Genomic DNA, 72,089 nt, shown 5'->3' with positions numbered 1-72,089 from the left:
CATTATAATTGAATTTCTTCTTCTTAATTTGAACACTTTAAACTAACTCCAAAATCTGATTCTCAACTTGAACCCATTGAGCTACCAAGGAGACCTTATGGATCTGTAGCTTGAAGCTCCAACGATACGTGAATAACTAACTAAACTCTTTAGTCACAAGATCCACCATCCGTGAACTGTCAGACACTCTACTAAAGACCGAGAGTTGCACTCTTCTCACTACAGATATATTTCTGTGTCCATATTAACCAATCAATAGTACGATAACCCTTCACAAATCGCTCGTAAATACAGCTGGGCCAATTTACCATTTTGCCCCTGTAGTTACATCTAACTCTTTAAGTACAACTGATTCTTCTAATGAACAAAAAGTCATAATCCTACTATGTTTGAGTCCTCTCTTTCAAAGAGAGGGTGTGGCCACTATGTTCAAGACCCAGAATCTTGCATTAGGGAATGAGTGAATTTCATCTTGCATAACTGAGTTCCCAGCTCCCCAATCAAACAAATCCCCAAAAAGGTAGGCTTGTTGAGTTGGCAATTTGGCCGTTCTCACCCATACTAATCAAAGGACCGCCCTCAAGGCAAGAGTTCCCAAAACACTTAGAATTATAGTCATGTCACCTATGGTCGTTTTAGTAAAATGTAAGTCTCAATTATCAACGGCATTATATAAAGAGACTAACTATCTCGTAGTTTGGTCTTATATAAACTCTTTTTATAGGACACCTTTGCTCGCATGTCTTCTAATGAATGGTCAAGATCATACCATCTATAGCAGTTTACAACACTTGTAAACATCTACAAAGTGGGTCGTATTCGTAGTATCACTAGGATAAGGTATCCCTCTTTTATCCTTATACTACAGACCATTTAGGTTATTACTTAAGGCGTGATCCACTTGTATGTTTCACATACATGCTTAAGTTTACGTAAAATAACTACGGATCTTACTTTATTAGATATAAGTAAATGCAAATAAAATAACTCTTATTTCATTAATAACAATGTGTACAAACTGTTTACAAACTACGAGATTCCGGGAGAATTACGACATCAATCCCAACAAGAAAATTTTGAATGAGATTCAAATATTAATTCATGTGAATTTGATTCATGAAGAATTAATTAATTAATTATAATGTTAGAAAGCTACAGACACATAAATATGTGATCTTTATATGTTAATTAATTAACTATATATTAAATAGGATTTATATAGTTATTTAATTAGTATATCAATTAATTAAATAAGAGTTATTTAATTAGTATTAAGGGTGGAAAAGAAAATACTTGGAGAAAGCGTTAACCATTCTCCATATAAATATATCTTTATAGCCCATTTAGAGCAAGGAATTTCATTGTGCAAAAAAAATAATAATAATAAATAACATCCCTAGCCTCCACCAAATTTCTCTCTACTCTCTCAACAAATTCTCTCTACCTTTTCCTCTTCCAAAGTGTTAAAGACCCCACATCTAATCCTTTGAGTCCTAGAAAATAACAAGACTATTCTTGCGATGGTGTCCTTGATCATCTAAGAGGTGTTCGTGAGACAAGCAAGAAGAATTTACGAGAAGATCGAAATTCAGCAAAGGTGAGGTCCTTCTATCCCATTTCTTCTTCTTCTATAGCATGCTAATTTTGATGATTATCCTTTGTTCTTCTTGTGTAGACTGTGGCATTTTATTTCCATAAGATCGAAAAAAAACTAAATGCAAGGTGATCTCACACTGCTGCAGGAACTTGATTCCTTTCATAACCTCTTGGTGAAATCCCCAAGGAGATCACTAACCTCTAGTGAATCCAGAAGGAAACATAACCTCTGATGAGTCCGAAAGAAAACACAACCTATGATGAAATCCCGAAGGAGATCACTAATCTCTAGTGGGTACATAACTATGGATAGGGGGCAATTAACACTATCATAAATAACATGCATCATAAAATAAAGTCCCACAATCATGCAATATAACATCATGCTCATACAACCTCTTATCAAATAATATACAAATTTAATTCAGGCCCGTACTTACAATATACTGCAAACATATTAAAGATAAGCCCATATATCTTCAGACATCTCGATGCATGTATTCTTAAAATCATCAAAATTATCCTTAAATTTTATCGTCTGATACAAAGATGGTTCCAGTAGTAAGATTATTTATCTCAAATTACAAGCTTGTTTATCATTATACACGCAAGTCAATTTCTCACCAAATCTTAAATTAGAACCCAAAGCGTGGTCTGCTTTAAAAAAGAACGCTTTCAAGGTCCCAAGCAAACCTCCCAATCTAAACAGATTCAAAGATAATGGTTAGAACCTCAAATAATAACATACCATATTTAAATCAAGGGTCCCAAGGCTTAATATACTTACCAAAACATGTCAAAATGCTTTTGACAATGTTTAGATGGCGGATCCAAACATCTTGAAAACCCAAATTAATCCTCCACAATCAAGATTTAACCGAAAATTAGGCCAACTATCCATTGATAGACCAAAATCCTTCAAGAATAAGAACCAAAACTCACCAAAACTCGTCAATGGGGTCCTTGTGCTACTGAATAGTAACTCTTGATTCTTCAACCAATTAGAGCCAAAATTGAATCGACATTCAAGATACTTAAGAAATCTAAAGTATCTTGAATGCCCCTCGTGCTGCTGGATAGTAGAAATCTCCAGTGTGTGTGTGACACGCACACACGTGCATGCGTGTGTGTGCGCGTGTGTGCATGTGTGTATGTGTGTGTGCATATGTGTGTACGTGTGCACATGTGTGTGTGCGTGTGTGCGCATGTACGTGTGCGTGTATGTGTGCGCGTGTGCGTGTGCGTGTGCATGTGTGTGTGCACATGTGTGTGTGTGCGCGCGCGCGCGTGTGGGCGCGCATGTGCACGTGTGTGTGTGCGTGTTTGCGTGTGTGTGTGTGTGTGTGTGTGTGTGCGTACGTGCGTGCGTGTGTGTGTGTGTGTGCGCGCACGTATGTGAATGTAAGCGCGTGTGTGCGAGTGTGCGTGTGTGTGTGCGTGCGTGCGTATGTGTGCACGTGTGTGTGCGCGTGTATGTGTGCGTACACGTGTGCGCGCGCATGTGTGTGCACGCGTGTGTGTGTGTGTGCATGTGTATGTGTGTGTGCGCGCACATGCGTGTGCATGCGTATGTGCGTGTACACATGTGCATGTACGCGTGTGCGCGTGTACGTCTGCGTGTGTGCATGTGTATGTGCATAAGTATTTGTGTGTGCACTTGTGTGCGCATGTGCCTGTGTGTATGTGAGTGCGCGTGTGTGCATGTGTGTACGTGTGTGTGTATGTGCATGTGTGTGTGCGTGTGTGTGTATGTGCATGTGTGTGCGAGTGTGTGTGCGTGTGTGTGTGTGTGCGTGTGCGCACATGTGTGTGCGTGCGTGTGCGCGCGTTTGTATGCACGTCTGCGCATGTGTGTGTGTGTGTGTGTGTGTGTGCGCATATGTGTGCGTGTGTGCACGCACGTGTGTGTGTGTATGTACGCGTGTGCACGCGTGCGTGTGTATACACGTGTGCGCGCGTTTGTGTGCACGTGTGCGTGTGTGTGTATGTGTGCACGTGTGTACGAGTGTGTGTGCGTGTGTGCATGCGCGCGCGCGTGCACGTATCAATGTGTTGTATGTGTGTGTGTGTGTGTGCGTGCGCATGTGTGTTTGTGCGCGTTTGCATGTGTGTGTGTGCATGCGTGCGTGCGTGCGTGTGTGTGCATGTGTGTGGGTGTGTGTATGTGTATGTGCGCATGTGCGCGCGTGTGTGTGTGTGTGCGGCATGCGTCTATGCGTGCATTCATGCATCTGTGTGTCCATTTGTGTGTGTGTGTGCATGTGTGCATGCGTGCATGCTCGTGCGTATGTGTGTGCGTGCGTGTGTGTATGTGTGTGCGCGTGTGTGCCCGTGTGCACGCGTTTGTGTGCACGTATGCGCGTGTGTATGTGCCTATGTGTGCGCGTGTGTGCATGCGTACGTGCGTATGTGTGTGTGTGTTCACGTGTATGTGCGTGTGTGCGTATGTGCGTGCACACGTGTGTATATGCGCGTGCGCGTGCGCATGTCAATGTGTTGTGTGCATGTGTGTGTGCGCGCATGCGTGCGTGCATGTGTATGTGTGTGCACGTGTGTGTATGTGTGTGTACGCATGTGCGCGCATGTGTGTGTGTGCGGTGTCACAATCGCTCTTTCGGAAGCTTCTCTTAGCGATTGTGCGACACTTGTTCCCGCTCACGAACAAGTCAGCCAACTCGAATACGGACTGCCGATGGCACACCGAGTGCCTCTCGCAACCTCCACCCCCATTTTAGGGAAAACGGTTTTAGAAAACGGGTTTGGAGAAAAGGTTTTCGTAAGAAGTTTTTGTAAGTGTGAATAAAGAAAGAAAGATTGTAGTAGACTAGAAAGCAATAAGCAACAACAACAGCTTTATAGAGTACTACTCCGGGTATGAGGAAGTGATGGTTAGTCTTATCCCCATATAGTGCATTCTGAACAAAAAGCCAACTGGCGCCCTTGCATATGCAAAAGGGCGAGTGGTCACTTACAATGAAAATGTAAAGAAATCAAGCTAACTAAGCTAATACAATACAAGACATGAAAGTATGCTAGAAGGGGGTTGGATCGGGCATGCGGCCATGGGCAACAGGCCCTGGACAAGCATGACCGTGACATTCTCCCCCACTTAATTGGTTGACGTCCTCGTCAACTGACCTTGTTCAAAATCTGCGATGGTTGGAGCTGCATTCTTCAAATCTTCGACCCGCTCTCAACTGATCTCTTCGTCGGGGAGATCCTTCCATTTCACTAAGAACTCTATCAGTTCTCGTCTAGGTCTTCCAATACGGCGCATACGTTTATCCAGGATTTGTGTAACTTCTTTCTCAGCAGAACTCTTCATCGTGACCGGTGGGCGCCTTAGCATGTTTCGTTGTTCATCCTCGGGATCGGGATGATAGGGCTTCAGGATACTCACATGGATGACAGGATGAATCTTCATCCATGAGGGTAACTGAACCTTATATGAGGTTCTCCCGACCTTCTCAATTACCTCCACTGGACCTTCATATTTCCTTACTAGCCATTGATCTCTCTGGCCTCGGAAACGAAACTGTTCCGGTCGTACCTTGATTAGGACCTTGTCCCCGACTTGAAACTCGAGGGCCCTCCACTTCTTATCAACCCACTTCTTCATCCTTCTTGATTCTCTTTCTAGGTAGGCGCGAGCTATCTCAGAGGTTTTGCTCCACTCTTTAGTGAAGTTATGTGCCTGATGATTTTTGCCTGCATAAGAATGGTCCACCAAGTGTGGCATGAGTGGCTGTCTGCTGCACACCACTTCGAAGGGCATTTTTCCGGTCGCAGAACTCTGCTGGCTATTGAAGCTTAACTGAGCCACATCTAACAACTGGACCCAGTTCTTCTGCCTAGCGTCGATAAAGTGATGCAGATATTCCTCGAGCATACTGTTGAAGCATTCCATCTGGCCGTCAGTTTGGGGATGATAGCTAGAGGAGATATTCAGTGTTGACCCCAATATTTTGAACAATTCTGTCCAGAATGTCCCAGTTAATCTTCCATCCCGATCGCTAACAATGCTCGCGGGGATGCCCCATAATTACACGATGTGTTTGAAGAACAGCTGAGCAGTCATCACGGCTGTGCACATTTTCGGCGTTGGGACGAAAGTGGCATATTTTTAGAACCGGTCGATGATAACAAGGATCGATTCGAACTCTCCCACCTTGGGCAAATGGGTGATGAAGTCGAAACATGCTCTCCCATGGTCTAGAAGGCACAGGTAGGGGTTCCAGCAGACCCGCTAATTTCGCCCTTTCGACCTTATCTTGTTGGCAGACAAGGAAAGTCTTGGTAAATTGCATGACATCGTCTCGAAGGCTTGGCCAATAGTAGCCTTGTTTCATAATGGCATAAGTCCTCTGCCAACCATTATGTCCTGCCCACGGTGTGTCGTGACACTCCTTCATCAGCGACCTTCGTAACTCCCCGGATCTAAGGATGTAGAGGCGATTGCCCTTGGTGTATAGTAGATCGTCTTCCACCCAGAACTGGCGTGTCTTCCCCTCTTTGGCCAACTGTAGGATGGCCTGCACCGTTGTGTCGTTTGTCAAGTGAGTTTTGACAGTTTCTCGTACTGTTGCACTCAACGTACTTGCTTGTAGGCGCGCGAACATGCATAGGGCCGCATGTTCGCTCTTTCGGCTAAGAGCATCGGTCGCTTGGTTAATTTTCCCCGGTCTATGTTCGAATTGGAAGTCGAACTCTGCTAGACACTCTTGGCACCATGCCTGTTTCGACGACAACTTCGGTTGGTTGAAGAAGTGACAAATGGAGTTGTTGTCGGTCTTGACCACGAACTTGGCCCCCAAAAGATACTGTCTCCAGGCCCTCAAGCAGTGAACTACTGCTAACATCTCTTTCTCGGAGGCAGCATACCTCCGTTCGGCATCATTTAGTTTCCTACTCTCATACGCGATGGGGTGTCCGTCTTGGAGGAGGACACCGCCCAACGTGAAGTCAGAAGCATCAGTCTCTACTTCAAATGGCTTGGTCACGTTAGCAATTCCGAGGACCGGCCCCTCAATCATCACTTTCTTCAAGCCCTCAAAGGCGGCTTGACATTCAGGAGTCCAGCTCCATTGGCTATCTTTCTTCAACAGTTCGATTAATGGCCCTGTTCTTCTCAAGAATCCTTCTACGAACCGCCTATAGTAGTTGGCTAGTCCGAGGAAGGATCGTAGTTCAGTCACGGATGATGGTACCCTTCAGTCTCTAATCGCGGCCACCTTGCCCTCTTCCATACCAATCCGACCACACTCAATCACGTGGCCGAGGAAATTTATGTGCTCTTGGGCAAATGAGCATTTCTCTCTCTTTACATACAACTGATTTTTCCTCAGCTTTTCGAAGACTAGTTGGAGGTGATGTCGATGGTCCTCCAGCGAGGCACTATAGACCACAATGTCATCAAGATACACTACGACGAATTTGTCGAGGTATTCGTGAAACACTTGGTTCATTAAGGTACAGAAAGTTGATGGAGCATTGGTGAGGCCAAAGGGCATCACGAGGAATTCGAAGGCTCCATATCTCGTGACACAGGTCGTCTTAGGTTCATCTCCTTCAGCAATTCGGACCTGATAATATCCAGACCGTAGGTCCAGCTTCGAGAAATACTTAGCATCGTGAAGCTGATCAAATAAGTCAGTAATGATAGGAAGGGGATATTTGTTACGAACTGTGAGCTTATTTAAGGCCCGATAATCGATGCACAACCGGAGGCTTCTATCCTTCTTCTTCTGGAACAGTACTAGGGCTCCGTAAGGGGCCTTCACCGGTCTAATAAATCCTGTATCTAACAACTCGTCTAATTGTTTCCGGAGTTCGGCCAATTCTGGCGGGGCCATTCGATATGCATTCTTGGCAGGCGGCTTTGCCCCTGGTAACAACTCAATCTCATGGTTAATCCCCCTTCGTGGGGGTAAGGACTTGGGCAAGCTTTTCGGCATGACATCCCGATACTCTTCCAAGACAAATAGAACGTCTTGGGGGATCTCCTCTTCAGTGGACTCAACTGATTCTATTGGGATGGCCATGAACGTGGGTTCGTCGTGGCTTTGAAGAGCTGAGATCATTCTCACCCCATTTGGCTGCTTGATACTGGCTTGGACTATGGTAGATGTAGATCCGATAATGACAGACATTTGGCGAGGGGCATTGGTATGACTTTATGTTCAAGTAGGAATTCCATCCCCAATACCACGTCGAAATCATCCATCTTGACAATCACGAAGTCAATGAAGCCCTTCCAGTCTCCTAACTTCACTAGAGTTCTCTTCGCTATCCCCGTAATCGATAGGGCTGCGGAATTCACAGCTTTCATCTTCCATGCATCTCTTTCCCAAGTCAAGTTCAGGCGGCGAGCTTCTGTTTTAGCCATGAAGTTATGGGTGGCCCCAGAGTCAACCATAGTGTTCTTGGCCGGTCTTTGGTTGACCTAAGCGTCCACATACATGAGTCCTTTCTCTAGTGGCTCCGTCGCCTTTCCCATTTTCTTCTGAAGCACAAATAAGAATTTTAATGCCCCCATCCTGGGATTCTCAATTTCTGCAGCTGGCTCGATTACCGTCTCCTCCAGTTCAGCCTTGTCTTTGGAGGTAAAGGCTAACGTGGCTTGAAAAGCATTGAACGTGGTTCGATTTGGACATTCACCCGCCCTTTGTGGCCCTCTACATATGAAACAAGACAGGGGGCGATTGTAATTGTTATGCTGTTGCGGCGGCCCCCGCCAGTTGTTTCCTGATCTCGGTTGGGATAATTTACGGTCCCCCCCTGTGTTCTTGTCTCCTCCCCCAGGTCTAGGAGGACTGGAACGGCTGTTTCTGTTTCCCCTATTTGAGGAAGTTGACTGCTTCCTCACCTCTTGTGAGTTAGTGCTAAGGTCGTATAGCCGTTCAACTGCCGCATAGGCAAAGGGGAGATCCTGTACTCTCTGTTCATATAGTCTTGATTTCGCCCACGGTTTCAGCCCTTCAATAAAGTAAAAGACCTTGTCTTTTTCAGACATATCTCGTATGTTCAACATGAGTCCTGCAAACTGTTTTACGTAGTCCCTGATATTACCTGTTTGCTTCAGCTCTCGGAGTTTTCGTCAAGCCAAGATCTCGACATTTTCAGGGAAGAATTGCGAGCGAAGTTCTTGTTTCAATCTATCCCAAGTATCAATAGTGCATCATCCTTCCTGTATGTCTGTAAATTGTGATCTCCACCACAGTTTTGCATCTTCAGCTAGATGCATCGTTGCTAGTGTGACTTTCGACTCTTCAGTCACTGTGTTCGTCGCCTTGAAGTATTGCTCAAGGTTGAAGATAAAATTTTCCAAGGCTTTCGCTTCTCGCACCCAACAGAAAGGTTTCGGTTCTAGGATTTTTATTCTGCTTACTGCCATTGCTTCCCCAGATGGGGCTTGGTTCCCTACCGCTCGGATGGTGAGATTCACCCTAGCACTCACATCCGCTATCTCGGCTCTGACGACGTCAAGGGCTGACTGAAAGTCTTCAGACAAATCGGTTACCATCTGAAGTATTGCTTTTTGGGAGCCTTCCAGCTCTTCAACATGCTCCTCTATGTGGGCAACAGAGCCCGATGAGCTATCGCCTCGTTCAAAGCTGCCGGACCATGCTATTTTCGTCTCGAGGGTCTCTACCCTCATCATCAATTCTCAGACGGGTAATCTGTCGAGGTGGCCTACTACCGCATCAATTCCATCAGCTTTCTCAATAACTTCTTGTACCCGAGTCTCTAGGAAACGGACATTATCTGGGACCTCTCTCAGGTAGAGCATTTGCTCTTCCATCTCTACCAACCTGTCCACATGGGACTTGTTCAGGTTCTTCGTCGCCGACATGATCACTGATCTTCCCTCTGTGAGCCGACTTGGCTCTGATACCAACTGTCACAATCGCTCTTTCGGAAGCTTCTCTTAGCGATTGTGCGGCACTTGTTCCCGCTCACGAACAAATCAGCCAACTCGAATACGGACTGCCGATGGCACATCGAGTGCCTCTCGCAACCTCCACCCCCGTTTTAGGGAAAATGGGTTTGGAGAAAAGGTTTTCGTAAGAAGTTTTTGTGAGTGTGAATAAAGAAAGAAAGATTGTAGTAGACTAGAAAGCAATAAGCAACAACAACAGCTTTATAGAGTACTACTCCGGGTATGAGGAAGTGATGGTTAGTCTTATCCCCATATAGTGCATTCTAAACAAAAAGCCAACTGGCGCCCTTGCATATGCAAAAGGGCGAGTGGTCACTTACAATGAAAATGTAAAGAAATCAAGCTAACTAAGCTAATACAATACAAGATATGAAAGTATGCTAAAAGGGGGTTGGATCGGGCATGCGGCCATGGGCAACAGGCCCTGGACAAGCATGACCGTGACATGCGGCATGCGTCCGTGCGTCTGTGCGTATGTGTGTGTGCGTGTGTGTGTGCGCGTGTGCATGTGTGTGCGTGTGTGTGCATGTGTGTGTGCACGTGTGCGCGCGTGTGTGTTTGTATGCACGCACGCGCGTCAGTGTGCATGTGTGTGTGCGTGCGTGCGTGTGTGTGCACACGTGTAAGTGTGTGTGTATGTGCGCGTGCTCTCGTGTTTATGCGTGTGTGTATGCACGTGTGCCTCTGTGTGCGCGCGTGCACATGTGCACGTGTGTGCGCATGTGCGTGTACGTGTGTGTGCACGCGTATGTGTGCACGTGTACATGTGTGTGCGTGTGTGCTTGCGCGCGCGCATGTGCGTGTGTGTGTGCGCGTGTGTGTGCATGTGCATGTGTGTGTGCTTCTTGTGTATGTGTGCATTTCTTCTTCATCATCTTCATGCACCTCTATGTGGGAACATAAAATGAAATTAATCTATATTCATCTTCATGATACTTTTGATTGAGTTATCAATGATTTGGAAACTTAAGTTTCGGATCAACTTTGAATTATGGAAATTAGATTTGAAACACAATTTTGTTTCTTATTTAACTACAATTTCAAAAAGAAATGTTTTGTGTTTAAATTAGCTCCTGACACCAATATTTTCGAAATTTTGTTGAAGGTTAAAAAATTGAAATTCAAAAAGTTGAAAAAATCGTGTAATATAATGCAATTAAAACATGAAAAACAACTTTTAGATTAAAAAAAATCTATTACAAGTGAATATAAGTGATATATAAAAAATCAATAATCTAATCGTTATCTTATGATTAAAATTCGTGAACTGAAGCTAATATATAAGATAATTTTTAAATTTAAAAATGACTGATGGTATATACAAGTAAATCTAAGTGACATTTCCAAAAGAAAAAACAATAATAATCGTTATGATTATGAATGAAAATTGTTAAATCCATCTAAAATTTAAAAAAAAAACGACGAGAGGTGAAAAACTATAAAACTATAATATACATACATATATATATATATACATTTTCAAAAAAAAAAAAAAAAAGGAGTGAAAAAAATTAATGATCTTATGATTATCTTATGAATGAAAATTGTTAAATCCATCTAAAATATATATATATAAAAAAACGACGAGAGGTGAAAAAATGTAAAACTATAATATACATACATATACATATATACATATATACACATATATATAATTTCCAATTTGGCTGTTTGGTTATAAATATATAGATACATTAAGGGTATGATATTGTGTCCATCCCACGTTTAAGTTCGGATAGGGCACATAAACATCATTATATCATTTCAAAATTTTATATGATTTGGGTCAAAAGTTTATGTATCGGTATCGTTATCAACCAAATGGACTGATAAGATTGATAACCATGTTACCTAAAATGATAAAATGACTATTATTTAAGGTTCATTACCGATCAATCAAATTAATTTGAATGATAATTGATGACTTGTGAGAGCAAAAACAAGATAATCCTTCAAAAGTATTTAAAAAACACCAAAAAATTCCTCGTTATTTTCAAATGCAAATGGATTAATCACTCTCACCTCTACAATTGGATTACAGGTGGGGATTATGAATTTCGTAGTGAAACTCACATTTTATTACGATTATAGAACACTAGTAAACAATAAACATATAATTAAATGCAGTCCACTTTCATTTGAAATTACTGGATTACGATGGTAGGAAAGCAAAGGAGAGCTAGATTCATTAGAAGAAAAAAAAATACTTTTAGATTGAATTTTAAGTTTTTAAAAACATTTTTGTACTTTAAAATATTTTTTAACCACTTACACTTTCAGTCCAAATTTACTGTTAATTACTTTTGACAACATTAGAGAGTTGACTTAAACCTTTTTTGTCTTATATATTATCAAGTCTTAAAAAAAAAATTGAAACATATAAAAAATTTATACTCCCAAATTTTAGAAATTATATCAATTTAATCCATGAACTTTTGTAAATATATAAATTTACACCCTTCATTACATCTTGCATGTTTAAAGAAAACCTTGTGTAAAACTTATAATTGAATCAATTAAACTCCTAAACTTTCATAAATTAATCAATTTAGACTTTTATTCATAATTTCCTTTTAGAATCATTCAGGCATTTATTCAAATCGTATATTTTGCAAAATTGACATTTGAAGAGGAAGTCCACACATGTTTGAGAATTTATGTGTTAATGATTTTCAAAGATAATTATAATGAATGGTCTAAATTGATTAGCTTATAAAAATTTAAAATTTTAATTTACTCAAATTAATTATAAGTTGAACATAATCTAGAAAGAAAGAGAATCTAAATAGATAGACTCATACGAATTCAAAATTTAAATTCATACAATATTAATTCAAAATTTTTATTAATATGACCCGTTGTTTCAATAATACACTTAAACATTAAAACAAGATAGAAATTCGAAAATTCTCCCCCGTCAATTTTGGTAAAAAAAAATATTAATAAAACTTTTCCAAATTACGAAGTTTAGGGTATTTTTCATAATTTATCAATATGCACAACGCCTCCATATGTCTCATTTCAATGATCACTCATCACTCTAACGGGCGATAACCATTAAATAAATATGATTATATTAAATGTTTAGAATATAGGAGGAGCTGAATCCTTCTTTTTTTTATTATTATTTTATAAGGACAGAACTTTTGTGTTATTAGCTTTTAAGCCCTCGAAGTTAGAGTGATAATGTACCGTTAAAGTGTTGTCCGTCATTGTTTCACCATTCGTGTTAGTTCTGTTTTAGCTGACAATTTAGGTGGCAAAAGGAAACACACAACGGCCATTTTGCCAGCGGAGGAGCGTCAGATTTAAAGGGCCTAAAACTCACGCCCACGGGGATTTTTTGGGTTCATTTTGTCTCGTTTTTGGTTATGCAAAAAGCTGGTCTTTTTTTTTTTTCTCTCTTATTTAAGAAAGATGAACTGGAAAGTGAAAATAAAATTAAAAAAAAAAAAGACAAAGAAACAGAACATGCATGTACATGTAACGGAAGAAAAACAGACATTATTTGAGATTAATTATGTTAGGATACATTACTTGAGAAGCTTCCCAAGTGGTAGTGCTTCTAATTATTGGCTTTTCTGTAACTGCATATGTCTTTTGCTAGCTTTTGCAGGCCAGGCCTTGATGAACCTGGAGTTCCAGCTAAGATTATTTTATATGAAACTTGATCAAGAATTCTAGTTTATTAGGGATATCCATTTGTCGACCTCGTGGATATCTTTTTTTTTTAAAAAAATAATTTGTATTTCATTGTCTTGTCGAGTTCGTGGTGAAAGGGGCACAATACAAATTACATGCATATTTGCATTCTGTTATTATTATTATTATTATTATTTGAAATAATTATACGTTAGTATTATAAATATCATAAAAATAGATGTCCAATGTTTAATACTCTAATGTTATTTTTCATATTGTCCATATGTCTAATAATTCATGTTTGGAGACTATGTAAGTCCACATCTTACTTGTCACTTTGTCTATAAATAGTAGCATTTTGTGGATCTAAAGAGAATGCACATGGGGGAGAAATCCACTTCAAATTTTCATTAATTTTCATATTATCCAATTTTATAATTTAGTTATTTTATTTTATATTTTATTTATTTATTTATTATTATTATATTATATTTTCTCCATATTCGTGTTCTCGTCGTGCTCCTCATTTTCACAACATATTATCAGCATGAGCTCCTAACGTTTTCTCGCTAAAGGTTGGTTCTAAAAATATGTCGGTTTTTCCCTCTTCGTCATAATTAATAAGTTTGATGTTATTTTGCATATTCAATAACTATTAAATTTCTAACATAAGTACAATATTTTATGATAGTGTTGTCATAACAAATCTCACAAAATTAGAATTTATCACCCTTGATATTAATAGCAATAATTATTTGTCACCTGGATGCTATGAATCTTGGGGAGATTATTAAAGAAAGAAATACAACATCCAGTCAGGACAAAGTAAAAGCTATGATTTTCCTTTATCATCATCTCCACGAGAGATTAAAAATGGAGTATCTTACAATAAAGATCCTCGTATCTTGTGAAAAAATTTGAAAGAGATGTATGATCATCAAAAAAATAGTTATTCTTCCTAAAGCTTGGTATGAGTGGATGCACTTGAGGCTACAAGATTTCAAATCAGTAAGTGATTACAACTCCACATTATTTAAAATCAGTTCGAAATTGTTGTTATGTAGAGAGAAAATTATTGATGCTGATATGTTAGAGAAGACATTTTCTACATTTCATGTCTCGAATATGCTCTTGCAGCAGCAATATCGAGAGAAATATTTTAAACAATATTCTGAACTAATTGCATGTCTTCTCGTGGCCGGACAAAATAACGAGTTATTGATGAAGAACCACAAATCTCAACGAATTGGAACACCACCATTCTCTGAAGTGAATGTTGTGAATGTTAATAATCGTGTTCGAGGTCGTGGTCGTGGTCGTGGTCAAGGTCATTACCGTGGTAGAGGAATAAATAATTATTATTTTCGTGGTGGTCGTTCTAATCATTTAAATTTCAAAAGAACCACACAAAATGATGATCACAAAGGAAAAACTCCACAAGATAAAAATTCAAAGAATGTTGAAAATAAAAACTTTCGATACGGAATGACTGGGCATTGGTCACATGCCTGTCATACGTCAAAATACTTAGTTAACCTCTAACAAGCCTCCCTGAAGGAAAAAGACAAAAATATGGAAGCAAATTTTGTATACTAGGATAATGACATATTTGACCCATCCCACATGACAAATTTGGATATGGCAGACTTCTTTGAATCTCCTAAAGAGAAGATTGACACAGTTGGTGGAACATCCAGTGTTGTTTCTAAACAACACTTAAAATATACAAAAGTTTACTAAAAAAAACAAGAAGATAGATAAAAGAAAACAACAACATTAAGTCTAGATACTTACAAAGAAAAAATACTTTTCCAAATTGACAATACTGAAAGAAAAGTAAATACAATTGACAATACTGAAAGCAAAAGTAAATACAATAGCAGGTTCTGTAAACTTGAACGAAGGTTTTGGAAAAACAGATATTATTTTGCTTAGAGGAACAAAATTTACAATTGACAATGCATTGTTCTCTAGTCAATTATCAAAGAGAAATTTTCTAAGTTTTAAAGATATACGTTACAATAGTTATCATATTGAGACTGATAGTAAGAATAATGTGAAATATCTATATATCATATCCGCTGTCTCAAATGAAACGTATATTGGAATAATTGTCTACTTTATCTTCTGGATTATATTATTCTCATATACGAGTAATTGAAACATATGCAATAATGAACCTGAAGTTCATGAATCCAGATATATTTACAATTTGGCATGACCGATTGGGTTATCCCACCAAGTGAACTATTTAGATATTTTATGGTATTAATAGATACATCCAATAGATGGTCACGCGTGTGCTTATTATCAAATCGAAATATTGTATTTGCAAGATTACTTGTTCAAATAATTAAGTTAAGAGAACAATTTCCTGATTATACAACTAAGACCATTCGTCTTGATAATGTTGGTGAATTTACATCTCAAGCTTTTGATAATTATTATATATCAATTGGGATAAGTGTTGAATATCTTGTAGCTCATGTTCATATACAAAATGGTTTAGCAGAATCATTGATAAAACGTTTGCAATTAATTGCAATACTATTACTTATGAGAGCTAAAGCTTTCTTCATCTGTATGGGGGCATGCCATTTTGCATGCAGCATCACTTGTACGCATTAGGCCAATAGTTTATCATAAGTATTCACCATTACAATTAGCTTATGATCATGAGCAAAATATTTTCCATCTGAGAATTTTTTGGTGTGCAGTATATGTTCTAATTGCTCCACCACAACGCACTAAGATGGGTCCTCAAAGGAGGTTAGGAATATATGTTGGATATAATTCCCCATCAATTATAAAATATCTTAAACCCCTGACAGGTGATGTATTTACTATACGATTTGCTTATTGTCATTTTAATGAGAAAATTTTCCAATACTAGGGGGGATTTAAGAAACTGGAAAAAGAAATTACATGGAATGAATCGTTATAGTTTCATTTAGATCCCCGTATAGATCAATGTGAACTTGAAGTTCAAAAAATAATTCATTTGCAAAATATAGCAAATCAATTACGAGATGCATTTATAGATGCAAAGAAAGTAACTAAGTCACATATAATAGCTGCAAATGTTCCATAAACAATTGATATCCCAACACAACAAGTTGTCGCTAATGAGTCTGGAACACGCCAAAAGCGTGGTAGACCAGTGGGTTCCAAAGATAAAAATTCTCAAAAATGAAAAAAAAAATTAATAGTAAAAAAAGACTTGGTTGATGATGTAAATATCCATAAAGAAATCCTTGACATGACTAGTGAGAAAGGTGAAATACCTAAAGATAGTAATGACATTTCAATAAACTATATCATGACAGGAAAAAGATGGAATCGAACAAATGTAGTTATTAACAACATTTTTGCATAAATATTGCTCTTGATATTATATCTAAAAATGAGGATCCTGAACCAAAATCTATTGAAGAATGTTGATATAGAAAAGATTGGTTCCACTGGAAAGAAGCAATTGAGCCAAAATTAAATTCACTTTCAAAACGGCAGGTTTTTGGATCAGTAGTCCGAACACCAGAAGGTGTCAAACCTGTGGGATAAAAATGGGTATTTGTGAGAAAAAGAAACAAAAATAATGAGGTCACAAGATACAAAGCAAGACTAGTTGCACAAGGTTGTTCACAAAGACCTGGTATTGATTATAAGGAGACATATTCTCTAGTGGTGGATGCAATTACGCTAAGATATTTAATTGGCTTGACTGTTTATAAAAGTTTGGATATGCATCTTATGGATGTAGCCACAACATATTTATATGGATCTCTTGATAATGATATTATATAAGAATCACATGAGAATTTAAAGTACCTGAAATATATACATAAAATTCCCGGGAAAAGTATTTAATAAAATTACAGAGATCACTATATGGATTGAAACAATCAAAACAGATGTGGTACAATCGCCTGAGTGGATATTTATTGAAAGAATGATATCAAAATAATCTAATATGTCCGTGTGTTTTTATAAAGAAATCACAATCCAGATTTACTATTATAACTGTATATGTTGATGACGTGAATATAATTGGAACTCCTAAAAAGTTTTCAAAGGCAATAGAATATCTTAAAGAATTTGATATGAAAGATCTTGGAAAAACAAAATTTTGCCTTGGTTTGTAAATTGAGCATTTAGCCAATGGAATATTTATTCATGAGTCAACTTATACAGAAAAAATTTTGAAAAGATTTTATATGGACAAAGTACATCCATTAAATATTACAATAGAAGTCCGTTCATTGGATATAAAGAAAGATATATTTTGACCTCGAGAAGATAATGAAGAACTTCTTGGTTCTGAAGTACTATATCTTAATGCAATTGGTACATTCATATATCTTGCTAATAATACAAGACCAGATATTGCATTTTCAGTAAATTTATTAGCAAGATATAGTTCTTTTCCAACAAAAAGATATTGGAACGAAATTAAGCATATACTCTGTTATCTCTGAGGAACAATCGATATAAGTTTGTTTTATTCAAATAAATCAAATTTTGATCTAGTTGGTTATGCAAATTCTGGATATTTATCTTATCCACACAAAGCTAGATCTCAAACAGGTTATCTGTTCACATGTGGAGAAACTGCTATATCATGGCGATTGGTGAAACAGGCCATAACAGCCACTTCCTTAAATCATGCTGAAATTCATGCAATTCACGAGGCTAGTCGAGAATGTGTATGGCTAAGTTCAATGACTCAGCACATCCATGAAACGTGCAGCTTGTCTTCTAATAAAAATCTTCCAACAATATTATACGAAAACAACACAGCTTGCATAGCCCAAATCAAAGGAGGATATATTAAAGAAGATAGAACAAATCATATTTCACCGAAACTTTTCTACACTCATGATCTTGAAGAAAATGGCGACATCACTTTACAACAAATTTGTTCGAAGGATAACCTAATAAACTTATCTATAAAGGTATTACCAACTGCAACTTTTGCAAAATTGGTGCACAACATTGGAATGCAGCAATTCAGAGATCTTAAGTGATGTTTTCATGAGGCGGAGTAAATATATTGTATTCTTTTAGGAATATGTATAATATGAAATATGTACTCTTTTTCCTTCACTAAGGTTTTTTCCATTGGATTTTCCTAGTAATGTTTTAACGAGGCATATTTCATATATATATGGGCATCTAAGGGGAAGTATTATAAATATCATAAAAATAAATGTCCAATACTTAGTATCCTAAAAGTCATGTGTCATTCTTCATATTGTCCACGTGCCTTATAATAATTCATGTTTGGTATCCATGTAAGTCCACATCTTACTTGCCACTTTGCCTATAAATAGTGTCATTTGGTGGATCTAAAGAAAATGCACATTGGTGAGAAATCCACTTCAAAATTCCACTAATTTTCATATTATCAAATTTTATAATTTTAGTTATTTTATTTTATCTTATATTTATTTATTTATTATTACTATATAAATATATTATTATATTATATTTTCTCCATATTCGTATTCTGTCGTACTCCTCATTTTCGCAACATATTACAAATTATGGGACACATTTTTATGGGGGTGAAAGTCGGTGAAAATAAGGGTGATAAAGTTCAACCCTTAGATAAGTGGATTCTTTAGATGCCTGAAAAGTATACATATCCAAAATTATAGATGTCTGACATCTTTTGATAACTATATTTGTTTAATATAATCTTTCTTTAAGATATCTAGAATATTTGGACAACTATGGTTGTTTCGTAGGATTTCTATTTGAGAATGTCTTAAATTTATATAATGTTTCACGAATGCCCTTACAACTATTCATTATTTTATAACTAATTTAATACAATTTGAACTTATATAACATATTTGTTTTTATTAATTTAAATTTCTTTTTAAATTAATATAGTTTTATAATTTTATTTGTTACTTTTCTCAACAAAATAATATATATTAATATAAGATTTTTTATAAATATTAATTTGAAGTTGAATATCTTTCTTTAAAAAAAAAAAAAAACTGCAATATAACCAAAGAGAGTAAAATACATAGTTCACAATATTCATTTTAATTATAAAATAAAAATAAAAAAGAATGATATTTATACATATATTAAAATAAGAAGGGTTAAAGAAATAAAAAGAGGATACTCTTAACACGAGAATCCAAGAAATGCATGTTTCAGGAGGGCATCCAAAGTTCTCAAGATGTCCTCTGTAAAGGCATCTTAAAATGTCCGATGATCTTCGGATGTTCGGACATTTTACATTACTATAAAATAAACATAATCCAAATGTATACTATGGGAATTTGTAATTCTCATGAAGCAAATGACCCTGTAATAATAACCATAAAAATCGAGGAGTAATAGAAAATTTAATTTTTTTCTGCCAAAAAAAAAGGACAAAATGGTCGACTATTGAAATAAATCTTGCAACTAGGGAGCTAAAGACTTTTAGGATAACAACAGGGATGGATCACAAATGATGTATTTTATTATTAATAAAGAGTGATTAACATACCGACCTTTATATAAAAAGATACAATGTGTAAAAAGAAATAAACAAAATGTACAATTGAATAATAGAATAGTAAAACTAATTATTCGATTGTAACATTACAAATTTATATAAAATTCCAGCCTACTAAAACTGAGTTAATGAGCTTTCTTAATACCCCTCTCAAGCCTATATTGTGAGATGAACAGATATTGAGATTGTCTTCCAAATGAAGAAACTTTGTAGTTGAAAAGGGCTTTGTAATTAAACACATTGGCAATTTTAGCATCAGTTGGAAGATGTATTCAAACTTCTTTTGTTGCACCATATCTCTACAAAGTAAATGTCAATTTCAACATGTTTGGTGAGAAAATGAAGAATTAGATTTGCATTCAAATGCACAACGCTGAGATTATCACACCAAAGAGTTGGAGATTGTCATAACCTAACATGTAAGTCAGTAAAGAGATAGTGTAACCAAATTAGTTCTAATGAAGCAAGAACTAAACCAAATCAGTTATGATGTAGTAAGAACTAAACCAAATCAGTTATGATGAAGTAAGAACTAAACTTCTATATTATGCTTTTATACTCGAAATCGAGATTACTGTTTGTTTCTTTGAAACTCATTGAATTAAATTCCCTCCAAAATACAAACAAACTCTAGAAGTCAATTTCTTATCATTTGAATCCAAAGCCTAGTTTGCATTTGCAAAACCTTGAATATTCAAATCTTGTGGCTTCTTGAATAACAAACCTGAAGGATGTGTGAACATCCGTGCAGAAGCAAATCGCATCCCAATTTTATTTTTATACAAAAAAACATAAATTACAAAGGACAGAAATCAGAATATGTGTTGGGTTAATCACTCTTTCCTAGGCCCAAATACTCAAGATCAACACTGAAAGATAAAAAAAAAGGCTAAGAAATATTCTGCCAAATCCTTAATATTGGATACTCGATGCTCGATACGAATGTCCTTCTTCGTCTGATGAGTTTCTGTTGAATCTTTAATGGAACTTGATGACAACTGAACTGATACTCAATTTACTCGATGAGTTTCTCGATGAATCTTGATCTTTACTCTGTGTGACTCAAAGGTGAAAACGATCAACTCGAGGCTACACGATAGCGAAGATCGATGCACAATTGAACTCGATACTGTATATTCAATGCAATTTGAAACGAGATTGTATGACGCGCGATTCGCAGAAAAGTAACAGTTGAATGAACAAGAAAGATGAAGACAAGAAGAATAAACATAGAGGTTTACATGGTTCGGCAAGATTGCTTACGTCCATGTGAAGATTCAAGTTCTTTACTATAGAAGATTGCGTACAGCTTTTGTTGTTTACAGAAAACTAGGAAATGAAGATCACTATTTGTTTTTGTTTTACTGATTAGAGGTATTTATAAAACATACCAACTGATCATTACATCACAAATTAGTTATAAACAAGTAAAAGCTGAGGTTGAGTCTCGACTTCTTCAAATTCTCCACCTTGACTCTAATGTCCTGCAATCTTCTGATCTTCCTGATTCTGACTGTTTTGTCTACCCTATGTCTGGAAGCTCGAAACCAACATGTTCTAGACATTTAGCCAATTTAAGCTTTGAAATAGGTTTTGTTAACATGTTAGCTGCATTGTCTGAAGTATGAACCTTTCAAATTTCTATCTCCCCTATCTCAATTTTATCTCTAATGAAATGATACTTGATATCAATATGTTTAGTTCTAGTGTGGTATTATGGATTTCGGGATAAATGAATAGTACTTTGGTTATCACAGTAAAGTTTCACCACTGTTTGATCTATTCCAAAGTCTTTCAGCAATCCCTTAAGCCACAAAGCCTCTTTGATTGCTTCTGTTAAAGCCATATATTCAGCTTCTGTTGTAGATAAGGCTACTATAGGTTGTAGTATTGCTTTCCAGCTGATTAGATTAAGACCATAAAGGAAAAAGTAACCTGTTAAGGACCTCCTTTTATCCAAATCACCAGCATAGTCAGCATCCACATATCCATAAAGTTCTAAGTTTGGTTCAGCTGACTTTTTGGTAGACTAATCTTGAGTTTTTAGACCAAACTAAGTACCTAGGATCCATTTAGTAGCCTCCCAATGTCTCTTACCAGGGTATATCTACGAATTAGGCTAGCTGAATATAAGAGATCAAATCTGGTAGAAATCATTAAATACATCAGGTTTCCGACTGTTTGACTATAGAGTATAACAACCATCTGTTTTTTATGTTCTTGGTCAGAATCTTTAGAAGAGTTAGCTAAGAAAAGCTTGAAGTATTGAACAATAGGTAAGCTCACAGGTTTAGCATCATTCATGTTAAACCTTTTGAGGATCTTCTCATAGTAATTGGACTGATTGATGCTTAGAATAGACTTCTTGATCCTTTGGATTTCAATTCCTAGGACCTTACTTGCTTCTCTCAATTCCTTCATATCAAACTCCCTTTTTAAGAGGTTTTTAACATGGGTTAGATCTTCCTTGGACCTACCTGCTAGTAACATATCATCTACATATATGAGTAGGTAAACCTTATCCTTGTAAGAACCTGTATTTACATAAACACATATGTCAAATGAACTTCTTTTGGATCCAATGCTAGAAATATAGTCATTAAATCTCTTATACCAGCACCTAGGTGATTGTTTTAACCCATAGATAGACTTGTTAAGTAAGCAATAGAGATTTTCTTTTCCTTTAACTTCAAATCCTTTGGGTTGCGTCATATAGATTGTCTCCTCTAGATGTCCATGAAGGAAGGTAGTTTTGACATCTAGTTGATACAGTTCCAAATTATTTTGAGCAACTAAGGATAGAAGAAGTCTTATAGAAGTTTGTTTGACAACTGGAGAGAAAATCTCTTAATAGTCTATTCCTTCCCTTTGAGTGAACCCCTTTGTAACCAACCTTACTTTATACCTAGGATTTTGATCACATGATGCTCCTTCCTTAAGTTTGAAAACTCATTTAGAGGTAACTGGTTTGTAACCCTTAGGTAGAGGAACTGAAGACCAAGTTTCATTCACTTTTAGGTTCTATCCAATCTCTTACATCAACACAACTTGTTGCTTCCTTAAAGGTTGTTGGTTCTTGGTTAGTAGGAGCTACAACAGTATTTAAAACCAGATTTATATAGTTCATTTCAGTATATCTAGCTGAAGGGGTAATGGTTCTCCTTTGTCTATCCCTAGTTAAGACATATTGACTTAAATCAAGCTGCTCACTTGTTGTCTCCTCTTGTTCCCCTACATCTTCCTCAGTTTCTCCTATGTCACTAGGTTGGTTAGACTCTATTAGTTGCTCAATGGGTAACTCCATCTCAATTCCTGTGTTGGATGACTCACCTTCATTCTCAAGCTTTTTCTCCTTTTGCATAAACATTTCCTCTTCCTTAAAGGTAATGTCTCTGCTCACTATGAACTTTCTCTCAACTGGATGCCACATTTTAAACCCTGAATTTGGAAACCACTGATTTTTCCTGTTGAAGTCATTATGTATTTATATTGTATTTATGGAGGAAGAATTTGAATCTTGGTTTTGATGATTGGGAGAAAAGTTGTGTCCATTTTGATTTGAGCTTGGTCATTGAAACCATTTCTCAAGAAATCAATGACACTTTAAAGGGGCTCTCCATTATTATTCCAGAATCATTTATCTTGTTTATTGCCATGACATTTATTGCCTTGATTTTTGTTATGTCGAGTCGCGTCATTGTTGTTCGATGGAGAGAAAGAATTGGAAGCTTGCTTCGATTGGTTATGTGTAGTCAAATTAATAGACAACATGGATGCATCAGGATTTACGGAATCATGTTTTCAATTCAATTTTCTTGAGCAAGTAATTGAGAATATACCCTTTGTAAAAAAGGATATTCATCTTTATCAGTGATTACTGAAACAGTAAAGTCGAATTTATGACCATCAACCAATATGTTCATTACATGATCTTCTGGGGTATCTTTCTTCCAGCTGCATTCAAGGAATCAACCAGGTTCTTGATTTTCTGAAAATATTCTTCTGATTTCATACTTTCCTTTTTTATTGCTTCAAGCTTACCCTTCAGAACAAGAACACGCGCCATATTTCGAGAAGAAAATCATGTGTTTCGTACAGCCCAAACTTCTTTTGCTAAATTGCAATCAAGCAATTTAGAGAGAAGATCTTTCGTCATAGCTCCAAGAAGTTAAGAAACAATCAAGCTATCTTGCCTAATTCAATAATCGTAGTCATGACTCACTATTCTTATAGAAGATTTAGATTTAGCGGTGAGAAATTTCAAAAGGACCTCAACTTCTTGATTGATAAATTTCTCAAGTCCATACCCTCTCAAGGTGGAAGTAATTTGTAATTCCTAGGAATGGAAATTTTCTTCATCTAATTTCACAATAGTAGTCTTGTTTCCAGGGTTGATTACCTTGATCATAATTAAAGAAGAAATCATTGCCGTTAAGGAGGATTGAGTTCTTGATGGAGAATCACCCATTTACAACAAAGAAGAGAAAAAAAGATCACCCATAGTTCTTTGTCGTTAGACTTTGTGCTCTGATACCGTAAAGAATTTTAGTATAAGAACAAGGATTGATTACAAATGATATATTTTATTATAAATAAAGAGTGACCAGCACAATGACCTTTATATAAAAGATACACTATGTAAAAAGGAATAAACAAAATGTACAACTGAATAACAAAATAGTAAAACTAATTATTCAGTTGTAACAACACATAAATATATATAAAATTCAAGCTTAATAAAACTGAGTCAATGAGCTCTCTTAATAGGAGCAAGAAATTAAAATAAATAAATAATAGAGTTGTATTCTGAGTATAACGAAAATTTCACATTGTATCATGAGAAGATATAAGTGGGAAGATATAAGTGGGAGGTAATATCTCTATTAATATAAAATATTTTAATAAAATTAAAAGCAAGTCACAAAGATTTATTCTCCCTAAAATGGGCAATAAGATATTATTGTGGATGTGTTTAATACTACGAGACTGAAATTCTTTTCATACAAATTACATCATGTTCCTCTTTTTTTTCCTTTTGCCAGAATAATAGCATTAAAATAGTTTAAAGACTATTTACTAAATATCACTTCATAATTATGCGTTAAATTATGACGTATGAAATGAATAAATTAATACTCTCCGGTATAGAAAATTTCAAAATCATGTACTTTTACGTCCTCTCTTTTACAAAATATATATGGTATACTATAAGATAAAATTAATCTCAATTATCGTTGAGCTATGTCATAGTAAAAGGATGTATTAGAATGAGTAAATAGTTCGAATTTTACTTCAAAATTGAATATTTATAAAGATTGTGAAATTTAATTTTTTTTTTTTTTCATATTTTTAAAGTGGAAACCTCGACTATCCAAAATAAAATTAATATTAGAACTGATTATATAAAAATGGAAATCATAACAATCTAAAAATGAAAGTACCAATAATAAAGAATTTTTTTAATACTTAAATATTTATTGACAAAAGTAGGATTGGTTTGAAAGTATTTTTTAAAAGTATTAACAAAAATAGGATTGTGAAATCGTGGATCGGGTCCACGAGTATTGAGTCAACAGATAAATCGTGGATGGGATCCACTAGCCACATGTCAAGCATGCTACATTGACCAGGATATCGTGAATGGGGTCCACAATTTCCTTGGTCCCAAATCCTACTCACGCTCTCTGATTAGTTTCTTCGTCCTCTCAATTCTCTTTCTTTCTTCCTCTCTCTCCCATCCCGACGTGCCAGCCGTCTCCCGTCGTCTGCTAGTTTTTCATATTCTTTGTCGTCCATCGTCTCCCCTGTCACCGTCGATCCGAGGTATTTTTTCTTCAGTATATGCGATTATGTCTTGAATAACAATAGATCTAGTAGTTTATTTAAATGTATGGATGAAAATCTAGAGTTTTGAATTAGTTTTGTTGAAAATTTGGAAGATTTAGTGTGTGAAGTTTGCTTTGGCTAAGATTAGGTACTTTTTGATCATTAAATTGGATTTGAAAATTTATTTTTGAATTGTTTAAGTTTTGACTTGAAAGTTTGGATTGTTTTTTTTGAGTTTATTGTTGTAATTTGGACTGAACCCAGTCCATAATTTTTATCTATTTTTGAACCAAAGCAACATTGGCGGCAACGGCATATGTTTGGCTTAAAAAAGCTTCAGAATATATAATAATATATTATATTCAAATTCAAATTCACGTGGGCTTCGCTTATTGCAATTGCAAACAATCAATTAGAAATAGGACCCAACCCTTTCATTATTTTCCCCTTATTTTCTTCTCTGTAAAAACTAAACTATTTAATCATTGACTCTTCCCATCCTCTCATGACCCATTTGGCTTCCTCTTTCTGTGAACAAAATTCAAATACTTTAAACACCTCATCTCATATTTAAAAGTACAAAACAAAGAGGTTTTGTTTGTTTTTGTTGTCAAATTATGATCGGATAATTTTCTTACGTTGAGTTATAAATTTAGTTAATCATATATTTTTTAGTCTATTTTTATCGTCTAATAAATTGTCTAATAACTTTATGGTATATATATTATCAAAATTTAAACAAATTAACTTGTCTATTTATTTAATGTATAAATTTTTAGTTTTATCTTTGGTGTAAGTCCGTAAATTATTAAAAATATTGAATAGGTAAAAGATTTATTTGATATTTTAAAAAAAAAATTAAAAGGACATATCAAGTAATAAAAATGACAAGTCACAGTCGAGCAGAGTTTGTAGCAAGTCAAAGGTGCAGTTTACAATGTCGATGGCATCATCAGTGAACAGAGTATGTCCCATTTGCGCAGTATGTATGCTCGTGATGATTTAAACATCAACCTATACTTTCACCTCCATAACCACCAATCTTTCTTATTCCTTCTCCATTTCAATTATGTTCTTTTAGACCTTACTTCAATTTAAGAGGTTATTAAATATGTTGGAGTTATTATAATTTTCATTCTCTAGATTCTTCCTACACTTAGTACTATTAATATTTGTTTTTAAATTTGTATATATATGTGTTCGTTTTATTTAATAACCTTTCATCGACTTTAGTGTGGGCTCATTATTTATTTAGCATATGTTAGATGGATAAGTGTTGGAGACGGGATTGTTAAAAGTTTCATTTGATAATCATTTGATTTTTAGGAATTAAGTTTATAAATACTATTTTCACCTATTGATTTATTTGTTTTGTTATCTATTTTTAAGAATGTTTTCAAAAAAATAAGACAAGTTTTGAAAACTAAAAGGAGAAATTGTTAGGTTTCGTTTGGTAGCCACTTGCACTACAAGAATTTGGACTTTTGTTGATAATGGAAACCGTCGGAAAAAGTTGAAAAACTGTTGGGAAAACCTATCTCAACGGTAATCCAATCTTTTGCAGTATTGTCAGGGCACGGTCATCGGGAAAACCTTCCCCGACCCACCCAAAAAAGCCTTCTCGTAGGAAAAAAAAAAAAGAAGATATCCCGACGAAACAAGAATGGGGGCTTTTGCGGACCCTAAGCTATACCGTCAGAAAAAATTATTTATCCCGACAGTAAGAATAATTTTACACCATTGGGAGAAGTCAGATTATGCCAACGGTTCCCCATTTGGCTCAGGAGATAGTTTCTTATTCCGATGTTTAATCTACGATTCTACCATCGGCAAAAGTTATCTTGAGAACTATTTTAGCATGAAATTATACTTTTCCCGACCCCTGTACCATCAGGAGATGGTTACTTATGCCGACAGTGACCTATTTTAGCATCAGGAAAAAGGTAAAAAAACAAGCATGAAATTACATTTTTTTTTTCGATCCCTATACCATTGGGATTACATATTTAGGCATCAGAAATATCTTTGTTATTTATTTACTAAATTTTATATTTTTTTTTTACAAATGTCATACCTGTTTGAATCTTACAAATATCAAATAAAAATTACTAAAATTAATTAGATGTCTACAATATTAAATAATATCTAGAAAACATGTTTGAATCTTAAGAATTTGTCAAATAAACAACTACTAATACTATTTATCTTGAATATAACATAACATCCACAAATTCTTAACTCTGAAATAACATTACATAATATCCACAAAGTACCTATAAAACACAATTCTACAACCTAACTTAGCTTGTCGGGTGATGCTTTTTAACATAAATCTCGAGATACCTATGAAATACAAATTTAAATAAGTTTAATGCTCAATATACCATATACAAATCTCAAAATGAATATAAAACTTAAAACTCAACTAAAAACAAAATGAATTGAAACAAACCAACTCAAATTTACATATTTTAATCTCAAACTCAATATAGAACTTAAAATTCAAGTTAAACTTAAATATAATTATAAATTTACCCTTATACCAACTTTAAACTCAATATAAGAACATTAATAAATATAAATGAACTTTATGCAATTGGACATTGTAGATCATTTATAATATTCAAAATTTCATTTTCTTCATCTATAACATTCATCTTTGTCGTACTTAATCCATCATCATGCGTCGATTGAGATGTGTAACTCTTGCATCCCCTAAACAAGTCGATTAGGTCTCCATGATATATCCACTGATGATACGATGGAGAAATTTCATGAATGAATAAATGTCGTCCAACTCCATCTATTGGTCCCACATTGCATTCAAACATTTTCTGCATGGACATCTTGATTTTCCCGAGTTATTAACATGAAGTTTTGTAACTTCAAGGAATCGGGCTACTCCTTCTACATACTCAATTGATAACTTGTTCCTATCTTAATCCACTATTTATCTATTCTTAATAATATATGTGATTCTTAGTAATATATGTGATAAGTTGAACCTGTATATACAGGTGGAAACGGTTCGATTCGGTTCGGTTTAATGGTCAAACCGAACCGAATCAAACTGGATTTCAAATTCAGTTTTGGCATTTTTTAAAAAAAAATCCATGTTATATTCTTTTTTAATTAAAAAACGGTTCAGTTCGGTTCAGTTTTAAATTCGGTTTTGTTCTTTAAATTAAAAGGGTTCGGTTTCAAATTCGGTTTTGGCATTTTTAAAAAATTCATGTTATATTCTTTTTTAATTTAAAAACGGTTTGGTTCGGTTCGGTTTTGTTCTTTAAATTAAAATCGGTTCGATTTTAAATTCGGTTTTACTCTTTTTTTTTAAATATATAAACAAATAAATATATATATTAGTTAAAAATGGTTCGGTTCATTTTCAAATTCGGTTTTCAAAAGTGAAACTGAACCGAATCGAATTAATTCAGTTTCAAAATTTCTTCAAACTGGATCGAACCAAATTTTTCAGTTTAACTGAGTTTTCGGTTCGGTTTTTGCGGTTTGAATGACCACCCCTGGCTGTATGATTTAGACAATCAGTTATATTAGAACACGTAGTTTTAATTTCTAAGTATTATTTTTTTTTTTTTGTTAGAAGAGTTGTTTTCTTAAAAACAATATTCGACCACAAATAATAAACCCAAGTTAAAATATATACTAAGACTTTTAATTTCTTTTAATTTCTTTCTTGTTTGTGGTTTTTTTTTTTTTTTTTTTGTGAATTTTTTCAATCATCATTCAAAATAAAGTTTTCTTTTAAGGGTCTTTTTCTTTTATTACAAGGGATTGTCATTCCCTTGGAAATCCCTTGCAATACAATCAAACAAAAAAAGATCAAAATGAAATAGAAAATGATGATACAAGAAGAAGTAGTCGAAGTAAGGAACTTCCAAGTGTTTGGGCAATAAACAAGTTCGCAACTATCAACGAATTTAGACACAAAGGTAACATAAACAACTATGGAGTTATTGAACTTAAATCTCAATTTAAACTTAAACTTAAAGATAACTATGCATTTACCTTTATACCAAGTTATGCTAGCAATTTATTAGCTTAAACTATAGTAAAGATGGAATAAACTATAGTAAAGAATAGTAAATAATCAAAAACTGAGATTTTAGAAGTTACAAGAAATTGGGGAACAAATTAAATACTTAAACTATAGTAAAGATGGAAGGAACAGTGTTGAAGAACATAAGCTATAGAAGATATCCTTTTATTAGCAAACAAATCAATCTAGACTACTTATTTGGACTATCAACCAATATTTTATTAAAATCCTATAAAGATGTAAAATTGGAGTTAAAAACTAAAATGAACCCTTTTAAAGTAAAAATATTTATTAAACAGGATAATATTGAAAGTGTAAAGATTTACTAAATATATTTTAAAGTTCAAATATGAATTTACCAGTTTTAGTTTGAAAAACCTATTGTATTGATTGTTTCACCCTCACCTCCATGAGTTCTACTTCTCATCTTTCTCTACATTGCTTCTCTTAGTGTTCAACTAAAGCTTTAGTTTGCACTTTGCTCTCACAAACCACATTATTATTTCACATTGACCCACCATCCCAAAATCTCTCTCCATTAGCTCCCTTTCACTTTGACCCATCATTCTCACCTTTCCCCTCAAGAATTTTAGTAATCCCATTAAATACTTATGCCATCTCTCTCTAGATTTGTATATTATTGTCCCCTTTCTCTCTCTAAAACAGTGCTAATTTCATTCTTGAAGATTTTGTCATGTAGCTTTCTTTAAATCCACACCCACATCCTGATTTCTCTCAAGTGAGAAGAGAAAAGAAAGTAATTTTTTAATTTGTTGTTGTAGGTTTTCCCTCTCCTTTGGAAATAAAGATTTTGTCATCTTTCTCATGGTCATTTGTAGTTTTTAAACTTCTCTAGGTATCAAAAGAAAATATCCGATTCAAATTCGATTCAAATGGATAACAAGTATACAAAATTCTTGGATCAACAATTAAGAGACAGTACCATGGATAGGAAGGGGGAAAATGGAAAGAAAAATCCGTACCTGGTTGCGGACGGTGATGAAGGGCAGGAGGAGACTATCACACTGGACGGCGAGAATCGGGCAAGGATGGCATGGAAAGACGGTGGACGATTGCTAAAAGAAAGATGGGAAGGAAGAAGAAAGAAAGAAATCGGGCAACGACTGAAAAAGGGAAAGGAAAAATGAGGATTTTAATTGACCCTCTCCCGACCCTCTTAAAATCGTCGGGCTAAGTATATTCTTCCGACGGTCACTTGGACTACCGTCGAGATAGCTCTAATAAAAATTTCTCAAACTTTTTTGTAAATTGACCCTCTCTCGACACTCATAAAACCGTCGGGTTAAGTATGTTTTTCCGACAGTAGCTTGAACCACCGTCGGGATAACTTTAATAAAATTTTGGCAACCCTTTTATTTAAATTAACCCTCGCCCGACGCGCGTAAAACCTTCGGGTTAAGTATGTTCTCTCAACAATAGTTTGACCCATCTTCTGGATAACTCTAATAAAATTTCCCCAAGTTTTTTTTAAAATTGATCATCTCCCGACGCTCTTAAAACCGTTGGGCTAAGTATGTTCTACCGACGGTCATTTGACCCACCGTCGGGATAACTTTAACAAAATTTTTCCAAGTTTTTTTTTTTATATATAAAATTACCCTCTCCCGGCCCTCTTAAAACCGTCGGGCTAAGTATGTTCTCCGGACGGTAGTTTGACTCATCGTCAAGATAACTCTAATAAAAATTTTCCAAGTTTTTTTTAAAACTTGACACCTCATCTATACCGTCGGGATAGGCACTATCTCTCGACACCTCAATTTTAGCGTTGGGAGAGGCCAACAAATCGTTTTCTTAACATGGTTTATGTCGACGGTCCAAGAGAACGGCGTTGAGAAACCCATTTATCCCCACAATATTCAAATTTCCGTAGGGAGATTAGTTTTTTCCCAACACCACAAAAAAGCGTCAGAAAAAGTTTCGTCGGGAAAAACCAAAATTCTTGTAGTGTTGTTTATTTTTAGTATTGTTTTTGAAAAATTACGTCTATCGATAGATAACCATTTTACCTCTAAATTTATTGTTTGGTTATATACTTTTTATCAATATTTTTAAAAACAAGTTAAGTTTTAAAAACTAAAATAAAAAATAATAATAATTTTTAAACATTTTTTTTCCTGAAATTTAGATAAGAATTTAACTATTTTCCTTATGAAATATGAAAAGCATAGTAAGAAATGAAAGAAAATATACTTAATTTTCAAAAACAAAAAATTAAATGGATACCAAACAAATTCTTAAGCCTCGTTTGGTAACCATTTCGTTTTTTGTTTTTTATTTTTGAAAATTAAGCTTATTTTCTCTCCATTTTTTACAATAATTTGCATATTTATTAAGTATAATGGTTGAATTCTTAGCCAAATTTAAAAAACAAAAACAAGTTTTTAAAAGGTATTGTTTTTAGTTTTCAAAGTCTGACTTGGTTTTTTAAACCATTGATAAAAAAACAAATTTGGAGGTGAAAGTAGTGTCTATAAGCTTAATTTTCAAAAACAAAAAATCAAAACCAAGACCCCATTTGATAACCATTTGGTTTTTAGTGTTTGTTTTTTAAAATGAAATTTATTTCATCCACATTTATTACAATAAGTTGCATCTTTATTAAGTACAATGGTTGAATTCTTAGTCCAATTCTAAAAACAAAAACAACTTTTTTAAAGCTATTTTTTTAGTTCTCAAATTTTGGCTTGATTTTTTTAATCAATCAGTAAAAAGTAGATAAAGAAAAAATTTTTAAAGTGAAAGTAGTTTCCTAAACTTAATTTACAAAAATAAAAAGAAAAGACAAAATAATTATCGAATGGGTCCAAGATGGAATGGGACCTTAAATATTTGTTTTTATTTTTTAAATTTAACTAACCATCCAAATTCCAAATGTTAGAGTAGGAATGATAAACCCCATATAAAGTAATAAAAAAACAAACCCACTTTCTCATTTTGTTAAGCATGTTGGTGTCTAAAACTATTTAATTGGTGTTTTTTTGCATCGAAATTTGGAATTTGTTTTAGCATCTTGAGTTCTATTACTTCATATTTCAATATTTTAACAACAAAAACTTAATAGAATTCATTGTGTGTGACTAATTTGTGTTGATTCTGCCTTTTGTTGCTTCTAATTTTTGTGACCTAATTTTGCTTTGGGTTGCTTTTGAATTTTGTGTTGATTCAGATAAATTTGTATTAGAAATGCCTTATTCAAAAGATTGAAAATTAAGGAATTGTTTTTTAAAAAATAATTTGATTGAATGCTTAGGCATGAGGAGATTAAGAGGACCCATAGAAGACCCAAGCTCAATGGGACCCATGAAATAAGCTTAGTGATGTTCAAGAGAATCTGTGGGAGAGTCTAAGCTCAATGACCCATGAAGTAAGCTTAGTGAAGCTCAAGAGAATCCGTGGGAGAGGCCGAGCTCAGTGGCCCATGAGGTAAGCTTAGTTAGTGAAACTCAAGAGAACCTATGGGAGAGTCAAAACTTAGTGGGACCCACCATAAGGTAAGCTTAGTAGAACTTAGAGGAGCCTAGGAGAGAGTTATGAGAGCTTAGAGAGAGTTCAGTGGGACTTGTGAGATAAGTTTAATGTAGTTTAGAGGAGCCTAGGAGAGAACTCAAGAAGACGCATGGGAGAGCCTAAAAGAGCTTAGAGAGAGCTCAGTGAGACTCATGAGGTAAATATAGTGTAGCTCAGAAGAGCCTAAGACAGCTTAGAGAGAGTTCAATGGGACTCATGATGTAACCGCTCAAATAATTAACTCAATGATTTCAATGATTAAATAGGGGTATTATGACCCTCAATATCAGTTATATTCTACTACCTTATAAAAATGACCAAGACTATTGGTCGAAGATACGTCAAAATACTCTGCTATTTTCCTATTTTCTAATTACTCAAACACACAAAACTGACTTGAGCGTTAGAGTGTGTATGACTAGACACCACACCGGTATTCATTTGCTTCTGTCTTGTAGGCATTCGGACGAATCTCTCCTAAAAAAAAATTAATATTGATCCATTTTTGGCATCAACAGTTAATATTTTATTTATAAAAAAGACATTTTTAAACAATATTTTATAGCAATAATTTCTTTTAAATATATTGAATTTCAGTTACAAATAATTGATTTCAAATCTAGCCAAATGATATTTTTAAAATCCTACATTGTACTAAATAATTTAAAAAAAAATTAAAAACTTTAATACAGACCAGTGCTATATAACATTTGGATGTAATGTTTATTTTAATTCTTCACTTGATTCTCGAAACTATATATTATATATTAATTTTATGGTTAATTGTATAAATTTTAATGCCACGGAAGCAATGTCCCTTGTGATACAGTCACGAGCCAATTATCCCTATCTTTTAATTTAGACAAATATGTGGGTGCAATAATTGGAATTCGTTGCATAACATCTATATTCCTAGGATCACATCATTTTTCTAAAATAGAAAATAAAAAACGAGCTCAACGGGTTAAAATTTATTTTCCAATCAATGATTAAGAAATCATAGATTTTAATCTTCTTCACTCTCTCAAGAGAAAATTAAAAAATTTAGGGTAGAAGATTGAAATAAGGATTATCTAACACACAACAAAATTTGTTATTCACGATGTTTCAACAATTTCAAGTACATCAGACATAATCATAGAAAAATAAAGTACGAACAAGACATAGAGTTTGATAACTCAGTTGATGCCACCTACATCTAGAGATAGTGTACCCATGAAAAATAATTTTACTAATATAAAGTCAAGCAATTACAATATTATACTTATCTGAAAATAAACAGTAATTATAGTGACATACGAATAGCTTAACTTACTTTGGCTCCATATAAGTGTGAGAGTCTCTCTCAATGAAGCTTAGGCTCCTTTTAAACGTTTGATTCCCTCTTACCAATAACTTTTATCTTTCCATCTTCAAATGAATATTGTTTCACTTGGAAAAACTTGGGGTCCCCTAAATATGAGAGTCACTTCTCAAAATATAGTAGAACAGTTCAATAAGATCTAAAGACTCACTCAAGATCGACAATGACAGAAGCTCCACAATCTCATGGATCAACACACTTGTGTTTTTTGCACGAACACAAAATAACGGCTCAAAATCTTCAAAATGGCCAACCCAAAAATTGAACAGGACATATATATGGGTAGCTTGGAAAAGATCTTTAAGAAAATAATAAATCGTCTCTATGAGGAAAAAATAGCAGGCCACGAAATTTGTAGAATCTTGCAGATAGATAAGAAAAAAAAAATTCTACATAATTTGTTATCTTTCATATTACAATGCCATTGAAAATGTCCTAGCATATTGTTATACATGTCCTAGAGAATAGGAAAACACATCAATAAATATGCACTACACATATCAACATATAAAGAACTAATCTCAAAGGAGAATCATCATGACAGAATATATTACAAAAACATGTTGTTCAAGTTTTGCTTGTAATAAAATCAGTCAATCATATTGGAGAAACAAACTTCCCAAAGGGCTACAAGTCAAGCTTTTAATTTCAAAATGTTTAGATTCTAATTCTCACTAAACTTTAAAGTGTATGGTGTGTTCCTAACTTCTAATTTCATTTTTAGTAAATTTTTAAACTTTTAATTATAGGTTGATCAATAGTTTTATGTCGTAAAAAAATTTAAAAATTATGTTAGACATAAAATTTAATTTTTTGTTTAATAAATCTCCAGTCTATTCCATCTTTTATTATATATATATATATTATATATATATATATATATATATATATATATTAACTAATAGAATATTTAATTTAATTTTTAAAAAAATATATTCAAGATCTTTCAGATGAAAAATTGAATACTAGAAGAATTTTGGGCTTTAATGTCGGTTGGAAAAAGTGAAATCGAATGTATAATGTCAGTTTTTTTTTAAAAAAGATGAATCTTTAATGTCGGTTTTAAATCGACATTAAAGGCGTAATTATTTTTTTTCTTATTTTATTAAAATATTAAATACTATGCGCCCGCCCGATTTATCCCTTTCATCTTTACCCTATCGCACGCCCCTACCTCCATTTCTCTCTTACCCAAACCCTAACCGACCTCCTTCACCGTTCGTCCGTCCATGGTTGTCCATCGACCATCTGTCGGTCTCCATCAATCTCCATCAAGTTTGTCGTCCGTTGTCCTTCAGTCTCCAACCGTCGATCCGAGCGACCATAAATTCACCATCACTACTTACACTTCCGGTGGAGTTGTGAGTTTCTGATTTTTTGTTTTTTTGTTTTCATTAGATTTTCAATCGAATTTTGTTGCTTTGGCAGTGTTTTTAATTGCAATCAACGAATCGTTGTTCCTTCTCTATGTTGTAATTCTTTGTGTATCGTTTGTGTTTGGTTCTTGAGAAATGTTTGCAGTGGAAAACTAACCGACTCACTGACCGACCGTCGGACCGACTGACCTCGCTTTTTTCTATGTAATTAATATTTGTTCCTTTGTAGGTAGGTCGGAAGAGCCTAATATTTTTTCTGGAAGATTCAAGAATTTTTTTCTGTTAGTCTTATCATTTTCAAATATGTAGCCGTGGGTACAAATCTGTCAGTGGGTCGTCGAACATCGGTCGTCTCTGCTAGTGGGTTGTCTCTACCGTGGTCGATCTCCATCGCATCCGTTAGTATGAGAATTGGTTACCTCACTATATTGTTTGACTGGAATGAATTGATGCCTAATCGACAATGACAAAAGCTCCACAACCTCATGGATCAACACACTTATGTTTTTGGCACGAACACAAAATAACGGCTCAAAATCTTCAAAATGGCCAATCCAAAAATTGAACAAGACATATATATGGGTAGCTTGGAAGGTACATCAACAAATATGCACAACACATATCAACATATAAGGAATCAATCTCAAAGGAGAATCATCATGACAAAGAACATATTACAAAAACATGTTGTTCAAGTTTTGCTTGTAATAAAATCAATCAATCATATTGCTGAAACAAACTTCCCAAAGAGCTACAAGTCAAGCTTTTAGTTTCAAAATGTTTAGATTCTAATCTTCACTAAACTTTAAAGTGTATGGTGTGTTCCTAACTTCCAATTTCATTTTTAGTAAATTTTTAAACTTTTAATTATATGTTGATTAAATAGTTTTATGTCGTAAAAAAATTAAAAAATTAAAATATTATGTTAGATATGAAATTTAATTTTTTGTCTAATAAATCTCCAAACTATTCCATCTTTTTATATATATATAAAATAACTTAATAGAATATTTAATTTAATTTTTTAAAAAAATATATTCGAGAACTTTCCGATAAAAATTTGAACTTTGTTTTATTAAAAATTCATGAATCTATTAGATATTTTTAGAGATCAATTCTATTAGATGATTTTTTTTTTAATATAGATATAGAGATATAGAGAAATAGATCCTTTACAAAATAGCAACAATAATGAAAGTTGTCTATTAAAATTTCAATCACACATCATTAAGATTGAAAATTTCCTTAAATACTACATATATTAAAAGAGATTTTTACATATAAAATATAAACATAAATTAAATAATATAATAGAAAATACTATAACACATAATATTATTTAGATTAAGTAATATAAATTAATTTATTATAAAACTACAATATATGAGCAAGTTATGAAATTTAAAATATTTTTTAAAAATATAATTATTTTTTAAAAATAATTTATTAAAAATTAAATCATTATGAAGCTATCCCATGCGCATTGGACTTTATCCAAGGAGAAAAGTTGTGGAGCTTGATTGGATCATTAGGGATCACGATAGTCATGTCGTTCTTGGAGGATGCAAGTTCACCAACAAGCATTGGGACATTAGCCTCCTCGAAACAGAGGCTTTGGTAGAGGGGTTGAAGTCAGTCTGGGTTAACTCCCCACTCGATGTTGAGTCTGATGCTTTAAAGGTTATTAATCTCCTCAATAGCGATGAGATGGGCTATTTATCTGAATTAGGGATGCTGATTGATGATATTCTTTTTGTGGGATCCTCTACTAATGGTTTGTCTTTTTGTCACATTCTTATAAAGGAGAACAAAACTACTCATGCTATTCCAGTTTTGACATCCTCTCTTGGTTGTTTTTTGTCCCGAAAATAGGTTTTTATTTTTAATTATACTCTCCCCTTCATTCTTGATGATGTGTCACAAGAATAGTTGGTTCGATGTGTTGGATGCTTTGTGTCATGATCGTACTTCTCCAACCGTGCGACACCATGATTCACCCGTGGTCATGGTCAGCCTTAAGGAATAGTCAAGTCCCAATTTACTTTTCGCTCGACTCTTTAAAGTTTCATTAGACATTAGGCGAGGTTATTCTATCCTCAATTGAACTGAACTCATGCGGAATTGAACTTCATTCGGCCATACACATCATTTATACATGTATTTTCCCTCATGTGCGACTCTAGCCGACTTGCTGCTGCTCTAGGGCAAGATAGAGGCTCGACCTTGCCCATATATGAGGCTAAGTTCATCACAATGCAACGTCGCATTTCTCTCCATCATCTTAGTTCCCAACAGCACGTCCTTCACACTTCTACCTCACTTCGAGACTTCATTGGGATGAGTTCTGACCCTTCATTGGGCAAAAACAGGCTTATAACCCTCTACCAGGGCTTTCCAGGACATAACAATGCTTATCGAGCTCTACCGACCTATTTCGGCACCTATCGAGCTTCTACCGGCCTAATGATCGCCTACTGAGCTCTACCAGGCCATTACACTGCTTACTGGGACAACTCGAGCAAGTGTCGGGCCAACCGGAAACTATCGAGTCCCACTGATGCATTAGAATGTCATCCCAAGTATCGGGATGTCATCAGCTTTATCTCCCCTATTCAAGCACACTTATCGAGAACCATCATCAATTGACTCGTGGGCAACAATCCACCTGAGACTTCTTGGACATCCATCCATCCAAACATAATCGAGACTTAGGCCCTTCTGAGCGCTTGTCAAATAAAAAATGGCATACCGAGTGCTACATCGAACCTCTGGCCCATGGGAAGGGGCGCAATGCCGACACACCCATGCCATCCGACACTATCCATGAGATCCCATTCTCAATGGAAGACGCCCAAGACACTTGTCTTGTAATGCTCGCCTACGCCATGACATACGCATATGCCATGGGGTAGCTCACTTAGGCCACAGGGCCCAGGGGTGATGAAGAGATGAGACCATGCCTCCTTCTATAGTGCATTTTGAACATTTTCCTCTTTGCCACCCATGCATATCGAATGTGATGAACTGTCACTCACCAGTGTAGAGCACTCATCTGAACTCTAATTGACATGAAATTCGACATGCTTGCATATTTTATCAATATACATCTAACTCTAGAGCCGCTTATCCAAACTCGCGACGGAACCTTACCTTCCGAGGTCACGGCCTGGGGCCCCATCTGGCCCCCATAGAGCTTATCACTGATACCACCGATGACATAGTTGCTTGTCTTTCTACTTAATGTTCAACATTGCATGCTTGTCTACTTATGTTGGTGTGTAGGATGATACACCATCCTCCTTGGTCCCACCACGACACTTCTCTTGGCCTTTTATCTTTGCCAAATGTGTCGACACTCACGTGTCGCCACTGCACTGTCTGCACAAGTAGGGTCACAATCTAATATCTCAAAGTTAGATTGTGGCATCCTCCTCCACTTAAACTGTCATCGTCCTCAATGACAAACTTGGGTGTGCAATCCACTTTCATTCTCGTTGGATTGCAACACTCTCCCCCGCTTAATCTCGGCATTGTCTCGATGATGATCCGAACTTGGGTTGGCTGTATAACGGACCTGCTGAAAATGAAGTGTGTCAGAACGAGTATGGAAACTACACACTACTTATGAGCTATCCCACCAATGGACCTACCTCGCCCAACTTTAGGACTCGGCCTCGAGACTCGCAACATACGCACGACAAAAAGGCCAATGGTTGTGGGCTTGCCCCCTTAGGGACCTTCTCGCGCCCAACCTTAGGACTTGGCCCGAAAAACCATGGCAACGCTTCGACACACTTTTTGCGTCGACAACGGGGTTTTATCCAATCCCACTAGGACTTCGGCCTACTTAAAGACCACAACACATATTCTCTAAGCAACACGCAATGGTGCACCTCTCTAGGTGAGGCTCGCAAGCCTACCATGGAATGGACTCTTCGTGGCACCTACTCATACAAATGCAAAGTTTGAAAGAGAAAACACAACCCTCTCCTTGTCGGCTCTACCCTTTAGCCAACTCACTGGCCACCTCATATGACAATGCTGCGAAGATGCTTCTCTCCCTCTTGATGCAACTTTTTCTCTTTCTCTGAACTGTTAGACTGTTGGTCATCTCTAACATGCACTAGCCCCAACAACTGTGAAGCCATCCCACTTAGGCATGTGGAAGGACTTAAGGGACACACTGGCTCCATGCAAAGGGAGCATTCTCACGAGACAACAACCCATTCTTGTGAGTTGCTTCCCAATCACTTGCCTTTGATGAAATTGACGCGGTGGCTGGCCGCTTAGACGAGATGCCCATCAGGGAATTGTTGACAAGGGTTGAGATCCTAGAGGCAAAAGCTACGAGAATGGGCCTCTCGAGCATGGGGATAAGACTAACCATCACTTCCCCATACCTGGAGTGGTATGCTATAAAGCCGTTGTTGTTGCTTATTGCTTTCTAGCCTACTACAATTTTTCTCTTCTCTATTCATACATTCAAAACGTTTGTGAAAACCTTTTTCTCCAAACCCGTTTTCTAAAATCGTTTTCTCTAAAACGAGGTGGAGGTTGCGAGAGGCACCCGGTGTGCCATCGACGTTTTGTATTCGAATTGGCTGACTTGTTTGTGAGCTGGAACAAGTATCGTACAATCGCTAAGTAAAACTTCTGAAAGTGCGATTGTGACATTCTTGATTCACTGTTTCAAAAAAGGGAAAAAAAAAGAAAAAGAAAAAGAAAAAAACAAGACAAAGACTTTTGCTATCGACAAAGAGGTTAAATTGTTGATATCCTCTCGTCCAAAATTATTGAACTAAAAAAATAAATTTAATTCTATTAAAATAAAAAATGGACTATTAGCATGATAAGAAACCAAAAAAATTAAATAGGGGTAAAACAATGATTATATAGTAACTATGTAGTCAATAACATGAAAATTAAGAAATATATATATATCAATTACACTAAGTTAAGTTCTGTTTTCTCGAATGTTATATCACATAGGATTTTAAACTTTAACAATTGTATTATGATCTATGAATTTTCATTTTTTTTTCCAGATATACAAAATATCAACTTTATCTCTGATATATCCATAATATTACAAATTTCTAATAAATGTTCAAAATTTGAACTTTGTGGTTAATAGGTCATTAACCTATTAAATATCTTATTTAAAAAATATAATTGTGACAAGCACAATTGAAATCTCAAGTTCCATTAAAACATAATATTAAATTTCCACAACATGATGATGTTTTCACATTTTTATGGATTTGAAATCGATATTTTCATTATATCATAGAAAAATACATAAAATATAAAAACAAGTTACAAAATGACACTAATATAAATATAATACAAATAATAAATATCGAAGATCATTAAAAATGTCAATTTATTAATTTAAATATTTTTTTGATTTTTTATTTTTATAACATTTTAAAAGATATTTATCAACATCAACATTTTATTAATATTTACATTGAATTTTTTTATAAAATTAATCTCTCAATGAGATTTTAAACCTTAATTAGAATTTGTGTTTAACAAATCCATATTGGTGAAAAATATTGAATAGTTTAATGATTTATTAAACAATAAAACAAACTCTATCTAGTATTCGGAAGAGTAAAGAAGTAATTTAAGAAGATACATTATTAAGTAATAAAATAGAATAAATAGAAAAAGTAGGGAAATACGAATGTTTAAAATGTCGATATCGATAGGATGTTTATTTTACAATAATTTCAATAGAAATATATATAAAATTTCGATTTTGATAGATATTTCTGAAAAAAAATCATAAAAATAAAAAAATTAAAATAAATATTTTATAATTTTAAAATAAGTTATATTTATTATTTATTTTTATATTACTAATAAAATTGATTTTTTAATTATTATTTTTCATGTAATTTTAAGATATGTTAATATCAAATTTATGAAAATATAGAAATATTAATAAAAATATTGACATGTTATAAAGAAATTTAGTAGTATGGTTAAAACAAGATAATAATGGGAGAGAAGTGAGAAATTTTTGGTTGTTTAGTCATTGGGAGTGGGCCCCAAGGAGGCGCGTCCGCTGGCAGCAAAGCAATGGCTTTGGAGAATGCCGAGAGTGGGTCCCACTTTCCTTATCATGGCCGCTCACATGCCTATCCCCACTTTGCCTTCCCTTCCCAAATCAAATTGCTTTTCACGCGCCAAAATTCGCGACTCATCAAACTACCATCCAAGTTATTTCATTAACCATCTAATAACAACTACCCTAAAATTACTATCACAAAATATAAATATGAAGTTATCTTAATGATATTGATATAATCTTTTTATCTAAAAATTATAGATTCAATCTTCTACTTTATAGTTATTATATTAAAAAAAAAATGACATTATATACTCTTAGCTTTTAAATTTTGAAATTTGTTTCATTAAAAAAATATCACTGAAAATTTTTACTTAAAGTTTGCTTTTTAGTTGAACAGTATGTGGATTCAACTTTCTAATTTCTTAGTTGGAATTACATATTTTATATCACTTGAACTATACTTTTATTGTCAATTTCAATGATATCTTTTAAGATGAAATAACGACAATAATGATTTGAGTCTTTTATATATATATATAAACAATATAGGCATGCATGTTAATTTTTATATATTGACTATTACATCAATTTTTATCAATGAAAAATATACAATTTTAAAGTTCAAGTCTATTACTAAAGTGCGCTTAGTTCAATGGTATTAACATGTACTCTAATCCAGAGGATCAGAGGTTCAATCCTCTATTCCATAATTGTGTTGTACTAAAAAAAAGTTCAAGTCTATTTTTAGATTAAATTTCAAAGTCCAATGATAAAAAGGGAGCCTTTTAAAGTTTAGATGTTGAATTGAAACTAACCAAAATTCATGGAAATTTTATGTAATTGACATAACGCTTGTACTTTCCACCTTTGAAGTAAAATTTTTGTCGAAAACATCAAAGTTTGAAAGAGTTTATAAGTCCGTGAATTCAATTTCACAGTATTAGACATAGTTGTAAAAGGTTTTTACTTTATAAATTTTGGTTAGATGAACCTTTTGAAATCACTCCCTATTAAACTTTGAAGAAGTCTGTTTTGGTTAATAAACTTTTTTTACAAATAAATAAATAAATAAAACAATCTTCTTTAGCAAATAATGATTTTGGTCCTCACAAGTTACAACATTATTTTCCTTACCTTAAATTGGCTCACCTAATATTTACCTCCAACTATATACTTACACCAAGATGAAGCAACCTTATGAATTTGTTAAAAACAAAATAGAGGGAAATGATTAAAGAATTGATTTTCTAAAAAATATAGAAAGTTATAAACAAGATCTAAAATATTAGTAGATATAATATATGGTAAAAAATTTAAGAATATCAATTTAGATAAAAATTTAAGAATATCAATTTAGATTCAACTTTTGAATACTATTATTAAAGGGAGTTTAGTCTATCAGCAATAAGATTTAGATTTTGCTATATATGTATAGTTTTTTTTAAGAATATTGCTATCTACTTAATTTTTTGCTTGATAAGCATTGAAAAAAAATAAAAAATAAAAAATAAAAATGGAAAGAAATTAGTAACTCAAAGCAAGGATATCTTGAGAGTAAGAATATTCAAAATAGAAAAATTCAAAGAAAATTAAATTTACTAATTGATAAGATAAATTGTATGTAATAACATCCTTGAAGCCTGCAGCGGCCTGCTTCTGGTTAAGATCCAGCTTTTCCCCCTTTTTCGTCTCGATTTACTCTCTCTCTTCCCTTTTTCCTCACTCTCACTCTCAATTTTCACTCAATTTTTCATTGTTTCTCTCTTTTTCTTTAATGGGTCATCGCCGGAATCCTGGTTTTGTCTCACCTCACCGTCAACAACCGCCTCTCAGAACCAGAACCAGTCTCATATAGAAGACAAACGAAAACAATCTCCCCATCGTTGTTTTTTCTTCTTCTCATCCTTCGTTTGTCTACTTCCACTCTTTTCTAATGGCTGCAGTGTTTTACTTTACGACCCGTCTCCCATTTTTCCTAATTTCACTTCCCCTGTTTCTTCTTCTTCTTCTTCATTCTGTTCAATCTGAGCCCACCGCCGACAAAGCAGCTCTTCTCGATTTCTTGAACAAAACCCCCCATGCGAGTCGCCTTCAATGGAATGCTTCTGCCTCTGCCTGTACTTGGGTTGGAGTTGTCTGTGATGCGACTCAGTCGTTTGTTTTTGCTCTCCGGTTGCCTGGCGTGGGGCTTGTTGGTCCGATTCCGGCGAATACTCTCGGCCGGTTGAATCGGCTCCGAGTTCTGAGTCTCCGGTCGAATAGAATCTCTGGGGGGTTGCCGGCGGATTTTTCTAATTTGGGATTTCTTCGTAGTCTTTATCTGCAGGACAATGAGCTTTCCGGTGATTTTCCGGCGAGTGTGACTCAGTTGACTCGGTTGACTCGACTTGATCTCTCGTCCAACAATTTCTCTGGTTCGATTCCGTTTTCGGTGAATAATTTGACCCATTTGACTGGGCTTTTCTTGGAGAATAATGGGTTTTCGGGTTCTCTGCCGAGTATTCCCGCGGCTGCGACTAGTCTAACGGGATTCAATGTATCGAATAACAAGCTCAATGGATCCATTCCTGAAACCCTTTCGAAATTCTCTGCTTCGTCTTTCGCCGGAAATTTAGCGCTCTGTGGTGGTCCATTGCCGTCGTGCAACCCGTTTTTTCCCTCCCCTGCTCCATCGCCGACGTCCGCCGTGAAACCCCCACAACTTCCCGTCGAGAAGTCGAAAAAGCTCTCCATTGCTGCCATTGTTGGAATTGTCGTCGGCGCTGCTTTCCTTGCGTTTATATTGCTGTTTTTGCTCCTGTTTTGTCTCCGTAAGCGCGAGCGGAGGCAGCCAGCAAAGCCGCCGAGTACGGTGGTTACTGCTCGATCTGTTCCGGCTGAGGCAGGTACGTCCTCTTCGAAAGACGACATCACCGGTGGATCGGTGGAGACAGAGAAAAACAGATTAGTGTTCTTTGAAGGTGGGGTTTACAGCTTCGATTTGGAGGACTTGTTGAGGGCTTCGGCGGAAGTTTTAGGGAAAGGAAGCGTCGGAACGTCGTACAAGGCGGTGCTGGAAGAAGGAACCACCGTTGTAGTGAAGAGATTGAAAGATGTGGTAATGACGAAGAAGGAATTCGAAACGCAAATGGAAGCTCTGGGAAGTGTTAAACATGAAAATGTGGTTCCTCTTAGAGCTTTCTACTTTTCCAGAGATGAGAAATTGCTTGTTTCCGATTACATGGCCGCCGGCAGCCTTTCTTCTTCCCTTCACGGTATTATCTCTATAAAAATTAACCCATTTCCAATTCATTTCTAAATTAAATTCCATTTCGAAGATTCATTACCTGCTTGAATTTGTATTCATTATTCATAAGTACATTGCTCTGTTTCAAGCATTTATGTTTGTTATTTTCAAATCTCTCTCATTCTTTCAAGGAAGAAAAGGGTTTTTTTTTCCCCCTCTCTGAATATCATATGGCAAAAAGTAAGAGCAAAACAGAAAAATTTCTTATGGGGTTTCCTTATTTTCTGATTTACTTTCGTTTCTTTTAAGAAAAGCCTTCTTTTCTTAGTTCTGTCTCACTAGTGTGGCGATAGAAACTAGAAAGTAAAAAAAAAAAAAAAAAGATAAACAGAGCATCAAAATTATTGCCCCATTGTGGTGACCTGAACTTCCGGTGATTTACAGGAAGCAGAGGATCTGGCCGTACGCCACTTGACTGGGACAACCGGATGAAAATCGCATTAAGCGCAGCAAGAGGATTGGCTCACCTCCACGTGTCGGGAAAACTCGTCCACGGCAACATCAAATCGTCGAATATCCTCCTCCGTCCCAACCACGACGCCGCCGTCTCCGACTTCGGTTTGAACCCTCTCTTCGGCGCTTCAACGCCGCCCAACCGGATCGCCGGTTATCGCGCGCCGGAGGTTGTTGAAACCCGAAAGGTTACTTTTAAGTCCGACGTGTACAGTTTTGGCGTGTTGCTGTTGGAGCTTCTCACCGGGAAATCACCAAATCAAGCGTCGTTAGGCGAAGAAGGGATTGATCTTCCGCGGTGGGTCCAGTCGGTGGTCCGGGAGGAATGGACGGCGGAGGTTTTTGATGTGGAGTTAATGAGGTACCACAATATCGAAGAAGAGATGGTTCAGCTTTTACAAATTGCCATGGCCTGCGTAGCCACCGTGCCGGACCAGCGGCCGTCGATGCAGGAGGTGGTTCGTATGATTGAGGATTTGAACCGGGTGGAGACCGACGACGGCTTACGGCAGTCGTCCGATGACCCATCTAAAGGTTCGGACGGCCAGACGCCGCCGCAGGAGTCCAGAACCACCCCTCCCGGAGCCGGCGGACCACCGTAGAAATTGTTATTATGTTCTTTTTTGAAAACCCTAGATTAGTGCACAGTTGGTAAATAAGCGGTTAAAGTGCGCGGCCAAATGGGTCACCGTCGTCTTCACCGGCGGCGTTCTGTTTGGGGTAGTTTTGTAATTTCTTGTTAGTTCATTTGAATATTTTTTTGGGAATGACTTATTTACAGCTGGGAGGAGGATTTGAATTGTTTATTGGGTGAGTGGAGTGGAAGGGTACAATGGTCACATTGAAATTGACCATATGATTGATTCTCACATTTTTCTTGTTTTTTATTATTTATTATTTATTTCTGAAAAAATTGTATTTCGTATCTTATTCTTGGAAAATCATAGATTTGTGAAAATTTTCTTTGTCTTTTAAGTCTTGTCGTAATTTCCTCTTTAATTGTGTGTGAAGCCCTTGGATAATTTTTAATTGCACCAAATTACCCTTTAATTATTAAAAAGGCATAATGATAATAATAATAATAAAAATGTAATGTTGGTTGAACCACCAACAACTTTTGTATCATCAGCACTGCCAAAAGTTCATTATTTTATTGACGTACTTATACTGTAATTAATTGAGCTAAACCGAAGCTACTAGTACTCTAGGAAATTATGGTCTGTGAATATCTTAATTAGGTATGTTAAAAGTTGTAAGGTAAACTTATTTTTCTCTCATTTTTTTTAACTGTTTTATGCAGTGGATAAAAAGTGTAAATCTCCATTGGGGTATTTTTGTCTCAAAGTAATTCAAGTGTTTTATTCAAAATAGTGTTTAATCATATCTACAAACTTTTTAAAACATTCTTGCAACTGTCCCTTATTTTTTATTTTTATTTTTTATCAGAGAATATAAAAGAAAAGGAAACCAGAAGGTCGTAATTCACGGGTGAAATAGGTACCACAGTTGTGGTGTGGGGATGAAGCAAGGAAATATCTTGGAAGAGTTGTAGAAGTTATACATCCAATGAAGAAGCGACACGTGTGGATGTGCAGGATGAGCTGGCAAGTTGTCGTATGTGTAGGTAGAGCTGTCGTGGCGTAACCAACGAGGCATTGGGCGGCCTTATTCAGTTAAGAATTGAGAGATGGCACCGAAAGTGTGAAGAGAATTGTGGTCAGACGCCAATTTGACTTTATTTATTTTTCACTATAAAAATTGCCCAAAATTTAAATAACCTTTTGTATTTTAGTCTATGGTGTTGTCAGGAGCACATAATCTCAGATTTGTTTCAACTAATCTCCATGATGTCAGAAGGCTGCTTCAATCCCAGCCCTTCGATCAATTTTCTTTTTTCCCAACTAGCACAAAGATTTGCCCATACGCCATGCCCATTTCTAATCATTTCAATGTGTCGACTCACAAAAGTTTAATAAAATGAAGGGGGAAAAAGGTTATAAAAGAATAAGACGAGGTTAAAAAATTCTAAGTATCTTGAACTGCACACATCTCTTGCTTGTTTATAAAATTATTTAATTATAGTTTATCACGTGACAAACTCTTCTTTATTTATTATTTTTTTTTATAAATATTTTAGAGTTTCTTCTATTGTGTAACTAAAAGAACCACCGAAAGATAGGTACATTTTCATATATAGCTCTACTGAAAACAATTGAAATCAAGTAAAGGACAACCACCAACTAGTTGGTGGAGATTTGATTGAACTTATAATATTTTTTATGGAATCCATGCAAAGCCTTAATGATGTCTCTTAAAATACCCTTTTCCTCTATATGCCCTATTGAATACTTTTGCCTTTTCCTAATACACATTTTTTTCTTTTATCCATTTTTATTTCTAAGTTAACTTATAACATTATTCGAAAGATTGATAGTTCAGGAAAGAAATAACATCGTAGGGGTTTGAACACATCACCTCTTGGACTACCTATTTTGATACCATGTTAAATTATCGATTGATCCAAAAGCTTAAATTAATGGATAAAGGTATATTTAATATTATATCGTTTAACAAATCCCTCACCTCGCAATTGTTGGACTCCGAATAAAATAAATAACTAACACAATATATGTGAATTATATAACAACCCTCTATTATTTTTCATCATATGATTTTCAATTAACAGCAAATGGTTAAATGGCTATTCAACTACTACTAGGTTTAAAAGAGAGTATAAAGTTAAAGATTGTGCATCCATCAATGATAGCCACTTTAGTTTTATGCAATGAAATCAATGCCCATGTGGATGTAGCAAGGATAAAAGAACAACATAGAGTCATTACTATTTCTATGAAAGCAAGGTTAACTAGATACATAAGAGAGAGAAGGAAAGACATACCGACGAAAGAAAGCAATGTCTTTCTCTAAAGTAGCACGGTCTTCTAGTCCCTGCTGTGAAACAAAAAAAAAAAAAAAAAAGTGTAGATAATAATCATAACTCGTCGATGCCCACTGAACAAAATGTAAAAAGAAGTCGTTTCTTCATCATTTCACTTTCCTTGGATAGTACGAATCACCCAAAAAAATAAAATTAAAAATAATAATAATAATAACAAAAAAGAAAAGAAAAGAAAAGAAAAGGGCAAGTTTTATTTGGTCTTTACTCATTACAGCATAGGATGCTTCACTACAAGACTTGGAAGAGTGCATGTATTAATGATATCAATCCAAAACAGGTAAACAAACACATGTTCAAGGACCACATTTTCAGTTTCATGTAAAAACTTAATGTAAAAAAACACTGAAATCACAAAAAGCTCAAGAGCATCTCTGTGTTTATGCTCATGACAAAGATTTCTAAATCTTCATATACAGAAAACGAGGAGGGAGAGAGAAGGAAAAAGAAAATGTCATTTGAGATTGTACAGGGGCTCTGCATTGAATGATACCAAAACTTGAGTATATAAATGGACTAGGAATGGTTGAACATGTAACAAGAAAATGAGAAACAAATAACAGATGTTCACAGGTACTAACCTGGCAGAAGTAAGAATATTTATTGATGTTTTGTACTGAGATCATTTCCTAGTACCAGTTCCTGTTAATCTGCAGTGTATTGTATAATGACAATCCTGAAACTGAAAATTTGTCCTGTAAGTCTCACTTCTCAAACACCATACAATTAAGTCCGGTGGGGTGCATCATCTTGGCTGCTTTATAGGAAGAGAAAAGCATCAAATATTGAGCATGGTGTATGAAAGTCAGGAATCCCCATCATTTAAACAGAAAAAAGTACAAGCATTTTAGGCTAGAGTTAACTATTTAATTGAAAATTTCAAAGTGCAAATCTTAACGAGAATAATCTCGCACCAAATAGAAGCTAGCGCAGAAAGTATGTTATGGCCATTCCATCTCATATGCTTTGGTATGTTCATAGTAGAGACCAAGCAAAGTTGTGTTTCTAGTGGATTATTCAATTGGTAAGAGGATCTGAATGATATACAGTAAAAGAATCAAATCATCTACAGGCTTTACGAAAGAGACCAAAAACCTGAGTTTGACATGAAAGCAACTCGTACAGCTCGTTTAAACAATCCATCACAACTACACACCACTGCTTCTCTGCATTGCTTGTCAATATAGACAATGACAAATGGGTTTCTCGAGCATTCCATCATGATGTTTTGAACTCCATAGTTGCTAATCAACTCAAGTTTATTTGATGTCGGACTCAGATTGGAATTGGTTTATCTACTTGTACCTAGATTTCTATCACAGGTGAAAACAACCCAAAAGGTTTCAAATCACTCATAACAGGAGGAGCGCTGCCTCCTAAACTAGGTAGAGGATTTCTAGCCGTCCAAAAGGAATAACAGTTCAAAAACCACTACTCAATATTTCTTGAGAATTCAATGTTCAGATCATATTTTTCCAGCCCATGTGACAGGTCGTCAATGAGTTGCTGCAAGCAAGGGTAAATGATATTTTGCAGCTGTCTATCCAAGTCCGTGAGGCCTTCAATCGTTTAAACCGTCACTAATTTCTAGATTTTTCCTAGACAAAAAGAATCTGCATCATGCAGTACAGGCATGACTTCCTCTTCTCAAGAATGGAAATAAAAGATAGCAGCTTAACTGATCACAGGTATACATCTTGTGGATTGCATTTCCACTCTAAGAAGTGCCAACATCATATAAATTTCTTTTGTTCTGGAGTGTGATTTATCTCCAGCGAAAAATACATGTGTTTCATTTCCAATCTGAATCAAGCTATGCCCAGGAGTCTTCCTAAGACCCCTTTCTTTCATCAGAACCCTCACTTTTGATGCTTCATCCCACATTCCAGTAGCAGCATATGCATTTGATAATGCCACATAGTTTCCTGAATTATCTGGCTCCAATTTCAACAAGTGTTCAAATAAACGTTCTTTGAGTTCTAAGTCAGGATGCTCTCTGCACGCAGCAAGTAGAGATCCAAATATAGATGCATCAGGCTCAAAAGGCATACCTAAAATAAGTCTTAAAGCTTCGTCTAAGTTATGACACCTAGAAAGAATACTAATGAGACAACCATAATGCTCTGCTTGTGCTACTATTTTATGATTAGAAACCATATCGATGAAAAGCTCTAACCCTTCTGTTACAAGTCCAGCATGACTGCATGCTGAAAGGATACTGGTAAAGGTTATTTCATCTGGTTTTATACAATCCTCTTTTAGACGTCTAAAGAGTGAAAGAGCTTCCACTGCTTGACCGTGTAATGCATAGCCAGAGATCATTGCATTATAGATGGGCAATTCCTTTTTCATTATCATATCAAACACCGTCTTTGCTTGATTTATACTACCACATTTAGCATACATATTCACTAAGGAGCATAAGACCGGTGTTGATACCAAAAGGTCATGTCTTATGATGTAACAATGAATTGCTCTTCCATGAGGCAGAGATGCCATAGTTGTGCAAGCTGAAAGTAGCGAGCTAATACTCAAACTGTTGGGTTTAATGCCAGCTTCTTCCATTGACTGAAATGTCAGGAATGCTTCATCACCAAGACCATTCTGAGCGAGTCCACATATGAGAGTAGTCCAAGTAATTAAATTAGGACAGACACCAAGAGACTGCATCTCCAAGAACATGTCTTTAGCCTCATCAACTTCACCTTTATTCAAAAGACCCAAAATCACAGAGTTCCAGGATATCACATTTGGTGGCAGACCTTCTAACTGCATCTGATAAAACAATTTTAATGTTTCACCACTCTGACCCTGCTCTGCATAGGCAGCCAACAGTGTGTTCCACATTATAAGGTCTCTCTTTACCGTTGTGTCAAAAACTTGTCTTGCACATTCCAATTTTTCACATTTGGCATACATATCTACTATACTACTAGCAACAGCAATATCAGATTCAAGGTTGTTTCTAACACAAAAAGAATGCCCTTCCTTCCCTAGTTTCAAATTTTTAGAGTCAGCAGCCGCAGCCATTATTGAAGCAAGAGTCACAGAATCAAACCTCAAATTTTCTGACTGCATTACGTGACATAAGTCAAGTGCCCGATCAACCAGCCCATTATGCACATAACCAGAGACCAGCAAATTCCATGTCACCATATCTTTCTCCAACATTTCACTGAAAACCTGCTCAGCATCCTCAACCAAACCAACCTTGGAATAAAAATTTATGAGCGAACTTCCCAATATGTTGGTCAGTTCCAGTCCAGATAACACTGCTAAGGCGTGCCCTTGCTTACCCTCATCGATCACACTCAAATTAGCTGAAGCTGAAAGAAAACTTGATAGAGTCACTTGAGTGGGTACAACACCTTCCACCCTCATCTCATAAAACGTCTCAATTGCTTCAGCATTCAGTCCATTCTGAGTAAAATTTACAATCATCGAATTCCAAGCTACTATATTCTTCTCAGGAATTTTATCAAACACCTTCTTTGCATCTCCACATAACCCACATTTACCATACATATCCAGAAGACTACTAGCAACATAGATACACCCGCCTAAACCCATCTTGACTACATAGCCTTGTACGGATTTCCCAAACCCAATCCATTGCAGAGCACCAGAAGCCTTCAAAGCAATTGGAATAACAAAATTATCCAAAAGTAGCCCATTTTCGTGCATCTCACAAAAACCCATCAAAGCTTCTTCATTAAACCCAATTCTACTTTTCAATCCCATAATAGCAGCCCAAGCAAACTCGTTCTGTACCAGCAGCTTGCCAAACAAACGGTTGGCAATTTCTGACTCGTCACATTTTGAATAGAAGATCACCAATTTGGTCTCGATGTACTCATTCTTTGCAATATACTCACCATTCTTGAGAATTCGACCGTGGATTTGCTGACCCAACGAAAGAGCTCTCTCGTAAACGCAACCCTGAAGGAGTTCTCCGTATACATCAGGTCCGATTGTGATATTTTCCAATTCCATATCAGCAACCAAATTCACGGCTTCTCGAAGGTGGGCTTCTTTGCAGAGAGAAGATATCTGGTTGAGATAAGATTTATAAGAGATTTGAACGTTTCCAGCAGTTTGGTTCAAGTTCGCAAAATGGGTAGGGGAGCTGTGGGGTTTTCTGGGAATGTAGAGAGAAGCGAGCGGGTTAGTGAGAGCGGGAAAAGGAAGAGCAGCCATACATGGAGGAGAAGAAAAGGAAGCTGAAGCAACAGAAGAGACTAAGAGCTTCTGTATCTGTTCTTTTTCCAAAGCAAAATATCAACGGATTGGGTAACAGCCTAACCGCCTCCGCCTTCCGTAGCTTTAGCATTTGGTGTCTAAAATTTTAAAATAGAGCAATACTCGGATGAAACTTAATATGTAGATTCTTCCTATTCTCATCGCATAAATAAAAACAATAAAAAATATTTAAAGAAAAAAGTCAAAATACTTTGTCACATGCCAAACTATAATCGAAGAAATTAGATAGGATATATAAAGATAGGTATAGCTTGAAATACATCCAATTATTTTTTTTCTTTAAACATACTCTTTCTTTTAGTCTTTGAGGTCCTAACCATTTAGTTCTTGGTTTTTGTTTTTGAAAACTAACTCTATTTCTTCCACATGTTTTACAATGATTCCACATTTCTTACATCGATTTACATTTTTCTTAATTATAATGGTTGAATTTTTAGCCAAGTTCAAAAAACAAAAACAACTTTTTGAAATCTATTTTTTGTAATTCTTAAATTTTGGCTTGGTTTTTTTAAAAATAAGTAAATATCAAATAAAGAAATTGGGAGATGAAAGTAGTTTCTATAAACTTAATTTTAAAAAAACAAAAATAAAAAATAAAATGATTACCAAATGGGGCTTAAAATTTTAAAAGTATCTTTAAAAAGATTCATGAATATAGATTTTTTTATTATTATTTTAATATAGGCACGTCATTTTAAATTAAAAATAATTATTAAATAAGAAGAGAGAGAAGATAATTTATTTATTTATTATTCTTAGTTTAAAATGACATATCAACCTTAATAATAATAATAATAATAATTACTCAATGACCATTTAAGGACACTCTTAAAAATTTAGAGACTAAAAGAGTATATTTTGAAGAACCAAATATGACTATTGTTGAAAAATTTATGGAAAAGTGTTAGGAATAATACTCAAAGTTTTCCACCTTTCACAAAACCAATTGTTTTATGGAACATCCCATCTTGCCTACGATTGATATCGACCAATATATTGTCAATAGTTAAAGTTAATGGTTCCATTTGTCTTGAATTTTTGCTTTTGTGACTGAAAATCCACATTTTTTTTCCTTTCAATAGAAAAAATTTAAATGGCACATGCAAATGAATGATTTTTTTGACTTTTTTGGTGGAATCTCGATCAGAATGAAGACTTGTACTAACCATTATTCTTATGTAATCTTCCCCAAATCCTATTTTAATATCCATTCAACATTTAGATTTGAATAGATATTGTAATAGGGAATTTGAAAAAAGATTTTTTTGGGATTTTGAAATAGGGAAATGAGAAAGAATCGTGACGAAGAGGGCAACACACAACATAGATTAAATTAGAGATTGATTTGGATTAAGAATAGAGAATTTGAATAAATTAGCTAAGTAATATTTGGGGAATAAATAATAGTCCCACTCTTCGTCCTGACCAAGATTCTACTGAAAAAGTCCAAAAAAAATCAATATATTTTCTTTTTGGTCTCGATATTGATCCTAGGCGAGATGCATTGAATGAGTAATTAAAACAATTTGCCAAAAATAGCTATTTCTGAGAGATAAAAAGCTTTGAGGGCTATTTCTAACCGTTATCTAAAATTCAGGAACTCAAAAAGGTAATTTTGTATTAAAAAAGAGTTACTTTTGTAAAGTCTGAGTTCTGTGCTTGTTTAGTTTGAAATCTTCAAAAGTGACTAAAACTTCCTACTTTTTTCTAATAAATTTATAATAAATTCAAAAATTTTATAAATTGTCGAAAAACAGCTTGTAACCCTAGGGGTATTTTAGTAATTGTATGTAGCCTATGGCTTTCCACTAGTCTATTTGGTCTATTCTCTTATACTTTGTGTATCAGAATTAATAATAAAAATCAGTCTCTATCGTGGTTTTTTCTTCCTGATCTAAGGGTTTTCACGTAAATCTTGTGTTCTTTTCTTTCTTTTATTTTCAACATAAATTAATTGATCTATTAGATATAAATTAAAATTTTGTGTCTAAACAACTCTAAACTATCAATTTTGTTTTCAAAAAAGAAATCGAAGCTATATAGACAGAAAACTTAAAGTTAATGTTATATAACCCAAAAAAAAAAAAAAAAAAAAAAAAAAAAAAAAAAAAAAAAGACTTTGCATAGCTTGATGAAGAAGATATTATATTTATAGATAGTCATCCTGAGTTACAAATTATTCAATCTCCCTCTCACAGTAAACTAAACTAAACTAAACTAAACAAAAAAAAACACACTAGAGAATTACCCAGATCCTAATAAGTTTATTAGACAAGATTGAAGTAGTTTGAAGCTTCAAATAAAAAAAAGAAACAATCTTGTCACTCATATAATGTAATGAAAAGCTAAGAACCAAGAGGAGAACAGCAAAAAGCAACAAGTGTATGTGTTATCATCTTCTCTGAAAGTTCAAGCACTTGGTTGAGTAAACAAACACCAAGATGAAGAGCAGAGTGAAGCCAACAAGAGCAACTGAAACCATCCACAAAAACTCATATCTAAATCCATAATATTGCTCAATAAACTCAGCCACTGTTTCCCCTGTCTCAACCTTAGTTTGTATATCAGCATATTGGGAAGTCACCAGTCCATACAAACTCCATGAAACTGGGCAAATCCAAGCATACCATCTCAACCACACAGAAATTCTCTGCATTCAAACCACCAAAGTATCTCATGAGTTGAAACTTAAAAAGGGGGAATCGTGAATGATGTAACGTAATGAGCAATTTACCGTTCGGGGGATTACGAAACCGGTGAAAAGGTTCCAGATTGAGTAAAAGAGCCCAGAGAGTACAGCAGCAGTTGCTTGGTTAGGACTCACAGCTATCACCATCATACCATAGTATATAAAGTATAGAATTGTGATGAACATGAAGAAGAAGTTGAGGAAGAATTTGCTGGCTGTCCATTCATATCCCATCATTGCATACACTATAACTGCATAAAATGCTACCTGAAGCAAGGTGTATGGGATTTCAATTGCAACCTGACATCATAGGAATAAGATGTTACATTAAACCATCATGTTTGGATTAACTTTTAGTTTAAAGATTGATGTTTCGGTGACATTTGTTCTAAGAAGCACAGTTTCAGATATGCCACAACATGGGCACGTTGACACATCATTTTTTAAAATTCTAGAACACGACACGGCAAGGACATGTTTATTAAAATGTACATTTCTAAAAATATATAACATTTTTATACTAGAAGAAAATTCAGAGTAAATGAGTTGATATATTTATATACTTAAAAAGTTAGCTTGATGTAGTTCACATTAAAAAATTATATTATTGTCATAGATGTGTCTTTTTAGTCTACTCAGCAAGAGTTTTATATATGACTAACATATTTGTTACACTAACAAATGTCTGATATGTATCTAACAAGTGTCCAAGTGTCTGATACATGTTGGACACAGACACGTAAGCCAAACTAAAGTGTCCGTACTTTTTAGTATTTGTTGATCAGTGGGTTCTGCTTGAAAGAAATGTTCAGCTTACTTAGAATAAGATGCTGATATTTCCACAAATATCAATATTGCAGTTAAAGGAATATATACCTGAGCAAACGCATGAGGCAATGCAGAATACATTCCAGCAGCCCGCTCACGGTAGTAAACAGTTCGCTCAGTGATGATAACAGGTTGTATCGAAAGAGCGCCTTGTGTCCCCATGAAGTTAATTGCAATGTACATAGCACCTATGCTATTGAAAATATCTTGCTTTGTTCTCCTGAGTTATAAAGATCATATATTTATATCTAGTAATCTAAGTAGTGCATGTATGCATGGTTTTGTCTATGTACCTCTTGCTACCAAGCCCCAAAAAAACAGCTCCAAACATAAGTCCCATTGAAGCACTAAACAGCAGCCGGACAGCATTGTATGCGGTGTTCCGGGAATATGATTTGTGCTGTTTCCATAGGCAGGCTTTGAACTGAGTCAAGTAGGAATGTGGGTACTGGGAGGGAAAATGAAGATCTTGAGAATCTGGATGAGGTTCACTCAACTCTTTAATCAGAGCTTCATTTCTTCTGTATTAATATAAGCAAGAGATTATCATTCAGAGCAGTTAAGAATACAATAGTTCAGAACAGCTTGAATGGATTAGTTTTCTGACCTATAAAGATCAGATTTCTTGTATATGTCAGCATATTTTATTCCTAGAAATTCTTCTTGTGCTCTTGTTGTCATGTCCAAAACCCATGTTGCTGGATTATATCCATCCTTTATGCTATCAACTCCAAGGATTTCCTTTAACACCACAGAGAGAAACAAAGAAAAACACTTCATAATATTATATTTTACATGTGGAAAAGAAAGTTATGATTATGGTTTGAATCTACCTCAAAATACTTGATTAAGAGGCAAGATTGTGGCCCCAAAGGACCCCCATATATTTCTTCACCTCCTCTTGTCAATAAAAAGAGCTGTGGTTGAAAATTGGAGTTATATTAAGTTTCATTTGAGCATTGGACATAATTAAGAAGTTTGTTGTATTGTGTCAATTTAGTCCAAGTGAATACCTCATCAAATGATTCAAATATGTCAATACTTGGCTGGTGAATTGTGCATACTACAGTTCTTCCTGTATCGACTGTATTTCTCACGGTCCTCATTACGATGGCAGCTGCTCGGGCATCTAGACCCGAGGTTGGCTCATCCAGGAATATTATTGAAGGGTTAGCAACAAGCTCGACAGCAATGGTTAACCTTTTTCGTTGCTCAATTGATAATCCATTCACATTTGGAAATCCAACCAATGAATCCCTTAATGGTGTTAATTCAATCAGCTCCATGATTTCTTCAACAAAAAGCTGCAATGGATGAGTTTTGGAAAATAAGATCTAAAGAAGAGTTCAGAGAAATGTTTTACTATCATTCGAAATCAGATAATTACACTCGCAAACCTCTAAAGTCTTTGAGTCAACTTCTGAAGGCAATCTAAGCCATGCTGAGTATACGAGGGACTCGTACACGGTCACATAGGGTGAATGAATGTCATTTTGTTCACAGTAACCAGAAACTCGAGCAAAAGTTTCCTGTTTCTTAGGAAAGCCTGATATTCTGATGCTTCCTTCAATGTAACCACTGTTTTTTCTTCCAGCCAACACATCCAAAAGTGTTGTTTTTCCAGCACCACTAACGCCCATTAGAGCTGTTAGAATTCCAGGTCTGAAAGCTCCACTGACTCCCTTCAGAAGTTCCAACCGACCCGGAGATGCACCTTGAACATTCATTGCCTGAAAATCCCATGACAATGGACTTAATGCCATGAAGTAAATAAGAAATGATTGAATATGGTAACTTATAACACAATAATTACCTTTGGTATATCTACCGAGTATTTGATATTCTCAAACGTTAGGCAGAGAGGCGTGAATGGAAGAAGCATCTTTTGGTTGTTATGTCTTTCGACCCTGGAATCTGTGGATGGTTTAGTAAGCACATTAGAAAAGAGAATTTTAACCAAAGAGCCTCAGTAGCCAAATGTGACTTACTTTTAGATGAGTTATGAGTTTTACTCCTGATTGACCTTGGTTTGGTGTCCTCTAATATGTGACCATTTTCCTCTCCGACCATGGCAGAGTGTTCCTTCTTCTCCATCTTCTGATAGGGGAAAACTGTTTGCGATTTCCCATATTCTGCAAAGATCAAACAAAAACAGTTCAGCACCGAATCAATTCAACTACAATGATATATGTAGAATGAAAATTGTTTGGATGAATGGAGATTTTACCATTAAGAAATGCCAGAGCCACTGCAGAAATTCCATTGAAAAGGACTATGAATCCTACCAATGCAACAAGACATATCCAGTACCAGTACGGATTAACGAACAGCCCCCGTGATTTCAGGACTGAAACCCCCAGAGACTCTGTTGATCCGTTAAGAACCTAAATTTGATCTCCACATTAAGAATCTCCAAACTATATTTTTACAAGTAATATCAACATATTAAAGCCTAGTTAGCTACAAAGATCTCGATCTCTTCCTGTTTTGACATAATACTTACATGATTCCAATTATCACTAAGAAATTCATTCATTGAAAGTGCAGTTTGCGCATACATCAGTGGCGAGGTCCAGTAACCCCAAGCCAACCACTTCTGCATATTATCTAAGTAAAAAGAATCCAAGTATTGGTTAATTTTGACTAAAGGCTCCAACAAGTAATCTAATCATTCCGCTTTAAAGATTGAATCATACCATGTGATAAAATGAATCCACCAAATATCAGAAGCCATAATACACCAAGACATCCTCCTGTATTTGCAACAACATGATCCCTGGCCAATGCTGCTATGCATCTGAATAGAGCATATGACATTTGTCCACTTAATGTATAAACAAAAAATTGTTTAACCACCCTGCAAAGAGAGAATCAACAAAGGGTTAAATTAAGATTCTAAGGCAATAATAAAGCTGAGAAATATAGGAATGTAGGACTTGGTCATGACCTTGTGAAGCTAGGATAAAATCCTACAACATAATATGTTGTGGCAACCCAGAGAGCTACTTCAATAAAAGACATAGGAATTCCAAGAAAAGAGGATGGTAGTGAAAATGCCCATGATGGGTAGAAAAGGAGGTCTCTTTGCTTGTAAAATACAGGGAGTTTGTCAATTGTCAATGGAAGTTCAAAAAATCCAGTAAATGTTATCGTGTTGAGTCCAAAATAGAGAGCTCCCAAGTAGACAAGTCCATCTTGAATACTATCATGATGCTTTCTGGCTTGAGCAAACACTGCTGCTACAACTATAGCAGAAATTTCAAGCTGACAAAAAGGATTTCATGTCACAGTTTGAAATTTTAGATGTAGGTAGCAGAAAAAGTAAACTGATATTATGAACTAACTTGAATCATCTTGAAAATGTGTAGAGATGCACTCCTCTTCATTAAAGTAACTTCCCTAGATAGGCATGCTTTCATCAATTCTTTCTTAGTAGCTCCATATTTAGTTTTTGTTAAAGCTGCAGGGTGGCTGTTGAACTTTTGAAATGGGATAGCAAGCTCATGCTGTATGGCCATGCCTATTCGAAATGACTTGAAAGCCTCCACAAACTCGTCAGCAGAAATATAACGATATTGCATATCATGATTCCTCCAGTATTGTCTCTGATCCTTTCTTGATGTAACCTAAACAACAGATTTCAGATTCTCATGTCATGAGATGTTATGAAATCGACAATCAAAGATAAGCAGAAAATGTAAATGGAAGAGAATCGATAAAGAAATTTACATGATTCACTAATAGTGTATTACCTATATCCACTGGCATAGTGAGAGAGCAATTCTTTATTAGAAAAAAAATATCAGAATACAGATCATGAGGCGCTAGTAGAGTTAGAGAGTTCATATAGTGCACACCTCTAAACTACGTGCTTCCGTTCGAAGAGCCAAATAACATATTCAAGGCATTCCAACCAATGTTAATAAGCTTTGTTATATATGTTAGTGAGTAAACTAGTAGACTTACTTCTTGTAGGTAATCAGCTACACCCTTCCTTTCAGGACATCTGAACCCCATGGATTCAAAAAACTCAGATACATATTCCCGTGGACCTTGGTACACAATACGACCTTCTGATAGAAGAATGACATCATCGAATAGCTCGAAAGTTTCTGGTGGAGGTTGAAGAAGAGAGATCACCGCGGTCTTATTGAAAATGTGAATGGATTGACGAATTGAGTTCACAATTTGGAATGTAGTTGAACTGTCGAGACCAGTAGATATATTGTCCATGAAAAGTGCATTGACGGGACCAACCAGCATCTCTCCTTCGAAACACAGAATTTTAAAATTTCAATCGTTTATACAGCTGAGATTATACTCTATTTCAAAGCACAATTAACCATTTATCTCTACCTGTGGTCACTCTCTTCTTTTGTCCTCCTGAAATACCCCTTAACATCTCATTTCCTATAATGGTATCAGCACAAACATCCAAACCCAATATCTGAAGAGCAAAAGGTTAGAAATTAAGGAAACCTTTTTCTTTTGTTACACTAAATAGTAGGGTATTACAACATACCTTGAGTATATACTCGGTAACGATATCTTCCTTCTGTCCTTTCAACACTGATGCCTGTATAAACAATATCATATAATTATGTGTTCAAGTAGTATTCAACTTTATTTGGATAACATTCATTCATTTGACCTTCATTAATGCATCAATATAAGGATCTGGCTTGATATTCAGCTGCTTTTCCCTCCTCAAAAGCTCGGTAAGCATATCTAAATCATTGACGAAATCGGTTTCAGAAACTAATTCTAAACTTTCTGAAGAATGTTTCAAATTGGAAATCTTCAAAAAGGGGTTTCAATTTTCAAACCATAGCCAGTGCCAACTCCTTGACATCTTGCTGAGAATGCTAAGGTTTCCCTTACTGTCAACAGAGGAACATGAATGTCATACTGGCTGATATAAGCAGCAGTTCTCTGAGGAACAAATTCCTTCATTTGATGGCCATTATAAGTTACTGTCCCAGAAAACTATCAAAAAAAAAAAAAAAAAAGAATTTACATAAGTTTTCATGACATGAATGAGTTAATTTATTGATAAAATAGGTCGAGTTTTTCGAGTATGAAAGCAGTATATGTAACCTGTAGCTGTGATTCAAGTTTCCCAGATAAGGCTTTTAGCAAAGTTGTCTTGCCAGAACCTGGAGGTCCAAGAAGTAAAGTCATTCTGCAGAGATTTGAAATGGAAATTCATGTTTTAGTTAGTAATGAACTTAAAATATTTGGAGATTGATGAGTTAAGCCAAAAAGGAAAAATATAATAAAAGGTACATGGATAGCAATTACCTCACCTTCCTGGTTTGATAGTTCCACTCAAATCACAAAGGATTGAGAATTGCTGCTTTTCGCTTGAACATAAATGAATATAGTTTGCTGCACTCTATGAGATGAGAAATTCCATAAATTATATGTCAATTTAGAAAGAAAAATGTAAATAGTAAGATCTTGAAAATGTCAAAATAATGATTACATAACTGAGATTATAAAGAGACCAAGGTTAAAGCATATTTGATCCTATACTTTCATAAACCTAATGATTTAGGTCTCGTTTGGTAACTATTTCATTTTTTGTTTTTTGTTTTTCAACATTAAACCTATAGACATTATTTCCACCCCAAGTTTCTTCCTTTGTTATCTACTTTTTACCAATTTGGTTTAAAAATCCAAGCCAAATTTGAAAAGTAAAAAAAAAAAAAAAAAGTAGTTTTTAAAAACCTGTTTTTGTTTTTAGAATTTGGCTACGAATTCAACCATTGTACTTAAGAAAGATATAAATAATTGTAAGAAATGTGAGGAAATAGACTTAATTTTCAAAAACAAAAAACAAAAAAGTTACCAAATGGGGCTTAGTTCTTATAGTTTAAATTTTATGACAATTTAGTCATTGAATTTACTATATAATGATTTAATCTCTATAATTGAAAAATCGAACAATTTAGTGCAAGTGGAGATACGGGGGATATGAACCTCCAACCTCATGAAAAAGAGTATATATGCTAATTACATTTGAGGCGTGCACACTTTTGGTAGATGTAGTAGAGTTTCTTTTCCATGTAGCTTCATAGTATACCAATTGTATTTTTAAAGTGTATTGAAATATCATAAACTAAAGATCAATAGTTCACATTGATAGAAATTTTCACAGTAGAGAATAAATCATTATAAATTTTAAACAAGTACAAAAGTTTAGGAAGGAAATTATTACAAATTTTAAACTCCATGCTCAAACTTTACATATGAAAGTTCAATAACTATAATCTCTATAAAATATAGGGTTCAAAGTTTTTTAACCACACACAAAAAAGAAAAAGCAAAAAAATAAAAAGACTTGATAAACAATAATACATTCTTTGGTTGATTCTACATTTAAAGCATATTAGAATTCAATACACAATAATTCCTTCGCATTATCTCTACAATGATATGATATTTTTTGTAAAATAAAATTAAGACTTCCACACTTTTGCTATTTAATCTATCAAAACAATTTCACATCCGTCAAAATATTTTCTTTACTTATATACGCAAGATTTTCTCAATGTTAACCAATATAGAGTATTTGACAATCCAAACAGTAGAACGTATTCAACATTTAGGAAAAATTTTCTAACACTCCCATAGTACCTACTTCCTGTACGTACACATTAATTTTCTTTTTTAATAAAAGAATTATTTAATGATATTGTACTTTACATAATTAATAAAGAATGTTGACGTGACACTCAATTACCTGTGCGAGGTTTAGAAAGTATCTAAAAATTGTGGGGGAAGCTGTTTTCCCAAAGTATGCTTGAGCATTGACATTAAGATTCTGGAACCTCACTTCAATTGTTGGTAAACGAAGGGAAACTCTGTTAAAATCATAGAATCCAATAAATTAATTACAAAGTTAACTCAATTTAAACACTAATTAGCAAAAATAAACACAAAATCAAAGAGGGGATTTGAACCTGTCAATTCTGTTCTTGAGTTTGTGAAGAAATTCCTCATTACTTTCAGCATTCTTCACCACTCTGTTTAAAAGCTCTTTGGTTTCTTTAACATCAAGCTTCTGAAGATCAATTTCCTTCAACTCCCCTTCAATTTTCAATGTTAACTCATAATAATTATTAGTTATCGATTTAAAAAATTATAAACGGAATAATTATAGAACGGAGTCTAAATTAGTTCACCTGCAACACCGTGCAGCAGAGCTTTACGAGCCCTTTGATAAGTAGGAAGCCTTTGAAGAGCATCCCACCGGAGAGCTGCTTCTTCTGCGGCGGCGTCTTGTCGGAAATTGCCTCCGGTTGAATTCTCCGACGCCATTATGGCGTGTTTTCTTTTCTCTCTAAATCATTAGCCAATTTGAGGCATATATATATATATATATAATCTGTTATTAATGATAGAACTATAACTCAAAAGGTTCTGATTTTTATTTATTTATTTTTTGTTTATGGTCTTAATTCTTCAAACAGCTTTCATTTCGTGCATGCAAACTAAAAAGCTGAGTTGTTTTGCGGGTTGTTCGAACTTCGAAGACATTAATAGATTTTTTTTTTTTTTTTTTTTTTTTTTTTTTTTTTTAAATATTTTAATAAAAGGTAGAAAATTTTCTAGTACTACCGTTAATGGTATTAAAGAAAATTTTCAAACTACTTCCATTGATGGGTTGGTATAGGTACAATTTCTATTATATTTGGTTAACATGTCGACATATTTTTTAAAAATGAAGTGTAAGATGAGAAAATTTTTAGTATTATGATAATATGAAAATTTTTTCATATTATTATTTATTACTTGCTAAAAAAAGTAGTATTAAAGAATTATATAGAGTTCACAAAAGAAATTAATAATAAATTAATAAATCATTTGATGACGTGTCAAATAATAAATGGTATGAGTACCATATTCTCTCAGAAAAATTTCCTATACATAGTAGTATGGACAACTTTCCATACATTCTCTACATTTTGTGTGTCATGTCAACGTGTTTTTAAAAATATGGTGAAACCTACCGACATTAATGTAAGATTTATAAATATTTATGAAGAAAAATTTGTAGTGTGAACAAAAGTACTTCTTATTCTATTTGTTCACATTTGTTATATTTTTAAATGCTAAGAAATCTCACACTTTTTTGTTGTTTGGCAAGTAATATATGGAAAGAAATCTCATTTTTATAAAGGAAAATTATAATATAAACAACGGAAGTACCATATTTCATAGTACTATAAAAAGTTTTAGTGGATGGTCTTTTTTTTCTTTTTAACTAATGATCGATAGTTTTATATCAATTAAATTATATTTACTTTATATATGGTCATTGATCAAAATTTACATGCACACGTTTAATAAATTATTATTTAATGAATTACGCCAGTTTTTTTGGGATATGTTACACATCGCGCTCTTCCGTTATTTGTCCATTTCCTAAAAATGTTTTTTTTTATAAAAAATTAATAAAAAGAAAATAGCTTTCAACATGGTGTAGAAATCTTACACGTGGCGCATATGCAAATTTGTCTCTCTTTTTTTGAGGTAACGTATTCAATTTTTCAAACATGACATAATAAGTGATTTCTTTTTGGATGTTAATTTTGCTCAAAGAAAATCTGAAATTTTGTATTTCCAATTTTCTTTCGTTTTCAAATTTAATTTTAAGCAAGACTTGGCGCCATCTAAGCAACTTGGTTTTGAAAAAATTTATAGTGCTATTAGAGTTTCGTTTGTACCATAAATTTATCTTTATAAAAATATTAGTCTTCCTCTATTTTTTTTAAGAATGTTAACATGGCACATAATAAATATAGGGATTCTCGTGTAGAAAATCTTTCCTATTCCGTCACTTGGAGGTTTGGAAAAGCCAAGAATGAAAGAATCCGTTTTAAATAGAATATTTCTAACTCTTCTAATTTTGTTTTAGAATTATAGTTTGGGTGACATTTCATCTTTCTTAAACAAAAGTTAAGCAAATTGAAGGTATTGGGGATTGTGCCCTAAATTTTGTGGTTTTGTAATACATAAATAAAATTCATTAAAATAAGGAGTTATTTTATTTGACCATTAGATTTGTTTAACTTAATCCAATAAAATAAGGTATGAGATTATTTTATGTAGAGATACAAGTGGATCATGTTCAAGCAATAATTTAAATGGTCTGTAGTATATGGATAAGGTTGAGTGTTTTACCTAATGACACTACAGATACGACCCATTTTGTAAATGTTACAAAAGTTATAAGTGTTACAAATGATTTTATCCGAATTATTAATGTAGAGACATGTGAGTGGAGATATCCTATACAAAGAGTTTATATAAGACTAGACCACGAAATGATGAATCTCTCTTTATAACATTGTCAACTGAAGAGATTAAGATTTCATAGGATGACCATAGGTAATTCGACCTCAATCCTGAGTGATTTATGAACTCTTATCTATGAGGAAAATCCTTTGATTTGTATGGGTGAGAGTGGCCCGAGTCGTCGATTCAATAAGCCTACCATTTTGGGGATTTGTTAGCTGGGAACATAGCTACAAAAGATTGAATTCACTCATTCTCGTCTTTAGGGTAAGAAGATGAATTGCTAATTCATAGTCTTGAACAATGTGTTCCCTCCCTCTCATTGGTCCGAGAGGGATTTATTTATGATAAGACGTTCATTAGAGGGTTAGTGGAACTTAAGAAGTAAAGCGTAATTACAGGGGTAAAACGATACATTGACCAAACTGTAGTTATGAGTAATTTATAAAGGTTGACTCATTGATAATTGGTTATATCCATGGACACAGAAATATTTTACAGTACAAAAAGTGCGATTGTGGGTCTTTAGCGGAGTGACCCATAGTTAATGAATATTAATTAATTTAATTAAAGAGTTTAATTAATTTAATCTCGTATCATTGGAGTTTTTAATATGTAGGTCCATTAGATTTCCTCTACTAGCTCACTAAAGATAAACAAGGAATATTTAATTCTGAAAGAATTTGAATTGTTCAAATTTTAAGGGAAATTATGTTAATTGTATATGATACAATTAATAATGTATACATATTATATTATAAAGTTAATTTTGAACGAGATTCAAAATTAAACTATGTAATATGAGAGAATAACGTATTTGAATAAGATTCAAATACTAAGCAATACGAATGAGATTCATATTATAAGTATAGGTTAAATTTAAAATGAATGAGATTCATATTAAAATTATATATTACATTTAATATGAATGAGATTTATATTAAAGCAATAGATTAAATTTTATGTGAATGTGATGCACATTAAAACTAAATATGATTTCAAATGTAATGTTAATTAAGTATGTGATATTTGCTTAATTAAGATTAATTAATTTGATTTGATTGAATTTAATTTAAATTAAATATTTTAACTCCCCTGCAGTTACATGGGAGTTAATTTCCTTCACTTAACTTGTAGAACTGTTCCTGCATTTTGGAGAATATAGAAGAACTGGTTCTACTCTTCACTTGCACTCACTCACATATTCTCTCAACTCTCAATCTCTCATAACTTTCACTAAACTATACAAAGAAAGTGTTTCTCTATAAAGAGTTTTTCCCTTAAATCTTTAAAAAATGTTCCCACAAACCTTTCCCTTGTTGGAGAATAGCAGGGAAGATCTTGGTGGTGGTCTTGTTCTTGATTGTAATCACAATGAAGGTTTGGAGAAGATTGAAGAAGTATTCTTCAAAGGTAATCCTTTTCTCTTGATTTCTTCACTGTTAAAGCATGCTTAATGAAATATATTTAATTCCTCTGTATTTCTCTGTATGTTCGAAACATAAATTAAAATCGCATGCTTTTACATGCTTCAGCTATGAGATTTGATCCATTGAACATTTTGTTGGACATTAACAAAAGAAAATAACATAAAAAATTAAGGGATTGTTTGGAGTGTTAGAGTTGATTATTATAATTAGTGAGTTATAATAGTATGTAGATTATAATAATCTGTGTTTGGACACAAATAATTTTAGTGTAGGTTACAAATGAGGAGAGAGGAAGATTACAAAATAGTAAATACGGTAGATAATGAGGATTTTCAAATAACTAAGTGTAAGTTATAATAAGAAAGATATAGTGGAATGACCTACTTCACAAGTAATATTTCATAAATATCCTAAACTTTAACTATATTTCATAACTAGATCTCTACATATTTTTTTAGACAATTTTAACTTTATGATATATTCTCTCTCATATTAAATTTTGATTTATTTTATAATTAAAATATTTAAAAAACCAAACTGTAATCAATATTGATTATTTAGAGGTTTTATTTCTTTTGAATAATTATTAATTACACTATATATATCATAATTAATTATGAGTTCTCATTTAATGATTTCTTATTTTATTTATTAATTAAATATGGTATATATCCCTAAAATTAAGGAATATGATATGCTAATTACATTTGAGCTTCCTTATGTTTATTGTATGAATTCCATTTTTTTTTTGCATCCGATGGTGGTTAAATGCATTAGAAGACATACAGATTTAAGGTTGTTATATAATATATACTTCATATTTTAATTTTAGTCTTGTTTCTATTGAGACGTATATTCCACATATTTTGTCAAATATACACCTGTATTATTTACTTAGTTTGTAAATATACTTTTTCCTTTTCTTTTAAACAAATTTCAAATATTGATTTAAACTCTTTTTGTGGATCATATTTAATACAGAATTATTGTTACAAATCTATGTTTTCATTTGTGTATATATACGAGGTTTAGTTAAAATATATATAAGGTTATTCTAAATGCATTCAAAACAAATACTAATATATACTTCATATTTTAATTTAGTCTCACTTTTATTGAGATATATATTCTACATAATTTGTCATATTTACATTTGTATATTTAGTTATTTTGCACATATATACTATGGGGGTTGATACCCTAAATCTCGTATGTTCTGTAGTTTGTAATTGTAATATACAAACAATTTTACTTATTTAATAAAATATGAGATATTTTATTCGATATTTAGTAGCATTAACCCACAAACCAATAAACTAATATCTAAGGTTATCTACTGTAGCTTAAACATGTATGTAGAGACGTAGAAGTGGATCATGTTTAAGTGATAATCTAAATGGTTTGTAGTAGATGGATAAGGTTGGACACCTTATCCTGGTGACATTACGAATACGACCCACTTTGTAGATGTTATAATTGTTGTAAAGTGCTACAAATAATTTGATCATGATCATTCATGTGGAGACATGTGAGCGGGGGTATTCTATACAAAAGGGTTTGTATAAGATCGGACTATGAAATGATTAGTTTTATTATATAACACCGTTGATAATAGAGACTTACATTTCACTAGGATGACCATAGGTGACAATCATGAGTGAGTTGCGAATTCCTGCATATGAAGGCGGTCCTTTGATTTGTATGGGTGAGAGTGGCCAGATTATTGACTCAATAAGCCTGCTATTTATGGGATTCATTTGATTGGGGAGTTGGGAATAGAGCCATACAAGACGGAATTCACTTCTTCCCCAATATCGGGGTAAGTAGATAAATTGCTCTGATTCTGGGGTTTGAACAATGTGGTGCCACACTCTCTCTTGACCGAGAGGGGTTTAGTCATAGTTGAATTATGTTCATTAGAGAGATCAGTGGTATGTAAGAAGTTAAATGTAACTACAGGGCAAAATGATATTTTTGGCCCAGTTGTACTTACGAACAATTTGTGAAGGGTCATCGCACTGTTGATTGGTTATATAGACACAGGAATATATCTGTAGTACGAAGAATGCAGCTGTCGATTTTTAGTGGAGTGATGACAGTTAATGGATGTTGAATAATTTAATTAAACTATTCAAGAATCATTGGAGCTTCAATCTACAGGACCATAAGGTCCACTCTGTAGCTCAATAGGGATTATTGATAATTAATTTTGGATTAATTTGAATTGTTCAAATTAATTGAAGGAATTAATTATATATGATATAATTAATTTAAACTAATTATATGTAATATAATTAATGTAATGTATTTGATACATTATAATATAAAGCTTATTTTGAGAGGAATTAAATATTTGAATATGATTCAAATATTAATTATATGGATTGAATTCATATAATTAAATTTAGTATAAATGTGATTTATATTAAATACAACATATAATTGAGAGAATTAAAAACTTTGTATTTGATACAATATAAAAACTATAGGTTATGTGCTATATTTGATATAACATATAGTTTAATATATACATAATATGATAAGGTAGTTATAATAATAATAATAATAATAATAATAATAATAATAATAATAATAATAATAAAAATATTGTTTGAATTTAATTTGGGAGGAAGTTGTAACTCCCTCCCCCCTCCTTAATTCTCTCGAGAACATGAGGATGTGGGAGTCAGTTTTAAACACTTCATCATCTTCCTCACATAATTTTTTTACATAGAAGGTTTGTGAAAATTTTTTTCTCTCCCAAGGTATTCTCTAGAGTCATCTCAAGTATTCTCTAGAAAAAATCTCCTCTTCTAAAAAGTAGCAAAGCTTACATCTTCTGTCAATTCTTAACCCCTAACGCGAATACAGGAGGTTTCACTAGTGGTGGTGTCCACATTGAGTTTTGTAGTTCTTGGGATATTTCAAAGAGTTTGTGACTAAATTAAGAAGCAAATTCATGAGAAGAACGATTCTTTAGGGGTAATCTTTCTTGAAATCCTAACACTATTCCTCTTATTTTATTAGCATGCTGTAAATTCTTCATTAATGCATAATTGTATATACTGTAATTTATTATTCTGTAAAAATAAAGATTGGGACTGATCCCGCTTCCATAGTGGACCTTAAGGTTCTTTCAATTGGTATCAAACCGGCGTTCATGGTCCCAATTTTATTTTTTCGAGAATTTAATTTATAGTTTTGCATTCTATAATTTTTCATATGATGAATATGGATGTTGAATGTGTTGCAATTTTGGATGTTTCGGGATTGGCCTGTTAGTTTTATTGCTTTATTTTTAAAAATTGGTTTGTAAGGGCCTGGTGTTTTTGGGCATAATTAAAGCTATCGAGTCTGTATTTGTTTGTCTTGAGTCGTTTGTGAGTTTTTCGATTTTCTAGAGAAAATGAGGCCCAAATCAAAGTAAAATCGATGAAGATTGCGACTGTACAATAGACGACTACATAGCAGCATTGCAACGTTGTCTCCTAGCATTGCAATGCTAGGTCATAACGTTGCAACGCTCCGAGACAGAAAGAATAAACCGATTCGCATGCGGTTTGGTTCATGGCTAAGTTGGTTCACATTTGATTCGCTTGGTTTGAGCGGTTCACCTATTTTGAACCGGTTTGGCTATTATTTTGTAATAATTTATTTTTTTAATTAATTAAATTAATATAAGTGTTAAATTAATTTAATTAATTCTTTAGGAGCCCAATCAATCCAATACTTATTGTTTAAATTATATATTTGATGTATGATTTATTATTATTTATATATGTCATAATGTATGCCATAGAGTAAAATCCCACCATAGGTTATGTATTATTCATGCATCATTTATATTATAAATGTTACATAGTTGCATGATTTAATTTTATAGCATGCTCATGCATCATCTAATATAAATGTTATAATATATGTTTGCATGCATTAATAACATTATCATGTATCCTTTATATTATAAGAGTTATAATATATAGTTGGATGTATATATGAATGTATGTTATTAATTATTTTATTATTTTATCATATAAGTATTATGTATGTTAAGTAATAAAATGATATTGCATGAAGCATGAAATTACTTTAGGTTATTTTATAACTGTTATAATTTATCTAAGTATGGTTTCACATGCAATAATTGGTTTTAATTTATTTCATTTCATTTTATAATTGTTATAATTAAATGAAATTATAAATTAAAATCAATAATTTAGAGTTGCATGCAAACTTAGGTTAAAACGTTTTTTTTTAAAAATAATTTTAAAATATGATTCACATAAACCTAAGATCACATTTCTAATGAGATTAGAACTAAGTTTAATATGATTAAATTGGTTTTAATTAAAAGATTAAATTTGTAGTAAATGCATCTATAAAGTACCTTTTGTCTAAGGCTAGTTCTGTCTAGGCTGGGGTATTTAAGTTGACGGAAACGGAATACTCCTACCTGGGAACTAACCTAAAAAGGTGAATTAGATAGATTTGCTACAAGCATGCAATTATTGATTAAAGTTTATTAAAGTGTTTAATAAATATTAATCTAAGTTGTTTAACTATCCAAAGTAAGTGCTACTTTTGGAAAAATTTAAACAATCGCTTAGTAAAAATAAGTATTTGATTTTTCTAAGTTAAGTAACCCTAGGTAAAACACTCAGTGGGAGGAAAATAGGTATATGATACTTCATTTTTTCTTTTCACATTTCTCCCTCAAAGTTCACACCGTGAGATCTATACTCGACCTCGAGGCACCTTTGCTTGTGTCCCCGTAGGAGTGGTATTTGTATAGGTCAATACAGAGATGAATGGAGAGCATGTTTATATAAGTAGGAGCGGGACGTGTGTCAACACACTCCGCAGTCTCTCTTATTAGTTTGTAGTAAATTTTCATGCTCAGTCTCACAGCACTTTTGCTTGTATCCTCCTAAGGATAGCATTTACATGAATCTTAACTC

At 34.2% G+C, this 72,089-nt stretch overlaps 3 protein-coding genes and 1 long non-coding RNA gene across 9 annotated transcripts; 1 reads left to right on the top strand and 3 right to left on the bottom strand.

The window, feature by feature from the left end:
* Positions 1–28,009: 28,009 nt before the first annotated feature.
* On the bottom strand, positions 28,010–30,905 carry LOC150037774 (uncharacterized). The gene is made up of 2 exons (XR_016527771.1): positions 30,564–30,905; positions 28,010–28,354 (listed from the first exon to the last, which is right to left on the bottom strand). It is a non-coding gene; the product is annotated as an uncharacterized LOC150037774 (long non-coding RNA).
* A 12,560-nt stretch (positions 30,906–43,465) lies between these two features.
* LOC120072289 (putative inactive receptor kinase At2g26730) lies at positions 43,466–46,623 on the top strand. The gene is made up of 2 exons (XM_039024741.2): positions 43,466–45,180; positions 45,597–46,623. Exons 1-2 carry the CDS (start codon positions 43,860–43,862, stop codon positions 46,265–46,267), a joined length of 1,992 nt encoding a protein of 663 aa, XP_038880669.1. The 5' UTR covers positions 43,466–43,859; the 3' UTR covers positions 46,268–46,623.
* On the bottom strand, positions 45,394–53,003 carry CRR21 (Tetratricopeptide repeat (TPR)-like superfamily protein). 6 transcript variants are annotated; one of them, XM_090310902.1, is made up of 3 exons: positions 49,203–53,003; positions 48,565–48,617; positions 45,394–47,602 (listed from the first exon to the last, which is right to left on the bottom strand). In XM_090310902.1, exon 1 carries the CDS (start codon positions 52,816–52,818, stop codon positions 50,296–50,298), a length of 2,523 nt encoding a protein of 840 aa, XP_090167028.1. In that variant the 5' UTR covers positions 52,819–53,003; the 3' UTR covers positions 45,394–47,602; positions 48,565–48,617; positions 49,203–50,295. The 6 variants fall into 6 exon arrangements, with proteins under 6 accessions (XP_090167028.1, XP_090167027.1, XP_038880668.1 ...); XM_090310901.1 differs by having other exon boundaries at positions 48,565–48,614; XM_039024740.2 differs by having other exon boundaries at positions 45,394–48,617; positions 49,203–49,303; positions 49,717–53,003.
* A 2,006-nt stretch (positions 53,004–55,009) lies between these two features.
* Positions 55,010–63,860, bottom strand: ABCG38 (pleiotropic drug resistance 10). Its single transcript, XM_039022710.2, has 25 exons — positions 63,586–63,860; positions 63,364–63,490; positions 63,144–63,264; positions 61,705–61,793; positions 61,496–61,580; positions 61,225–61,384; positions 61,050–61,126; positions 60,921–60,974; positions 60,755–60,845; positions 60,365–60,666; positions 59,743–60,024; positions 59,346–59,662; positions 59,095–59,255; positions 58,902–59,005; positions 58,626–58,782; positions 58,387–58,530; positions 58,212–58,312; positions 57,796–58,128; positions 57,412–57,702; positions 57,232–57,315; positions 57,006–57,139; positions 56,692–56,919; positions 56,447–56,618; positions 55,616–55,870; positions 55,010–55,531 (listed from the first exon to the last, which is right to left on the bottom strand). The coding sequence occupies exons 1-25, from the start codon at positions 63,719–63,721 to the stop codon at positions 55,274–55,276; spliced, it is 4,263 nt and encodes a 1,420-aa protein (XP_038878638.1). The 5' UTR covers positions 63,722–63,860; the 3' UTR covers positions 55,010–55,273.
* Between the last annotated feature and the right edge of the window lie 8,229 nt (positions 63,861–72,089).

The sequence above is a fragment of the Benincasa hispida genome, chromosome 2 (genome assembly GCF_027475165.1).
Source record: "Benincasa hispida cultivar pf3 chromosome 2, pf3_genome.v1.1, whole genome shotgun sequence".
NCBI lineage: Eukaryota > Viridiplantae > Streptophyta > Magnoliopsida > Cucurbitales > Cucurbitaceae > Benincasa > Benincasa hispida.
This window is presented reverse-complemented; position numbering and strand designations above follow the sequence as displayed.

Excerpts from the sequence above, each read along its gene's own strand:
- LOC120072289 (XM_039024741.2), top strand. The coding sequence starts at position 43,860 with ATGGCTGCAGTGTTTTACTTTACGACCCGTCTCCCATTTTTCCTAATT. Across the intron at positions 45,181-45,596 it reads CCTTTCTTCTTCCCTTCACG|GAAGCAGAGGATCTGGCCGT; the intron begins GTATTATCTCTA and ends GGTGATTTACAG.
- CRR21 (XM_090310900.1), bottom strand. The coding sequence starts at position 52,818 with ATGGCTGCTCTTCCTTTTCCCGCTCTCACTAACCCGCTCGCTTCTCTC.
- ABCG38 (XM_039022710.2), bottom strand. The coding sequence starts at position 63,721 with ATGGCGTCGGAGAATTCAACCGGAGGCAATTTCCGACAAGACGCCGCC. Across the intron at positions 59,256-59,345 it reads TTTTATCCTAGCTTCACAAG|GGTGGTTAAACAATTTTTTG; the intron begins GTCATGACCAAG and ends CTCTCTTTGCAG. Across the intron at positions 57,703-57,795 it reads TTGACTCAAAGACTTTAGAG|CTTTTTGTTGAAGAAATCAT; the intron begins GTTTGCGAGTGT and ends CATCCATTGCAG.